General features: G+C 43.7%; 1 protein-coding gene across 9 annotated transcripts; it reads left to right on the top strand.

The window, feature by feature from the left end:
* Positions 1 to 6,867: 6,867 nt before the first annotated feature.
* LOC121534937 (probable flap endonuclease 1 homolog) lies at positions 6,868 to 38,245 on the top strand. 9 transcript variants are annotated; one of them, XR_005994696.2, is made up of 12 exons: positions 6,868 to 7,044; positions 7,419 to 7,494; positions 7,824 to 7,926; positions 12,925 to 12,979; positions 13,069 to 13,130; positions 13,266 to 13,402; positions 16,002 to 16,062; positions 16,300 to 16,431; positions 16,712 to 16,857; positions 17,134 to 17,278; positions 18,826 to 18,904; positions 22,198 to 22,216. XR_005994696.2 is itself a non-coding variant. In XM_041841568.2 (12 exons), exons 1-11 carry the CDS (start codon positions 6,963 to 6,965, stop codon positions 22,264 to 22,266), a joined length of 1,068 nt encoding a protein of 355 aa, XP_041697502.2. In that variant the 5' UTR covers positions 6,868 to 6,962; the 3' UTR covers positions 22,267 to 22,291; positions 22,660 to 22,735. The 9 variants fall into 9 exon arrangements, 8 of the variants coding, with proteins under 8 accessions (XP_041697502.2, XP_041697503.2, XP_041697500.2 ...); XM_041841568.2 differs by lacking the exon at positions 18,826 to 18,904 and adding an exon at positions 22,660 to 22,735 and having other exon boundaries at positions 22,198 to 22,291; XM_041841566.2 differs by lacking the exons at positions 6,868 to 7,044; positions 7,419 to 7,494; positions 7,824 to 7,926; ... (5 more) ...; positions 16,712 to 16,857; positions 18,826 to 18,904 and adding exons at positions 22,660 to 22,775; positions 23,088 to 23,229; positions 25,282 to 25,438; ... (5 more) ...; positions 36,590 to 36,687; positions 37,003 to 38,245 and having other exon boundaries at positions 16,877 to 17,278; positions 22,198 to 22,291.
* Positions 38,246 to 66,063: the final 27,818 nt, after the last annotated feature.

Raw genomic sequence — 66,063 nt, 5'->3', positions numbered from 1 at the left:
TAACGAAAGTATAACACAATACTGTTCTCTGGTGGCTCTTAAGGGTTAACAGTTCAGGGATGTCTCTTCCACATCCAAAATCATAACTCTCCCTCGCTCAAATAACTTTTCCCCAGTCTTACTGTCTTCCACGTTGCAGCTAGTGGCCAACCCAGCAAAACGTCCTTCCAAATGTCCCACACGTATTTCCACAGGTGCATATATCCAAAGGTGAGTATTTCCCAAAGGTAAGTATCTCCAAATCCTTATATTCCTCATGGAAGTGGACGTGCAGCACTCTTGTCCTCCCGAGCGCCCAGCCTGGAGACCGTGTCTCTTCCCTTCAACAAACCTTCAGCTCATCAGCTCCTGATTGGTTTCAGCTGCGTGGGAAGATTGGCCATAGAGGGTTGGAGTTCCCGCCCATACCAGCAGATGGAGCCATAGCTGTCTGGGTTTGCAGCCACCTCAGGGGGATGTAACGTCCCTCCAGGACACAGCCTCTCGTGACATCACACATCCCCCTCCTCGGGACCGACGTCCTCGTCGGGGTAAAGGCAGCGAAGAAGGCATCACGCCGGGAGAGGGCGTCCGCATTGCCGTGGTGCTTGCCAGACTGCTCTCTCTTCAACTCCTCCAACTCTAGGACCAGGGACTCAGCCTCCTGTTGTCTCTCCTTGAGTTTCTTACTGAACGCATCAGCCTTGGTTTTAGCAGAGTTTAGCTTCGGTTGAGCAGCTTTCAGTTCCTTCTCTCTCTCTGCCTCCGCATTCTTCATCTTGTTCTCCAACACCTTGTACTTCTCCTCTGCCTTCTTCTGGACCTCCTTACTACTGCGCAGGGTCTCCTCACACTCCTCGATGGTCCTGCGCAGCCTCTCCAGCTCCTCCTGTTGCTTAGGGAAGGAGCTCTGTTGGAGTTTAGCCTGGAGGATATCTAACTCTTCTGTCTTCATGTCTAACTGTTGCTTTAACAAACGATACCTCTCAGCGGTCCCCTTCAGACCAGACAGTTCTTTGTCCAGATTCTGTAGCTCCGTCTCTGTGTCGGTCTGGGCACCTGCCATCCCTATCAGAGCCCGGGCGGGAGTGAGTAACTCGGAGGATTGCACCGGAGCCTTCCCAGGATGAGTCTTGCCTCTCCGTTTCCGAGGTACTCGGGTTATCCTCTCCTGAGACTCTCTCCAGAGTGGGTAAAAGGCTGGGCAGTCTCGTCCAATTAGGACAGGGACGGGGAGGGAATCAACCACCCCCCGCCGTCGTGTGTATGGTTCCCCGTGTGCTGGTCATTGTAAGTTCAGTAATGGGGTATTCCCTGGTGTCCCCATGGACACAGGAAACTGGGAGGACTTTCCCCGGGGTCAGACACGTTGGGCCCACCAAATCCTTACGCACCAGGGTGGCCCGGCTACCAGAATCCAGTAAGGCCTCCACATCATGGTGATTCACAGTTACCGGGCAGGTGGGGGGGGTCGATCTGGGCCGCCATCTACGACTCCCAAGAGCGAGGCAAAACGGTGTGTGGGTGCTGAGCTGGAGGACTCCGCAGTGGGCATAGGTTCATCGGCTGGTTTCCCACACTGCCAGGAGATATGTCCCATCTCCCCCACACCGGTAACACTGTCGAGTTTCCCCCTCCTGGTGTACTCTTCTTGGACCCGCCTGGTTTCTGGCTCCCCCTGGAGCCGGGATAAGTCCTGACGTGGCTGGGTTCGAGACCTTGGGGTCCTTTGGACGGGTTCTTCCCATTTGTGGTGGGGCCGCACTCCTGGGGTCTTTTCGGGAAGCATTCAGCATCTCCGCTGTGGCCTGGTACTTTTCCACAGCTTCCACGGTCAGATCAGCCGTGGTCAAGGCCTGTTGACTGATGAACCGTTTTGCCTCATAAGGCAGGGGCGCGTGAGGTAACGATCCACCACAACGGCCTCCACCACCGCCGCTGCTGTATTCCTCTGCGGATCCAGCCATTTCCTTGCGATTCGGACAAGTTCATGCATCTGCGCCCGAGGAGGTTGGTCTGGTTGGAAGGTCCAGCTGTGAAAGCGCTGGGCCATACCAAACTTTGTGAGTCCATATCTGCTGAGGATCTCAGACTTCAGGGCATCATAGTCAGTAACCTGGTCAGGGCCCAGGTCCCGGACAGCATTCAGCGATTCCCCGGTTAGAAAGGGGGGCTAACAGACCAACCCACTGTTGCTTGGGCCAGGCTTCCCTAGTGGCCGTGGCCTCAAATGCATGCAGGTATGCCTCAATGTCATCGGTAGCTCCCATCTTAGATATAAAGTCACTTGCCTTTATTGGGCGGGTATTTTGGACCACCCTCTGTCTCTGCAACTGCAATTCCTCTGCCTTCAGAAGGTTGGCTTTCTTTTGCTCCTCCAAGAGAGCCACGTTTACTTGCATCTGGGCTTGCTGGCCAGCAACAAGGGCTTTCAATATGTCCTCCATTTCAGTCGGCGGGGAGCCTACGGCCAACTTGGAAAACTGGGTGATCAAACCTTCGGTATCCTCCTCTGACATGCACTATTAACGCTTGAGCGTGCCTGTATTCTCCACCATCTGTGATGTCACGAGAGGCTACACAGCTTTCAGCGGGATTGCTCAAGTAGTGCAAGGAGGCCAGGTTCAACCAAAACAAGGATTTTATTAAAGGTCTTGGGAAACTAACGAAAGTATAACACAATACTGTTCTCTGGTGGCTCTTAAGGGTTAACAGTTCAGGGATGTCTCTTCCACATCCAAAATCATAACTCTCCCTCGCTCAAATAACTTTTCCCCAGTCTTACTGTCTTCCACGTTGCAGCTAGTGGCCAACCCAGCAAAACGTCCTTCCAAATGTCCCACACGTATTTCCACAGGTGCATATATCCAAAGGTGAGTATTTCCCAAAGGTAAGTATCTCCAAATCCTTATATTCCTCATGGAAGTGGACGTGCAGCACTCTTGTCCTCCCGAGCGCCCAGCCTGGAGACCGTGTCTCTTCCCTTCAACAAACCTTCAGCTCATCAGCTCCTGATTGGTTTCAGCTGCGTGGGAAGATTGGCCATAGAGGGTTGGAGTTCCCGCCCATACCAGCAGATGGAGCCATAGCTGTCTGGGTTTGCAGCCACCTCAGGGGGATGTAACGTCCCTCCAGGACACAGCCTCTCGTGACATCACACTGGGATAATACTAAAGAGTTAATCAGGGTGATTTTTCCACAAATAGCCAGGTATTGACCTTTCCATGGTAGCAAGATCTTATCTATTTTTGCTAACTTTCTATAAAAATATATTGGAGTGAGATCATTTATTTCATTTGGGATATGTATTCCGAGTATATCCACATCACCATCAGACCATTTTATTGGTAAACTACATTTAAATTTAGCAGACGCTCTTATCCAGAGCGACTTACAGGAGCAATTAGGGTTAAGTGCCTTGCTCAAGGGCACATTGACAGATTTTTCACCTAGTCGGCTCGGGGATTAGAACCAGCGACCTTTCGGTTACTGGCACAACGCTCTTAACCACTAAGCTACCTGCCGCCCCACTACACGGTAATCTAAGAGTTGTATTTTTTTGTGATCCAATACGTAATATAGTACACATCATAATTTGTTTGTAATCCAGAGAGTTTAGAACATTTATCTAGATCCTCTATGAGGCTGTGGAGGGATTCAAGTTTTGGATTTAAAAGAAACATGATAAAATGACACCTTTGTTTTAAGCCCTGGATATCTAATCCCTTGATATTATTGTTGGATCTGATTTTAATAGCTAACATTTCGATGGTCATAATAAATAGATATGCCGATAGAGTACAACCTTGTTTTACTCCTCTTGACAGTATAAAACCTTTGGAGAAATAGCAATTATTTACTATTTTACACCTAGGGTTACTATACATGATTTTAACCCATTTCATAAGAGATTCTCCAAAATTGAAATGCTCCAGGCATTTATACGTAAACTCCAGTCGTACTTTATCAAAAGCCTTTTCAAAGTCAGCTATGAATAGCAGGCCTGGTTTCCCAGATTTTTCATAGTATTCTATTGTTTCCAGGCTTGCCTTATATTATATCCAATGTATCGTCAATGTAAAATACCTGTCTGATTAGAATGAATAATGTCCGACAATACCTTTTTAATTCTATGCTCTATACATTTTGCTAGAATTTTTGCATCATAACACTGAAGTGTAAGGGGCCTCCAATTTTTTTTATGGACTGGATCTTTATATTTCCCACTTGTATCCTGTTTCAGTAATAATTACATTTACATTTAAATCATTTAACAGATGCTCTTATCCAAAGCGACTTACAAATTGGTGCATTCAACTTAGGATAGCCAGTGGGACAACCACATCTTGATCACAGTAAGTACACTTATGGTAGAGAAATTAATGTTTAATTCTCTGGCAACAGCTCTGGTGGACATTTCTGCAGTCAGCATGCCAATTGCACGCCCTCTCAAAACTTGAGACAATAATGAAATCAGACCTTCTTCTTTAGTGTCTGATAATCTACTATTTACATAGGAGTGGTTAAAACATGCTAATAACGGACCTTTGAGTATATCAAAAAAGGTTAGGTATACCTCAACTGGTATGCCATCCAACCCTGGAGTTTTCCCGGACTTAAAGTCTTTAAATGCATCCAGAAGTTCCTCCTCTGTGATTTCCCCTTCACATGAGTCTTTCTGCATGGCTGTTAATTTTACATTGTCAATAGAAAAAAAAGGCGACTGAAACGAAAACATGTGCTTAAAGTTCTTTGCTTCCTTCTTCAAAATATAATTTGGTGAATCATGGGTGACTCCGTCATTTGTAACCAGTTTCAGTAAATTCTTTTTGGTAGCATTTCTATGTTGAAGATTAAAAAATAATTTGGTGCATTTTTCCCCATATTCCATCCAGTTTGCTTTATTTTTTATAATATATTACACTTGACCTTTCTTGAATAAGTTCCTCCATTTCTTTTAGTTTTCCCTCTTAACTTACTCTGAACCTCTATGTTACAGTTTCTATTGCTATATATCTGTTCTGTTAGACCTTCTATTTTCTTTGTTAGTATGAACTATTTTGACCTAAATTGCTTTTGTTTTCGAGATGAGTACTGAATTGCATGGCCTCTAAAGGCACATTTAAAAGTGGCCCATACAATAAGGGGATTTGCTGTACCTATGTTATGTCGGAAACATTCAGTTATAAAGTCCTCTGTCCTAGTTAAAAACAAGTTATCATCCAATAGGCTTTGATTAAATTTCCAAATATCCTCGCCGCAAGTGGAAATTCAGTAAGAGTAATGTATATGCCAATTATCTGATGGTCTGACCGCATTCTGTCCCCTATCAACACTTTTTAAACTTTTGGTGCCAACGAGAATGACATAAGAAAGAAGTCAAGATGATTAACTTGATTGAGTCTCCGCCATGTATATCTCACAAGGTCAGGATATTTAAGCCTCCATATATCCACTAGTTCTCTCAATCTTAGTTAGCTGGCTAAAGTTAGAACTATATACTGTAAATGTGCAATCATTTGCATAAAACCCCCCACCAACAATAAGTCTTGAACCATTCAAGCTAGAGACACCAAACCAACGTTCACATGTTCAGGCTATAATATCCTATCAAATAATCGATCCTTCACAAGCTAGCATGCACACCAAGTTTTCTTCAGGAAATGTACTTTTCTAATATTGTACAGGCTACATTTTCATTAGTTGAAGATTTATCAATTTATTGATTTTCTATGTATTTTCTTAGTTGAAAATGTATTTGTGCATTTATTTCTTTAGCAATCAAACAGGGACAGAGCACAGTAAATCAGATCAGTAACAGATTATCTTACTTTTCAGCCACCCATAATTTATTACAGTAAAATATTTACAAACAATCCATTGATATATTACAAGAAAATATATAGATTGCTAAATAAATAAATGCACAAATACATACTGAACAAAAATATAAACGCAACATGCAACAATTTCAAAGATTTTACTGAGTTACAGTTCATATGAGGAAATCAGTCAATTGAAATAAATTAATTAGGCCCTAATCTATGAATTTCACATGACCATGAACACAGATATGCATCTGTTGGTCACAGATATCATTTTTTTTAAATTGCCTCACAATGGGCCTCAGGAACTCGTCACTGTATTTCTGTGCATTCAAATTGCCATCGATAAAATGCAATTGTGTTCGTTGTCCGTAGCTTAGGCCTGCCCATACCATAACCCCACTGCCACCATGGGGCACTCTGTTCACAACGTTGACATCAGCAAACCGCTCACCCACACTACGCCTTTTACGTGGTCCGCGGTTGTGAGGACGGTTGGACGTACTGTCAAATTCTCTAAAACGACATTGGAGACGGCTTATGGTAGAGAAATTAATGTTTAATTCTCTGGCAACAGCTCTGGTGGACATTTCTGCAGTCAGCATGCCAATTGCACGCCCTCTCAAAACTTGAGACATTTGTGGCATTGTGTTGTGTGACACAACTTCACATTTTAGAGTGGCCTTTAATTGTCCCCCAGCACAAGGTGCACCTGTGTAATGATCATGCTGTTTAATCAGCTTCTTGATATGCCACACCTGTCAGGTGGATGGATTATCTTGGCAAAGGAGAAATGCTCACTAACAGGGATGTAAACAAATTTGGGCACAACATTTGAGAGAAATAAGCTTTTTGTGCATATTGAACATTTCTGGGATCTTTTATTTCAGCTCATGAAACATGGGACCAACACTTTACATGTTGCGTTTATATTTTTCTTCAGTGTATATCAATGGATTGTTTGTAAATAGTTTACTGTAATAAATTATGGGTGGCTGAAAGTATAATCTCTTACTGTGCTCTCTACCTTTGTTTGATCCCTGCTGCCCCTATTGGTAGATTCGTGTACAAACAACAACACAGGTTTCCGGGTACACATCATCACCAAAACGGTGTATCCAAGTTGTTGGCTTTATAACGAACAGTCAGACAAGCACAATGGGTATTACAAAACTTGCAGATTTCATTCGCAGCGACGCACCTGGTGCTATTTCTTACAAAGAGATCGGCGACTACACAGGTAAGTTTGCATGCTTAGCTACTTTTACTAACGTTAGCTGTGTTAGCCAAAAGGCTAACGTTAGCTAGCTAGCATGCAGTTCGGGACAACTAGTATCCTCCTTCATATGCTCGTTATCTCATCCTAGCATGTATAATGTTATGGAGCATCAGTGTGCCCCACCCAATAATTGACTAGACTTATCCCCAACATTGAAGCTACCAGACAGGCCAGGCATTATTCACGTTAGCAAACTAGCTTGGCCAAGTTTTATCCAGTACTAGATATGGGCCCAGTTGGATGTTGTATGATCTGGAGGTTTCCTGCTCATTGAGTTCACTCAAAGGTTTCACTAATACAATACACCGTACATTTGTTTTGTCTCAACATTTTAGGAAAGGTCATTGCGTTGGACACCTCCATTGTTCTGAACCAGTTCCGCACTGCAGTACCCAATCTTCAGTTACTGGGGTGAGCTGTCATTTCTAACTTCTAAAGCTTACCCAACCGTTGGCATTGTTGACAGCACCTCAAATGTGGCTTCTTCCTCTCCTTCATCTGCACTGATCTGAAATCACAGGACAGGGGAAAGCATATGGCGAATGTCTACCAGTTATTTACTTTCATCTGTCCAGTTCTTTCCAGCCAGTGCAGATGAAGTATGTAACGTTAGCCTAGATGAAGAGAGGGAGTCACTTTAGACTATTGGGATGTGTTTCTGTGGTAGACCTGTGTAAACTAACGCTGAATTCAGGGCCCTGTTTCTGTTTCTAACCCATGTTCCCATCCTTTCATTCTAGTCCCTTGACAGGTTTGTTCTTTCGCACACTAACCTTCCTGGAGCATGACATCAAGCCAGTGTTTGTGTTCGATGGGAAGCCTCCTGGGGAGAAAAGGGCTGTGGTGAGTGGCACAGCCAAGACCATAGCTAACTACAGTGCCTTCAGAAAGTATTCACACCCCATTACTTTTTCCACATTTTGTTGTTAGAGCCTGAATTCAAAATTGATCAAATTTTGTTTTTTTGGTCACTGGCCTACACACAATACCCCATAATGTCAAAGTGGAATTAAATATTTTTTAATTGTTTCAAATTAATAAAAAATGAAAAGCTGAAATGTCTTGAGTCAAGTATTCAACCCCTTTGTTATGACAAGCCTAAATAAGTTCAGGAGTAAAAATGTGGCAAAGCAATTCACTTTTTGTCCCGAATACAAAGTGTTATGTTTGGGGCAAATCCAATACAGCACATTACTGAGTAGCACTCTCCAAATGTTCAAGCATAGTGGTGGCTGCATCATGTTATGGGTATGCTTGTAATCGTTAAGGAATGGGGAGTTTTTCAGGATAAAAAAGAAACGGAATGGAGCTAAGCACAGGCAACATCCTAGAGGAAAACCTGGTTCAGTCGGCTTTCCACCAGACACTGGGAGATTAATTCACCTTTCAGCAGGCCAATAACCTACAACACCAGGCCAAATCTACACTGGAGCTGCTTACCAAGAAGACCGTTAATGTTCCTGAGTGGCCGAGTTACAGTTTTGACTTAAATATACTTGAAAATCTATGGCAAGACCTGAAAATGGTTGTCTAGCAATAATTAACAACCAATTTGACAGAGCTTGAAGAATTTTGAAAATAATAATAGTAAATGTTGCACAATTCAAGTGTGGAAGGCTCTGAGACTTACCCAGAAAGACTTACAGTTGTAATCTCGTCTACAGAGTGTTGACTCAGGGGTGTGAATACTTAAACTACCAGTCAAAAGTTTGGACACACCTACTCATTCAAGGGTTTTTCTTTATTTAAAAAAATGTTTACATTGCAGAATAATAGTGAAGACATCAAAACTATTAAATAACATATGGAATCATGTAATAACCAAAAAACTTTAAACAAATCAAAATATATTTTATATTTGAGATTCTTCAAATAGCCACCCTTTGCCTTGACAGCTTTGCACACTCTTGGCATTCTCTCAATCAGCTTCATGAGGTAGTCACCTGGAATGCATTTCAATTAACAGGTGTGCCGTCTTAAAAGTTAATTTGTGGAATTTATTTCCTTCTTAATGCATTTGAGCCAATCAGTTGTGTTGTGACAAGATAGGGGTGAGGCGGGGTATACAGAGGATAGCCCTATTTGGTGAAAGACCAAGTCCATATTATGGCAAGAACAGCTCAAATAAGCAAAGAGAAACGACAGTCCATCATTACTTTAAGACATGAAGCTCAGTCAATACGGAACAGATCAAGTGCAGTCGCAAAAACCATCAAGCGCTATGATGAAACTGGCTCTCATGAGGACCGCCACAGGAATGGACGACCCAGAGTTACCTCTGCTGCAGAGGATAAGTTCATTCAAGTTACCAGCCTCAGAAATTGCAGCTCAAATAAATGCTTCACAGAGTTCAAGGAGAAGACACATCTCAACATCAACTGTTCAGAGGGGACTGTGTGAATCAGGCCTTCATGGTCGAATTGCTGCAAAGAAACTACTACTAAAGGACACCAGTAAGAAGAAGAGACCTGCTTGGGCCAAGAAACACGAGCAATGGACATTAGACCGGTGGAAATGTGTCCTTTGGTCTGATGAGTCCAAATTGGAGATTTTTGGTTCCAACCGCCGTGTCTTTGTGAGACTCGGTGTGGGTGAATGGATGATCTCCGCATGTGTATTTCCCACCGTAAAGCATGGAGGAGGAGGTGTTATGGTGTGGGGGTGCTTTGCTGGTGACACGGTCTGTGATTTATTTAGAATTCAAGGCACACTTAACCAGCATGGCTACCACAGCATTCTGCAGCGATACGCCATCCCATCTGGTTTGCGCTTAGTGGGACTATCATTTGTTTTTCAACAGGACAATGACCCAACACACCTCCAGGCTGTGTAAGGTCTATTTTACCAAGAATGAGAGTGATGGAGTGCTGCATCAGATGACCTGGCCTCCACAATCCCCTGACCTCAACCCAGTTGAGATGGTTTGGGATGAGTCGGACAGCAGAGTTAAGGAAAAGCAGCCAAAAAGTGCTCAGCATATGTGGGAACTCCTTCAAGACGGTTGGTATAGCATTCCAGGTGAAGCTGGTTGAGAGAAGGCCAAGAGTGTGCAAAGCTGTCATCAAGGCAAAGAGTGGCTATTTAAAATATATTTTGATTTGTTGAACACTTTTTTGGTTAATACATGATTTCATATATTTCAAAGTTTTGATGTCTTCACTATTATTCTACAATGTAAAAATTAAGAAAAACCCTTTAATGAGTAGGTGTGTCAACTTTTGACTGGTACTGTATGTAAATGAGATTTATGTTATTTCATTTTCCAAAAATTTGCTGACATTTCAAAAAACATGTTTTAACTTTGTCATTATGGGGAATTGTGTCTAGATGGGTGAGGAGAAAAATCTAGGTAATCAATTTTGAATTCAGACTGTGACTAGGGCTGTTGCGGTGACCGTATTACCGCCACAACGGCGGTCACGAGTCATGAAGGCAGTCAAATTCCACATGACCGTTTAGTCACGGTAGTTAGGCTTCTCCAAGCTCTGATGCTGCTGCTGGTCATTAGTAGCCTACCAAACTTGCTAAATGCCTGGTAGTCAGCACTCTATTGTCCCTCTAATCACTCTGACATCAATGCAAATGTTTTCAAAAATCTAATCAAACACTTAATGAGAGCCCATGAGCTCATGTTGCGCAACATTTCTATAGGCTATGCAATTGCGGGAGAAAACAGAGTGATGGCGGCTAATAAAAAGAGGAGGATCCCATCAGCTTTCTATAGGCTAGGCCTACTATATTTATTTCTCAACTTTCCTAATATTAAGCACATTGCTTATATTTACAACAGGAGTATAGCCTACCTGGCTGGCATTAAAATAAACCACGGGGAAAAGCATCCTCCATTCGCTATTTAAGTGCATAGATTACATGTATTTTTTCCCGCTGCCCCTGTTTCGATACAGGTGCATGATAATGGTCCATTCTAAATCAAAACAAATTTCACACATATATTATTTAATATATGTAAAGACAAGATTACATATAGAATAGTCTGATGGGTGACAATATTAGCCTATCACTTGTGAATGATATATTATCATTTGTGAATGATGCCCAGCATAAGGAACAATACCTTTTTTTTGGCTACTTTTTCGAATCATGGTCGCACACCTCATGTAGCCTAGCCCATAGGCCTATATGTTTTTATAAGGTTCGTATCACAACTAAAGTGGCCAAATAACTTCTTAAAATTAAGCACATTAATCCGCTTTACAACGGGTGTAGAGCCTAACTGGCATACATAAGTAGTGTGCGAGTTTCAAGTTTGGGGAAGATGTTTTTTTCACCATAGAAATGCACCTTTTATAATAAAAGCATTACATGCATAATTGCATTTGTGCTCACTTTTGATAATGGTGTTTTCCTCTAATGGAACATTCGCGCTTATAGCCTACTACCATGTGCGTATTGCTGCGCTTATAATGTGAAGAAATAGCCTAATAGTTTATCAACATTTTAAGCTAAACGTTCTGATCTGTTGCGTCAGCCACATTGCATCAAAAAATTTTTTGATGCTAGTGGTTGTATTAATTTGGGATCTATCGCATCCCACAACTGTCCCAGACTATGTTTGGAATATTTATTTCTCGAACAAAATAGAATAGGTTGACTTTTGTACTATGCAGGATAGTAGATTGACATAGGCTAGTGCTATTGCTGTTCATTAGGCCTACTCATCTTGTTTGCTGATGAAAAGTTCTTCCAATATCTTCAATATGCACCTAGGAATTGGATAAGGACGCACACAGTTGCGTCCCCGATGTGTCTGTCTTCACTTGTAGCCTGTGAGAAAGACCCGATCACGTGATGGAGCGCGCAGCACTCAGGGAGAAGGGCAGAATGGCCACTGGCCGCAAAAGGCATGGATTCTTTTAGGGTGCATTACGGTCACACAAAGGGGATGCCGCCTTGAAATTCTAGGTATTATCAAGTGCTTGTCAAATTGTGAATGTGTGACTGATGTAGTGTGTACAGCCTGCGCAAAAAAACTAAGCAGAGCTCATGCCTTTCAAACTACTTTTTTTCAAATCATCATTAGAGTCGCATCATGCAGCCTTACAATGTATTCAAAATCTAAACAAATAGCCCAACGTTTGTTGAACAACTAAAGTTACATTAATAACTCTAAATTAAGCATGTAGGAGTACCTATGTCTTTGTTAACCGCTCAACACATGTGCGAACTCCCTCAAATCGTTTGGAGAAAATATCCTTTCTATTTTATTCAGCTTTGTTCAATTGTGTTCTTCATACTATAAAATAATGCCACGGAATTCAAAGCAAATCTTGTCTGCTAAATGAACTAGTGTAGCCCACAGCCATTTGGCATAGCCAGATCAGGGCCTAACATAAGGACAACTCAGAGTATGCTATTCTGTTCTTCTGAAGTAGACTACATTTTCTTCATATCATGCTTCTTTAGACATGTCTAAAATAAATAATGAATTTATTGTGAAGGTGTAGGCTATATTATATGGATTTATTAGACTTTTTTTAAATGTAGATGTTCCAAAGGTCTGCATCAGTGGCTTGTAGGCTATGTGTGGAAGCCAGGAGATGCTAAATGTGTTTATGTTAATTAACGGTCAATTACCGTGAGACCGATAGTGATTTGCTTGACAGTCACCGGCTGACGAAATTTCGTGACCGCCACAGCCCTAGCTGTGACACAACAAAATGTGGAATAAGTCAAGGGCTATGAATACTTTCTGAAGGCACTGTACCTCACAAAATGACACCCTCACAAGTAGTGCACTACACTAAATAGGGATAGGGTATAATTTCCGACACAGCCCATGTCATTACGGTTTAATTTAATTGTATTCCCTGTTTCTTCCAGTTGGAGAAGAGGGCACAGGCTGCAGGCTGGAGCTCCCCCAGTCATTCAGGAGCAAGTAAGAGAAACATTGGAATTCAATCACAGCGCATATCAGTTTTCCATCTTCCTGTATTTGACCTTTGACCTCTCTATGTGCACCTGTAGTGTCCCCTCAGACACGGGACTGTCTCCACCTTCTGAAGCTTATGGGTGTGCCCATCATCCAGGTCAGTGTGCCAATCCACTATGTAGCATGCTAACCCTGAACATTTACCCTAATTATACAAAGTTGTCTTGAACACACACCAACCACCAGAAACCATAACATATGAACCCTCTCCTTCCGCTCTCTCTCTCTCCAGGCTCCAGGAGATGGCGAGGCACTATGTGCCCACCTGGTGCAACAGGGCACAGTAGACGCGGTAGCATCAGAAGACATGGACACTCTGCCCTTTGGTGGCAACATCCTGATCCGCCAGCTCAACGCCAAGAAAGACAGGTGAGGGTGCACCTTTGAGTCCATAACCATGTCTATACAGCCTGGCCATATAGACCAGACGTAATATAGTAAATGTAAATCCGGGACACTCAAATGAATATGATATGTTACATTTGGTATGGTTACATAAGACAAGGGTTTGGTCGGGGTGGATGGGTGGGTGTATAACGCGAACGCCTAGCAACCCAAATAAAGCAAACGTCCAGCAACTCAAAGGTTGCATGTTCTAATCTCATCATATTTTAGCTAATTAGCAACATTGCAACTACTTACTACTTTTTAGCTACTTTGCAACTATTTAACATGTTTGCTAACCCTTCCCCTAACCCTAACGTTAACCCTTTAACCTCACTCCTAACCTTAACCCTAAGCTTAACTAAAAGCTCAGACACCAGCAGGATAGTCAAATGTTTGCCTGCCGACAGTACTTAGCACCTCTGAACAGAGTGTCTGCAGTCAATGTCTTTTTTGTTCACACAGCAAAGACCTTGGAAGTCATCAGCCACAAAAGCCTTGTTAAAATACTCCAAACCAGAAGGTGGCAGTAGCGTTGTTTGGCTATGCATATCTGTGCGTATTGCTTATGGTCTAGATTCCAAGCTATCAAATATAATCGCATACACATATTTAGCAGATGTTATTGCGGGTGTAGTGAAATGTTTGTGTTCCTAACTCCAACAGTGCAGTAGTATCTAACAATTCACAACAATACACACAAATCTAAAAGTAAAAGAATGGTTGCATCACCGCCTGGTATGGCAACTGCTCGGCCTCCGACAGCAAGGCACTACATAGGGTAGTGCGTACGGCCTAGTACATCACTTGGGCCAAGCTTCCTGCCATCCAGGACCTCTATACCAGGCGATGTCAGAGGAAGGCCCTAAAAATGTCCAAAGACTCCAGCCACCCTAGACTGTTCTCTCTGCTACCGCACAGCAAGCGGTACCGGAGCGCCAAGTTCTTTACAGCTTCTACCCCCAAGCCATAAGACTCCTGAACAGCTAATCAAATGGCTACCCGGACTATTTGCATTGTCCCCCCCCTCCCCCCCAATTTAACGCTGCTGCTACTCTCTGTTTATTATCCATGCATAGTCACTTTACCTCTACCTACATGTACATATTACCTCAATTATCTCGACCAACCTTTGCCCCCGCACATTGACTCTGTACCGGTACCCCCTGTATATAGCCTCGCTACTGTTATTTTATTGTTACTCTTTAATTATTACTTTGTATTTTCTACTCATCTATTTTTTACTTCAGTTTATTTTAGTAAATTATTTCTTAACACTTATTTTTCTTAAAATGCATTGTTGGTTAAGGGCTTGTAAGTAAGCATTTCACTGTAAGGTCTACACCTGTTGTATTCAGCGCATGTGACAAATAAAATGTGATTTTGATCTGATTTGACATGGACACTCTGGCAAATGTTGCGCTAATGTTGCTATTTTGTAGAAAGCCCTTGTTGATACTAGCCAGATGGCCACCGCTAGATAACTACATAGCAAGATGACGAAGAAACAATTTAATTCACTCTCTATAATCCCATACTGCCAGTGCCAGCCCATAGCCAAATGTTTAGCTAGCTAACTAGCATTAGTATATTTGCTAGCTAGCACAACATAGCTAGCTAAGGACACTGCACTAACTCGGCAGCTAACACAGGCAGCTGTTTCATGGAAACTAGCGACTCCATTGTGATTTAATTATAATGCCAATACTAGCTACAGTGGTTAGCTAGCTTGGAGGAAGTATTTAGTGTTGTGTGCATTGCATCTGTGCACTTAGCTAGCTACTATCCAATAGCCGACATTGCATATGAAGTGTGACTGGCTCATCTGTGGATGGAGAAAATGCCCACTTTTCCCCCTTTTTTTGTTGACTCCCCCACGTGGGGGTTCGTGCTCTCTGATTTTGTTGGCCACTGACGAGCATTGCGATTCTACAAGTAGAATCGGTAGGTTCGTCGCTACCGGTCTGCACGCAGCTGGTACCGCTTTTGTTCTAGCAAGAGAAGGAACACCCTCCCACTGTGATAAGTACATATTAGCAGTCTATCGGCAGAGAGATTGTCGTGTGTTTCATGCTTAACCTTAACCCTAACCTTAATCCCTAACTCCTAGGTTAGCTAACGTTAGCCACCCAGCTAATGTTAGCCACAATAAATTAGAATTCGTAACATATATCATATGTTTTTGAAAATTCGTAACATGTTGTACGAATTGTGATTCGTATCATATTATACAAATTGCAATTCGTAACATATCATACGGATTGTAATTCGTTACATATCATACGAAATGGATAATGGACATCCACAAATGAATAAATACCATATGAAACGTAACATATCATACTAATTGGAGTGTCCCGGATTTACGTTTAGTACATGTGTGTTACGTCTAGTCCGGGTTTGTCTATACTGCTGTGGTTTCCCCAATAGAAAAAGATTTAAGCCAGGGTTACTTCTAAGCACTGTCTGGCAAAGTATTAGTAAAAATAAATCTAAAACATTCATTGATTTATTGATTGAGTTATTTAAATGGCTGATGGCCAGTTCTCTGGGTCTCTAAATCTAATTATTCCTCTCCTCACAGCGAAGTCATTGAATATTCTCTACCCAAGCTGCTAGAGATTTTGAAGATGACACATGAAGAGGTAAGACACCTCCTCCACGCAAAGCATTTGTAATGAAAGCGGCATAGGCCTTCATTACATGTTCATAGGCGTCATGTGTACAAGCATACCACATTCTAAGGCATAAACATCATGTACTTTTCTCTCAAGTATAATCTCTCAACTGTTGCACCTCTCAAAATGCTCCCATACTCTATATTCAGTGATATTTAATCTCTTAGGCTAACACTCCTTCTCTTTCCTCCTAATTTATGTCAGTTTGTGGACCTGTGTATCTTGTTGGGCTGTGACTACTGTGACAAAATCACAGGCCTTGGACCTAAGAGAGCTCTGACTCTGATCCAGCAGCACCGGACCATAGAGAATGTGGTGCTGAACATCAACAGAAAGGTACATGATCCCTCCCTGAAAACTGTTCAGATTACTATAATGCAATTGCCTTGGAGATTTTGGTGCCAATGAGTTTGCTGAAGTCTTATCTATGAGTCTGGGTTAAACATACTAGTAAACCAAGAAAATATGAAATGTCATTTGTTACCACTCCACATAAGATTAACATATATGAACTAATGATTATTTCATTGTTCCTCTCAGACCTCACCTTCTATGCTATGTTCCTGTCCATGTAATTAGACTAACACCCCAACCCCTTTTCTCCCTCCTCCTTCAGACCCACCCTGTCCCACTGTGCTGGCAGTACCAGGATGCCCGCAAGCTGTTTCTGGATGCCCCCCTGACCAAGCCCTCCGACCTGGTCTGGACTGAGCCGGATGAGGAGGCCCTGGTCCACTTTCTGTGCCACGAGAAACACGTCAAGTACTGTTCTGGTCCCGTATGACCGACCCCCTTTGGAATTAGACCAGGGGCCATATGTATCAAGCATCTCAGAGTAAGAGTGCTGATCTAGGATCAGGTTCCCCCTGTCCATGTAATCGTATTAATTGTGTTCTAAAAGGTACAACTGAGACGCTTGATACATACGACCCCTGGTGTACACAAATCGAATCCTCTGGATCTGCAGTGCATGCTTGTTTTATGTCCTTGCCCAGTAATCTAAAACTGAATTATTCCATATGTGTGTGTGATATGGAGGGAGCAAAGAGTACGAGGTCGAATGAGGAAGTTCAGTGAGAAGCGTGAGCGCCTGAGGAAGGAGAGGGAGGAGGACAAGGCAGCAGGACGGAGCCGACAAACTCGCATGGAGGACTTCTTCCGGGTTACACGGAAAAGGCAACAGGTGATATAACCCCACTATGACACTTTTATGACACCTCATCTTTTTATGGTGGGAGTACCTGCTGAACTCTATATCTCATGTTAAGGCCTGGTATAGAGATGGTTATATATCAGACTTTATTAACTAGTTCATTACATTTACATTTACATTTTAGTCATTTAGCAGATGCTCTTATCCAGAGCGACTTACAGTTAGTGCATACATTTTATTGTATTTTTTTCATACTGGCCCCCCGTGGGAATCGAACCCACAACCCTGGCGTTGCAAACGCCATGTTCTACCAATTGATGCCAAATGCTTCATATCTACAGTATTTATGGCTTTGGAGATCCCCATACTGTTTCAACCCTTTACATTGGTCCACTATATCCAATACAGATAACGTTAACTTTAGTTTTACAATTCAGTTGAAATTGTACAGCAATTTTCACATTTCTTTATAACCTCATCCTCCATGTAGGTATGCCTTTATTGATTGATCACCTTTCATTTATCAGGTTATATTGACTGTCAATCGAGATGTCTAAGGATCAACATTCTTGATACAGTTGAAAAGTGTTAAAAAACATTTTGAAACAGTGAATGTACTAACTGAACTTAATTGTCCAATAAGAGCACAGATTTTCCTTCTGTTGTTAAATGTCCTACTGAACACGACCCTGTACTGCTGAACTGGGAGTAGTAGCCTGAGGGGTATACTAAGACACTAGCTAGATCTTTTCAGGATTTTCTAAAGCTAGCCAGCTTCAGTTGGCTTCAAATTCAAGCTCAGGCTTCATACATGTTACGAAGGTGGATATTGATCATGCAGCCGCCGTTAACTCGAGCCAGCTTGTAACTGCGTGTTCGCGTCGAACGTGACAAGTCAAAAGCCGAACTCTTCATTGAGACAATGCTGAAACAGCAATCCATGGGCGAGTCAGTGCCACATTAAAAATGTTGTGGAAATGAAAGAAAGGTTATCTTGAAATAGGCTATTAGAAGTGCCATTTCCCTTTTATTAATCATATCATTAATATCGTCTTTGGTGTGCTTATCAATGCACAAGCCCCTTTTCCCCAACAACTTTCAAATGCATCATGTCTTTACTAAATGTGTAGTGTGATATATATTTGAATATTACTACACAAAATACATTTTTCTTAAAAATATATTTAATCAGTCTTCCTCAAATATGGTCCGGAAAAGGGATGATGATGCACTCTTTGTGAGAGTGAGGGAATCTAATTTGATTGGTCCTCAACTTTCGGCTCAAACACTTAGTTCAGGATAAAGTGGAGTTACCCTGCCCCGGAGCAGGTTAGAGATGAAGCGTTCAGTGCCATAGAAATGTACTTAGCTAAAAGGTGAGCCACCTTCAAGAGAATTGACTAAAGTTAGCGCTAACTATTATTATTATTATTATTATTATTATTATTATTATTATATTATTAACTCCTCTGTCCAGCTTCGTAGTACACCCCTCTGGTTCGCTAACTGTTCCTGCATTCAACAATGTCACATTGTTGCCTTGCCTCGTTTGGCAATATAACATTTCATGATTACAGGTTGGCTAAAGCAGAAACGGGCTGGAATCCAGACTGAACTGAAAGTGATGTGGCACCTAAATTAGCCTGTGTATTTCTGGTATGTATTCAGTTATTGTGTTGTGTCTGAAATACCAGCCTTATCTCCACTTGTAGCCATCTGAATCTGGGGATTCCATCGGCACCAAAGGAAAGAGAGCGATGCCCAAGTGATACTGCCCTCCGACAGAGTCTGGCGGTACTGCAAATGCATCCTTACCAACCAGCTGTCTGACAGTTAACAGGATGTGCTCGTTCATGAGGGTCTACCTGAGAAAGGAGCTGTGCAGATCATCTGATCTATACATTTCTTTAACTACATAACGATTGAGCATAAACCAATTCTTATTATATAAAGATTTGTGACAGCGACTACCTCAGGGTCATGTTCATTAGGCACCAAATAGAAGAAACACCCTGAAACAGGGACAGACTACCTGGGCATGTCCAATAAGTGATGCTCATATTCGTTTCCCGTTTTAAAACGTTGTGCCCTAATGAACATGACCCAGGCCAACTCCTAGTGAGCAAGTAAACTGGATGAGCAGAGGCAGTGCAACCACTGTCTATATGGCCTTGGCTTGCTTGTTCCCTCAGCCAAAACAGGAGCCGATTTGATTTCTATGGAGGGAGGTCAGATGGGCTCGTGGCTTATTTGGTGGACACCTGCTACCCTCAACAGTGCCAAATTTGAGGCAAATGACTTTCTTATCATGATGAACATGATCATGTCAAAGTAGAGACCAAAACTCCAAAATATGATATTCTCTTGAATCAGTGTTGTTTTTACACAATATGTCAGTATGATGGTAAAGATTGTATTTACTATTAAACATCAACGTAAAATGTTGTCGAATGGTCATTGCTGCCCACCAGATCTTACCACCAGTAGGTGTCAGTCACGCTACGGTTAGCTGTTCAGTACACCTCCTGTATGCCAACGAAGAAGAGACGTGTCCGTCCCACTAGACCTCTCAGCAAGGTGTCTGAACAATCGCCGGCGAGGCAAGTCTCCCCGAATATATCCCCTCCCTAGGCCTCGATAAACTTCTCCCACCGTTAGTAGCCCCTTTTCTCAACCATGGCGACGAGTGCGAAGCGAAAACAAGAGGAGACGCATCTCAAGATGCTTCGGGAAATGACTAGACAGCCCCCGAATAGGAAGTGCTTTGATTGCAACCAGCGCGGGCCGACTTATGCCAACATGACAGTGGGTTCCTTCGTCTGTACCACCTGTTCTGGCATCTTGTAAGTACTGGGTTGATTCTATAGTGTTTTTATGTGGCATTGTTTTTAAAGCAACATGTCGTTTTTTATGGTGTATTGGTTAACTAACGTTAGCAAGGTCCCCAACACAGCAGGTAATGCTATCCAACGTTAGCTCGAGGCCATTGGTTGGGCTGGGTCGCAAGCCCATGCTTTGTTGTAAGGGGTCTCAATTCCCAATCTTTAAAAGGTCACTATGCAGTTCAATACCTAGTTTGGCAACTAACTAAAATATTGTTTGTGCCGAAAGTACTTGTCTGATAAAAGGCAAATATTTGCCCAGTGTGTCAAAACAGCGCGTCACCCGCACCGGCGAACCTCTTTTCTAATCAAGTTGTCTATACGGTAGACGTAGTTTGGGACAGCCGTTGCTCACGGCTATAGGTGTATAGATAGAGCAGGGATGGGCAGTCCTCGGGGGCTTGATTGGTGACACACTCTTGCCCTAGCTCCTGATAAAACACCTGACTCCAATAATCAACTAATCAAGGTCTTCAGTTTAGAATGCAATTAGTTTAATCTGGTGTGTTAGTTATAGGGCTGGGGAAAAGTGACACAAATCAGGACCTCAAGGGCTGGAGTTTGTCATCCCTGAGATAGAAGAAGTGTATCAGGAAGTTGCTATACACGGTCTTGTAGAATACATGAAATGGGGCAGTAGGTCAAGTAATGCAAATTATATGGTTCAGAGACCACAATAGGAAGGGACTACTGACAAAACCAAAACGGATACTACAAGTGATCACTTCACGTCATATGTGAAGGCTAGGCACATGAATGCATAGCCTTATATGAGTCATATAATGACTTTCACTGATGGTTTTCACTTTTGGGAAGTTCCATCTGATTTCAGTCACTTTTTGACCTGTTTTGGACATGAATGCCAAAACATGTAGGAGATAGAGGTGCCCAAATGTGACCAATTTTGCATACCCCACCCTACCATTAGATATCTATGTCTTCATCACTGGAAAATATAAATGGTTGAGTTTGATATCATTTAAAAGCTCACAAACAGGGTTGTCAAACTATTTTATAATTTCTTTTAAAAAATGATTTTCAATAAACAGATTTTTTAAACCTTAAGGTCAATTATCTAAATGCGTAAACTCAGGTATTATTTTTTCCCCCACATGTTGTAGCTTAGACCTTATTTTACGTCATCTGAAGTGTTTGTTGTGCCTGATATCGGTTGAAACGCAGCATGCTCTTAGGTGGCATGGTTTGCCTGATAAATGTACTAAAATGGGAATAAAATAGAAACTTCATCTTTGAAATGGTAGCACAAAGATGGAGGTCCACACCTCAGAGAATGTTGACTTGAATGGGAATATCAATTTTAAATTATACTGTCAATCTTCCATAGGAAACCTATTGAAATATAGATAATAGAATAGACGTTCCTATTTAAGTTGACATTCGACGGTGGGTGTACCGGCGGCCATCTTTGTGGTAGTAATTGGAAGTAAACATTTCAATTTCAATGATGTACCAGCTAATTTGCAGTGGTCTGAAGGGATAAATCCATTGTATTCATTTATATTTCTAAGATTGAAATGACACCCACCCTGTATTCAACAGTATGCTGTGTCTCAACCGATAGCGGGTACAACAAACACCTCAGATTATGTAAAATATGGTTTAAGCTACAACATATGCAAAAATGAGTTGACATGTTTTTTGATAATTGCCGCTAAAGGATACATAGTTTGACATCCCTGTTTGTAAGCTTTTAAATTATATGAAACTCAACCGTTTATCTTTTCCAGTGATAAAGACATGGATGCAAAATGGGTCAACTTTGAGCACCTCTATTTCCTAACTGTTTTGGCATTCAGGTTCAAATAGTCACTTTCTGACCACTTCATCCATGGGCAAATACGAATGGAAAGTTTTGTTCAAATCAAAAGGGGTGCAGTGAAAAAGTGATTGAAATCAAATGGAACGACCCTTTTGACAGTGAATATCAGTGAATGCAAAGTTTAGCTGTGAGTGTTCAGTCATGTTGTGCCTGGTCATTGTAAACTGAATGACACCGAATACATACTCACCAATTCCCCCCATCGTTACCCCTCCACTCCCAACTAGACGAGGGCTGAATCCCCCCCACAGAGTGAAGTCCATCTCTATGACCACCTTCACGCAACAGGAAATTGAATTCCTACAGAAACACACCAACGAGGTAATGCCATTAAGTAATGTAATGTACTAAGAAATGTGTACTTCAATCCTAGTCCTGGGGATCTGCAGGGAGTGCAGGCTTTTATTCCAGCCTAGCACTAACAAATCCGATTCATTTGAAGGTATAGATGATTAGTTGATTCAGATGTGTTAGTATTGGGCTGGAACAAAAGCCTGCTTACCCTGTGGGTCCCCAGGACCAGCATTGGAAAAACACTGGATTAGTATCTTTGTGCATGTCTGCCTCCTCATGTCTGCTTTCTTTATTTGAAGTTTATTTTGTTTCTCTCAAGGGAGATTATTGGCATTCCTTTTTCTCTCTCGCGCTCTTTCTCCACGCCCTCTCCCCAAACACTTTCTCTCCTCTAGGTTTGTAAACACATCTGGTTGGGGCTGTACGACGACAGAACATTGGTTGTTCCAGACTTCCACGAACCACAGAAAGTAAAAGAATTCCTCCAGGAAAAGTACGAGAAAAGGAGATGGTGAGATGCTTCATTTCAGTTCATTCATCTGTTCATGGTTCACTGAGCTTCACTCATTTGCTTTCTATTGCGTTGTGTGAACTGAACATCTTCAAAAGCAGAAGAATTTGATTTGATTTGAAGATCCGACAGTTTCTATTGTGATGTATTAATGGGAAATCCCTCTCAGAACTCTCAATGTATAATCTTATGAATTCACCTTAAAAAAAACAAGTAACAGCCCATTTTTACATGTCAAAATTATTTCACCTTGGGAACTCCCCATCGATTCCACCCATGGATGTATTTTTATTTATGGTTGTGTTCACACAGGTACGTCCCTCCAGACCAGGCTAGGACGGTAGCCACAGCCCAGGCCTCCAAGTCGGGCTCCTCAGCCAGCAGCACAGGCAGCACCCCGGAGATCCAGCCCCTGAAAACCCTGCAGCTCAACAAGACCCCCCCAACGCGTCAGGTATTTCCCCCATCTTCTTTCCTAACATATGGCGTAATACATTTCAGGCTGATGCGCTTTTGAGTCATTTCCTAACATATGGCGAAATCCATTTTAGGCTGATGCAACATTTTTTTCATGATTTTGTCTAGGGTAAATTCAATCACTTTTTAAACGTAATCACTTTTTGACAGCACCCCTTTTGATTTGAATGAAACCTTCCATAGATATTTGTACAAGTGCTCAAAGTGACTTTTTGGACCTGAATGCCAAAACATTCAAGAGATAATGGTGCTCAAAGTTGACCCATTTTTGCATACACCACCAAACCATGAGACATCCATGTCTTCATCACTGGAAAATATAATTTGTTGAGATTGATAACATTTGAACGTTTATAAACAGCGTTGTCAAACAATTTTTTTATTACATACATTTTCTAAAAACGTGTAACTGCGTAAAAAAAAAAAAAGATTTTCACATATGTTGTAGTTTAGACTCTATTTTACGTCATCTGAGGTTTTTGTGTTGTGCCTGCCATCTGTTGAGACACAACATGCTCTTGAATACAGGGTGGGTGTTATGTTTTGGCTGATAAATGTACGAAAATATTAATACAATGGAAATGTCAACTTTCAAATGGTACCACAAAGATGGTAGGAGGTCCACACTTCAAGAGAATGTTGACTTGAATGTTTTATTTATTTTATTGTATTTATTTAACCTTTATTTAACTAGGCAAGTCAGTTAAGAACAAAAATGTATTTACAATGACTGCCTACCCTGGCCAAACCCTCCCCTAACCCGGACAACGCTGGGACAATTTGTGCACCGCCCTATTGGACTCCCGATCACGGCCGGTTGTGATACAGCCCGGGATCGAACCCGGGTCTGTAGTGATGATTATCTCAATGAACATAATAGCATTTTCATTAGTCTGTTTCTCTAGGCTGTAAGTAAAAATGAAAAACCTTTAGTTTAAGAGCTAAATCCATCACAAAGAAATCCATTATAATTTTGTTTTGGCAGGTCAAAAGAAACATTGGAAATAAGAAAATGTATAAAAAAACAAACAAAAAAAACAGAATAGCATATTTTAAGTTTAATATGTTACTAGTCTTTGCTTAGTAGCCTGAGCAATACTGACAAGCGAGTGCTCATGAATGCATGGACAGCGCAGTTATTCTTGGGAAAAGTGATATTTGGAAATGGAGAACTGCAGAATATGCTCTTTCTAATACTAAATAGCAATCAGAACGTTTTACCTTCTTTTTTAATTTATTTAACCTTTTATTTAACTAGGCAAGTCGGTTAAGATCAAATTCGTGTATACAATGACTCTCAAGGCGCGCTGTCAAATTATTTGCTGTAAACATATTTGCTGATAAATAGACATAAGACAAATGTAAAGAATTAATTGCATAAAGAAATATTCGTGAAAATATATATTCAATATATACGTCCTACAGCACATTTGTATTGGCCAAGTAAGGTAGGAATAGGTGTGGAGAGAAGAAAAAATGGGTAAAAAGCTCTAAATACTGTACTGATTTAAAAAAATTCGGACAACTTAGAATTTAACTTGTACCAGCTTAATTGTGGTGGTCTGAAGGGATTGGTCCATTCTATGAGTTCTATTTCTATGATTGAAATGACAGCCACCCTGTATTCAAGAGCATGTTTCAACCGATGGCGGGCACAACACATCATCAGATGTGAAATAGGGTCCAAGCTACAGTACAACATTATGCGTTTTTAGATAATTTATGTTTAAGGTTTAAAAATGACAATTTCTATTAACTTTTTTTTCAAGAAATTATGAAATAGTTTGTCAACACTGTTTGTAAGCTTTTAAATGATATACATCTCAACCGTTTATCTTTTACATGGGCAAACATGTATAGAAAGTTTTGTTTAAATCAAAAGGGATGCAGTCAAAAAGTGATTGAATTCAAACCCTCTAATCATTTATATAAGTCAATGGGTGCAACCCCAAATGTCCCCAGTTCTTTTTCTTTAAAGCATACCATCATTCCTCATGCCCTTCCATCTCTTTCCCTCTCCCTCTGCCAGTCGCCAGTGGTGGTTCGCTCCCAGGCCTATCCTATAGTTCAGGAGAAGAAGTTTGACCTCCTCTCTGACCTGGGTGGAGACATCTTTGCTGCTCCGCCCTCTCAGGCTACCAGCAACTCCAACTTTGCCAACTTTGCAAATTTCCCCAGCCAGTCAGGTAATGAGTGGAAATGGCCTTCACTCAAACTAACTTCCGTTTAAGTCAAATTTTCATTTAGTCGTGCAATAATGTAAAAGAGAGACTAAGTGAAAATTTGACTTCAATGGCAGTTCAGGAGTTTCCCAATATTGAGTAGATTCTAATTGTTTGTCTTCAATGAGACAATCAAATCTTGAGGGCTTGGAAATTAGCAGTTATAGAGTGTAGTGTAATAAGACTGCACACGTCATTATAATATGTTTGTGTTAAATCATTGTCATTTGCCACTCCTCCCATGTACCATAACACCATTATGATTTCCTCATTCCTCACATTGTCAGTGTTTTGTGTTTCCTCCTCTGTGGTTTGCAGCGACTCAGGTTAACTCAAATGCCGACTTTGCCAACTTTGAGGCGTTTGGCAACTCTGGAGTACCTTCACATTTCAGCACCTCACCCCCCTCACAGTCCTTTGCATCAGGTACCCCTGGGTCCCATTCTCATACAAACCCTCTCATTTACATTATATCTGTTCCAAGCCCAACAGGGTGGACAACATGTTATGTTATTTTTGGGTGTTAGTGTCCATGTCCATTGCCATGTGCATGAATGAGTATATATCTGACCCCTGTGTATGTGTCTCTCTCGCGCTCTGTAGGGCGAGGTGTCCCAGTGCCGTCGGTGGCCGGTGCTGTACCGGCTCCGTCCCAGCTGGGCAACTCGGCAGAGGACCGCTACGCTGCTCTTGCTGAGCTGGACAACGAGCTGAGCTCCTCGGCCCCCACAGGGAGCAGTGTCCAGGGGTGAGAGACAGACACCACTTCAAAACTTGACACTAAAAATACATTTTAGATTTGCACACTAACACTGCCTCTGGATCTCGCTAAAACTTGTTTTTTATGATTCAATGAGATAACAAATTGATTCATGTTATGTATTTATGTGAATCTAGGAATATGTTTGGAGCTGTGTTGGGAACCTCGCCTGCCCAGACTCAGCCAGTATTACCCAGCATGCATGTGCAGCAAGGCTTTGGAGGTGAGTGGATTGTGTTACACGTACCTGTACTTTGTTTTCTGAAATGGGTGACCCTCAAAAGTAATGAAAACATAATGTAATGTCCTGTTTCAGCCGTCCAGTCCAATAACCCATTTGTTGCCCCCGCCCCGGATATGGCCACCAACCCCTTCCAGACCAATGGTATAGCACCGGCCGCAGGTGTGTGTGTGTGTGTGTGAGCACGGGAAAGTGCATGCATACATACATACCGTGTGTGTATGGTTGAAGTCAGAAGTATAAACACAAGCATGCTTAAAGGGCATGTTTGGGCCTCTGCTGGTTAATGAGTGTCTATTTGTCTGAAATGGCATTGTAGTAGATACTGTACATTGAAAGGTACGTTTGTGTGCCACTGTGTTTGTGGTCCTCACTCTGCCCTCCCCTCTCTGTGTGTCCTAGCCTCGTTTGGCACAGGTTCTGTGAGTATGCCTGCTGGCTTTGGGAACCCCTCCACTTACTGCCTCCCAACCAGTTTCAGTGGGACCTTCCAGCAGCCCTTCCCAGGCCAGGCCCCCTGCCCTTACCCCCAGTCGGGGGCCTACCACCCCCAGCAACCCAATGGTAAGTAGTGTGCCCTCTCCTCCTTAGTAGTCTCACCCATATCACAATATCGTTTGGACTTTACTTCAAAGCAAAATATTGTGTTGTGACTCACCAAATGTTTAGAATTTTCTTGTGAGCCTGCGCTATAAACAAAGGTCGTATTTCTGGCTAGTATCCCTGTAACGGTAAATGTAAAAACGTTTCTATTTGTAATAACTTTTAGATTTTTTTATTTAATAAACCCAGTAAATGTAATAACTTGCTGGTAATCGTAATAAAATGTTGAACGTTACACGTAATAACTTTTTCTGCTAAATGTAATAGTTATTACATTAACTGGTGAGTAACAACTTATTTAAAGAATAATGTAATAACTTCAACCAATGTATGCACAGTCACACACACACACACACACACACTGATAAAAAAAAAAGTCCTGAATGAATCTGTAGGCCCTAGTATTAAACATGTAATCTACAATAGTTCCCTGCAAACAAGAGTCGTTAAGACGTCCCCGGGATGTCACAAAATGGTCGCCAGGACATTGTGTCATAGTCCCCTGGCGGTTTTGTCTAGTTCCCGGTTGGTCTCGGGGACGTCCCTGAGGATGTTTTTAGGACGTTCTTTGGACATTGTGTCATGGTCCCCTGGAGGTTTTTGTCTAGTTCCCGGTTTGTCCGGGGGACGTCACCTGATTGTCTCAAACGTCCCTCCCCCCAGTTTCATTACACATCACCCCTTGTTACTGTTGCCAAGCCCATCAAGGCCCTGATTGGTGAACCACTGATCCATTCACAGCTTTGTCTTTTGGTAATGCTAGGGACACACGCACACAAACAGTGCTTTTAACATAGTGTTTTCAAATGATGTATTTGACACAATTTGACATATATTACATTGTGTATGTTTATTCATACAGTAATGTATGTCCTCCCCTGGGATTTGAACTCTTAGCATTCCAATCTTCCTTCTATGCCACCATGTCTGTATCATCGACTGATTTCACCTATAGGCCTATTCCTACACTTTGCACTTCAAAGTAAATCTCAGCTCAGTTAAAAATACACTCAAGAACAACTATTATATTTATCATAGTGATTCAGGAGTAACATTAAAACAGAATATGCCCCACCAACATTAGACAACTATACTGAAAACCCAAACTGAAATTGCTGAAATAAGTGAAATCAATGAGAGAATAGTTGGATCAACTGATAATTAAAATAGCAGTGCAGATGGCACTCTTTTGTTAAGTGCAGAGGTGTATTACAGGAAATTAATGTGTAGTGTACCCCAAATATAGAGGTCGTGAGTTCAAATCCCAGGTGGGGTCATATTGAAAAGTCAGTACTAAGTGATCATGTCAAATGTTATCATATTGTCATTGATTTAAAGATTTTTACACTATTGTAGCTGAACAGCGTACCACTAACCTTAAAACCGCCATACCATTTCATTACTTATAATGGTTTGGGACACCTGGGACGATCACGTGACAAATACCTCCAAGAATGTCCAGGGGAGCTTCAGGGGATCATGACACGTCGCAAGAACGTCCTAAAAACGTCCTCGGGGACGCCGGGAAATGGGAACTAGAAAAAGGTCCCTCAGAGAACGTTCCATTGGGACCATCATGGGACGTCCTAAGAAATAGTAAAATGAACGTCCCAAGAAGGTCCTGACATGATCCTCAGTGACGTCCTGGGAACATATAGGAAACTAGGTGAAGGTCCCCCAGAAAATGTTCCCATGAGACCATCAGAATGTCAGAGGGATAACAGTGAGCCAAAACATGTAAGGGACCTAATGGGAACATCGCTGAATGTCCTCAGGGCGTCCCTTGTTTGCTGGGTTACTGCTGTTCAATCTTCATCTCAATGAATGAATGTGCATGTATTCCGTTTTTTGCTGTTTATAGTGTGCGGGTTCCTAAATTCTTTGTCAATTTATTATTTCTGTTTTATTATGTTTGTCTATATTCACCATTTCACCAAATCAAATTCCGGGTATATGTACAGTGCGTTCGGAAAGTATTCAGACCCCTTAACTTTTTCCACATTTTGTTACAGCCTTATTCTAAAATTGATTGTTTTTTCCCCTCATCAATCTACACACACTACCCCATAATGACAAAGCAAAAACAGGTTTTTAGAAATGTTTAAAAATAGAAATCTCACATTTACATAAGTATTCAGACCCTTTACTCAGTACTTTGTTTAAGCACCTTTGGCAGTGATTACAGCCTCGAGTCTTCTTGGGTATGACGCTACAAGCTTGGCACACCTGTATTTGGGGAGTTTCTCCCATTCCTCTCTGCAGATCCTCTCAAGCTCTGTCAGGTTGGAAGGCGAGCATCGCTGCACAGCTATTTTCAGGTCTCTCGAGATGTTCGATTGGGTTCAAGTCCGGGCTCTGGTTGGGCCACTCAAGGACATTCAGAGACTTATCCCGAAGCCACTCCTGCGTTGTCTTGGCTGTGTGCTAAGGGTCGTTCTCCTGTTGGAAGGTGAACCTTCGCCCCAGTCTGAGGTCCTGAGCGCTCTGGAGCAGGTTTTCATCAATAATCTCTGTACTTTGCTCTGTTCATCTTTCCCTCAATCCTGACTAGTCTCCCAGTCCCTGCCTCTGAAAAACATCCCACAGCATGATGCTGCCACCACCATGCTTCACCGTAGGAATGGTGGCAGGTTTCCTCCAGACGTGACGCTTGGCATTCAGGCCAAAGAGTTCAATATTGGTTTCATCAGACCAGAGAATCTTGTTGCTCATGGTCTGAGTCCTTTAGGTGCCTTTTGGCAAACTCCAAGCGGGCTGTCATGTGCCTTTTACTGAGGAGTGGCTTCTGCCTGGCCACTCTACCATAAAGGCCTGATTGGTGGAGTGCAGCAGAGATGGTTGTCCTTCTGGAAGGTTCTCCCATCTCCACAGAGGAACTCTGGAGCTCTATCAGAGTGACCATCGGGTTCTTGGTCACCTCCCTGACCAAGGCCGTTCCCCCCCAGCTCTAGGAAGATGTCTTGGTGGTTCCAAACTTTTTCCATTTAAGAATGATGGAGGCCACTATGTTCTTGGGGACATTCAATGCTGCAGAAATAGTTTGGTACCCTTCCCCAGGTCAATGCCTCGACACAATCCTGTCTCGGAGCTCTTCGGACAATTCCTTCGACCTCATGGCTTGGTTTTTGCTCTGACATGCACTGTCAACTGTGGGACCTTATATCGACAGGTGTGTGCCTTTCCAAATCATGTCCAATCCATTGAATTTACCACAGGTGGACTCCTGTCAAGTTGTAGAAACATCTCAAGGATGATCAATAGATGATGAATGGAAACAGGATGCACCTGAGCTCAATTTCGAGTCTCAAAGCAAAGGGTCTGAATACTTATGTAAATAAGGTATTTCTGTTTTTTGTTTTTAATACATTTGGAAAAATGTCTAAACCTGTTTTCGCTTTGTCATTATGGGGTATTGTGTGTAGATTGATGAAGGGAAAAAAAAGAATTTAATCCATTTTAGAATAAGGCTGTAACATAACAAAATGTGGAAAAAGTCAAGGGGTCTGAATACTTTCTGAATGCACTGTAAATGTCATTTTTGAATGATTCTGAATGTTGTTGAACAATATAACTTATTTATTTATGCTTCATATGCTTACCCCATCATAACATAAGATTGTTTTACGCCATACTCCAAACAATGTATAGCCTCAAGCATGGTTTACAGAACTACCTTTGTTACAGTCCACCAACCATTTCACCTAATCACAGATATCTATCCATGTCACAGCACCAATGGGACAGAATGGTGTCTAACCTAGGTCTCCTGCAGGCCACAAGACTGTGTTACCCTGCTAAGCTTAAACGTAGGCAAGTTTAATTACACCTACATCACTTTTCAGGTGCTATCCCCTACTGCCTTGGTGGCCATGAGTAAGGCCCTTTGCCCCCTGCTACAAGGGCAAGGCTGACCCTGTTCTGTGTTTGGTGTGTTGAAATCATTCATAACCCCATCATAACCTTCATACCACTTAAAGCATCAATCATATGTAATCTTCAAAATATAAATATCTACACTGAACAAAAATATAAACGCAACATGCAACAATTTCATAGATTTGACTGAGTTACAGTTCATATAAGGAAATCAATCAATTGAAATACATTAGGCCCTAATCATTGGTATTTCTTAAGTGTTATTGAAGCACTTGGTAGTATGGACAGGAACAGATGGTTTATTGTAAGGTAAGAGACTACAGTACCATTGTAAATTAGCTTCAACAAGTGTAACACGCTTATAAGACTGTAATCAGATCATTCTACCACAATTTACAATGTAAATGGTGTCGAATCATCCCTGAAAATATAATTTTGATTCTAACCCTTTCAACTCCAACCTTGATCACATCTTGTACTAATTTGTGTTTATATAAAGTTTTTTGTTCTGATATGTAAAACAGCAGATTGACACATCTTCACTAGCAGCATTGTACAATATTGGTGTGCATTCACTGTGTGTAACCGTGGCTTCCTTAAAAGCAACTTGAAGCAAGTAAACCACCCGCAGTGTGGATATGTCTTGTTTATTACGTTCATATTTTGGTTTATACAGTGAGGGGAAAAAAGTATTTGACATTTGCCCACTGACAGGGACATGATCAGTCTATAATTTTAATGGTGGGTTTGTTTGAACAGTGAGAGACAGAGTGGCAGCGACGGGGTCCAGAGGGACGCATGTTAAAGGTGTTGTAAATTGATTTGCATTTTGATGAGGGAATTACGTATTTGACCCCTCTGCAAAACATGACTTAGTACTTGGTGGCAAAACCCTTGTTGGCAATCACAGAGGTCAGACGTTTCTTGTAGTTAGCCACCAGGTTTGCACACATCTCAGGAGGGATTTTGTCCCACTCCTCTTTGCAGATCTTCTCCAAGTCATTAAGGTTTCGAGGCTGACGTTTGGCAACTCGAACCTTCAGCTCCCTCCACAGATTTTCTATGGGATTAAGGTCTGGAGACTGGCTAGGCCACTCCAGGATCTTAATGTGCTTCTTCTTGAGCCACTCCTTTGTTGCCTTGGCCGTGTGTTTTGGGTCATTGTCATGCTGGAGGTTCTCACCCAAGATTTGACGGTACATGGCCCCGTCCATCGTCCCTTTGATGCGGTGAAGTTGTCCTGTCCCCTTAGCAGAAAAACACCCCCAAAGCATCATGTTTCCACCTCCATGTTTGACGGTGGGGATGGTGTGCTTGGGGTCATAGGCAGCATTCCTCCTCCTCCAAACACGGCGAGTTGATGCCAAAGAGCTCGATTTTGGTCTCATCTGACCACAATACTTTCACCCAGGTCTCCTCTGAAACAGTCAGATGTTCATTGGCAAACTTCAGACGGGCCTGTATATGTGCTTTCTTGAGCAGGGGGACCTTGCGGGCGCTGCAGGATTTCAGTCCTTCACGGCTTGGTGTGTTACAAATTGTTTTCTTGGTGACTATGGTCCCAGCTGCCTTGAGATCATTGACAAGATCCTACCGTGTAGTTCTGGGCTGATTCCTCACCGTTCTCATGATCAGTGGTCCTCTGTAGCTCAGCTGGTAGAGCACGGCGCTTGTAACGCCAAGGTAGTGGGTTCGATCCCCGGGACCACCCATACACAAAAAAAATTTATGCACGCATGATTGTAAGTCGCTTTGGATAAAAGCGTCTGCTAAATGGCTTATTATTATTATTATTATTATTATTATTATTATAATCTATGGATTTCACATGACTGGGAATACAGATATGCATCTGTTGGTCACAGAGACCTTAAAAAAAAGGTAGAGGCGTGGATCAGAAAACCAGTCAGTATCTGGTGTGACCACCATTTGTCTCTTGCAGCGTGACACATCTCCTTCGCATAGAGTTTATCAGGCTGTTGATTGTTGCTTGTGGAATGTTGTCCTACTCTTTAATGGCTGTGCGACATTGTGTTATATTGGCGGGAACTGGAACACGCTGTCGATCCAGAGCATCCCAAACATGCTCAATGGGTGACATGTCTGGTGAGAATGCAGGCCATGGAAGAACTGGGACATTTTCAGCTTCCAGGAATTGTGTACAGACCCTTGCGACATGGGGCCGTGCATTATCATGCTGAAACATGAGGTTATGGCGGCGGATGAATGGCACGACAATGGGCCTCAGGATCTTCTAACGGTATCTCTCTGCATTCAAATTGCCATCGATAAAATGCAATTGTGTTCGTTGTCCGTAGCTTATGCTTGCCCATACCATAACCCCACCGCCACCATGGGGCACGCTGTTCACAACGTTGACATCAGCAAACCGCTCACCCACACGACGCCATACACACTGTCTGCCATCTGCCCAGTACAGTTGAAACTGGGATTCATCTGTGAAGAGCACACTTCTCCAGCGTGCCAGTGGCCATCAAAGGTGAGCATTTGCCCACTGAAGTTGGTTACGACTCTGAACTGCAGTCATGTCAAGACCCTGGTGAGGACGACTAGCACGCAGATGATCTTCCCTGAGACGTTTTGTGCAGAAATTCTTCGGTTGTGCAAACCCACAGTTTCATCAGCTGTCCAGCTAGCTGTTCTTAGACAATCCCGCAGGTGAAGAAGCCGGATGTGGAGGTCCTGGGCTGGCATGGTCTGTGGGTGTGAGGCAGGTTGGACGTACTGCCAAATTCTCTAAAACGACGTTGAAGGCGCCTTATGGTAGAGAAAATAACATTAAATTCTCTGGCATCAGCTCTGGTGGACATTCCTGCAGTCAGCATGTCAAGTTGAGGGAGCGTGCAATCGGCATCTGTGGCGTTGTGTGACACACAACTGCACATTTTAGAGTGGCCTTTTATTGTCCCCAGCACAAGGTGCACCTGTGTAATGATCATGCTGTTTAATCAGCTTCTTGATATGCCACACCTGTCAGGTGGATGGACTATCTTGGCAAAGGAGAAATGCTCACTAACAGGGATGTAAACAAATTTGGGCATACTTATTTTGAGAAATAAGCTTTTTGTGCGTATGGAACATTTCTGGGATCTTTTATTTCAGCGCTCAAAACATGGGACCAACATGTTGCACTTTTATATTTTTGTTCAGTATAGTTGAATTGAGCTGGATGGTTGCTGGTGTTACTGACTGGGTTAGTTCTGCGCAGCACACAACTTTGATAGCCTCTGCTGAACTGAAACCAAGGTGTTAATTTGACACCAATTGCCCTGGTGCCATCCAGATCTGCCAAACAGCTTTGAAATCGTTCAAATACTTTTGAGTGTTTGCTTGAGCCTGCCTCGAGTGCCGGATTGATGGGTTTTGCACTTTTGGGACTATTCCATGTCCATCACAATAATAGAAATAACACAAACATTGTTATTACATGATCAGTTGAAGTTCTTGTTATTCATTAAAAAAAGTTGCTACTGACCTGATAACATAATAACCACCGGATAACATAATTAGCTTGATTTAATAATGATCAAATGAAGTGTTACCCGTTTGTGTGTGTGTGTGTGGTGAGACTATGCATGTGTGTACATTTCAATGTGTGCTTGTGAGTGTCTATGTATTCCTGTATGATGTGCATGAGTTTGTTTGTATTGTGATTGGGAGTAGGTGGTATGTGCATCAAATTGAGAGTAGTAGTACATAAAAACATTGATTTAGGTATGTTATCACATGATTGGTTGAAGTTATTAGATTATTCATAAAGTTGTTACTCACCAGTTAATATCATAACCACCGGTTAATGTAATAACTTATTACAATTTAGCTGAAAAAGTAAAGTTTACCATTCAACATTTTAATTAAGTTTACTGGCAAGTTATTACATTTACCAGGTTTATTAAAAAATATATACAGTGGGGAAAACATGTATTTAGTCAGCCACCAATTGTGCAAGTTCTCCCACTTAATTTTCATCATAGGTACACGTCAACTATGACAGACATTGAGAATTTTTTTCCAGAAAATCACATTGTAGGATTTTTAATGAATTTATTTGCAAATTATGATGGAAAATAAGTATTTGGTCACCTACAAACAAGCAAGATTTCTGGCTCTCACAGACCTGTAACTTCTTCTTTAAGAGGCTCCTCTGTCCTCCACTCGTTACCTGTATTAATGGCACCTGTTTGAACTTGTTATCAGTATAAAAGACACCTGTCCACAACCTCAAACAGTCACACTCCAAACTCCACTATGGCCAAGACCAAAGAGCTGTCAAAGGACACCAGAAACACAATTGTAGACCTGCACCAGGCTGGGAAGACTGAATCTGCAATAGGTAAGCAGCTTGGTTTGAAGAAATCAACTGTGGGAGCAATTATTAGGAAATGGAAAACATACAAGACCACTGATAATCTCCCTCGATCTGGGGCTCCACGCAAGAGCTCACCCCGTGAGGGGTCAAAATGATCACAAGAACGGTGAGCAAAAATCCCAGAACCACACGGGGGGACCTAGTGAATGACCTGCAGAGAGCTGGCACCAAAGTAACAAAGCCTACCATCAGTAACACACTACGCCGCCAGGGACTCAAATCCTGCAGTGCCAGACGTGTCCCCCCTGCTTAAGCCAGTACATGTCCAGGCCCGTCTGAAGTTTGCTAGAGTGCATTTGGATGATCCAGAAGAGGATTGGGAGAATGTCATATGGTCAGATGAAACCAAAATAGAACTTTTTGGTAAAAACTCAACTCGTCGTGTTTGGAGGACAAAGAATGCTGAGTTGCATCCAAAGACCACCATACCTACTGTGAAGCATGGTGGTGGAAACATCATGCTTTGGGGCTGTTTTTTCTGCAAAGGGACCAGGACGACTGATCCGTGTAAAGGAAAGAATGAATGGGGCCATGTATCGTGAGATTTTGAGTGAAAACCTCCTTCCATCAGCAAGGGCATTGAAGATGAAACGTGGCTGGGTCTTTCAGCATGACAATGATCCCAAACACACCGCCTGGGCAACGGAGTGGCTTCGTAAGAAGCATTTCAAGGTCCTGGAGTGGCCTAGCCAGTCTCCAGATCTCAACCCCATAGAAAATCTTTGGAGGGAGTTGAAAGTCCGTGTTGCCCAGCGACAGCCCCAAAACAGCACTGCTCTAGAGGAGATCTGCATGGAGGAATGGGCCAAAATACCAGCAACAGTGTGTGAAAACCTTGTGAAGACTTACAGAAAACGTTTTACCTGTGTCATTGCCAACAAAGGGTATATAACAAAGTATTGAGAAACTTTTGTTATTGACCAAATACTTATTTTCCACCATAATTTGCAAAGAAATTCATAACAAATCCTACAATGTGATTTTCTGGATTTTTTTTCCTCATTTTGTCTGTCATAGTTGACGTGTACCTATGATGAAAATGACAGGCCTCTCTCATCTTTTTAAGTGGGAGAACTTGCACAATTGGTGGCTGACTAAATACTTTTTTCCCCCACTGTATATATGTGTGTTTTATTACAAATAGAAAAGTTATTACATTTACCGTTGTTACAATCCACTCCACAACTAAAGTTAAATGGTTAAATAGACCATTCAGCCTAATCTGTTTTTTCTCTGCATGGACAGGCCCTGGTGGATACCCAGTCTACGGGCAGACCAAGCCCTCCATGACCCCCTTTGGGCAGCCCATGGCTGGGCCGGGGATGGCCAATAACCCATTCATGGTGAGCGTCTAGTAGCTTATGTGTGTGTTTCCAGATCTTGTTGCGGGACCGAAGGATGCATTGTGCTCTTTTAATAGTAATACTTGTAATACAAGTGTGAAACACTTTGTGCCTGACTTTGTGACCAACAAATACAAGTCTGAACACATGCAATTGACTTACACATGCATCTTCTGCATGGGTCCAATGTAAAAACAGCTATGTGGTTGGTCACCCATGCAGCCTCGCTCTCTGCTAACTTCATGGATGAGTTTGGAAGTCATGCTGATAGTCATGTTATTTTACGATATTGAATAACCATTTGTTTTCAACCAGGCGGGAGCCCTGGCTGGACCCTACCCCACTGGAGGCTCATCCACCAACCCCTTCCTGTAGTGCGCCTCCCACCCCGTCAACTCCACCAGAGGGAAGCATGCAGCACCGATTCCGTCACACCCTGTGATGTGACAGTACATTTCTGAAACTCTGAATTTATTAAAAGCTTAGTTTACGACACTATAAAGGACTATGGGATTTGGGACTGCCATGGAATGATGCCCTTGGACTAAATACGTTCTCTATACATTTATTTTTTTGTTATGTTTGACAGCTCTTTATTGTGCATATCGGCATTTGTAATCACGTTAAAATACAAGGTATAGTAAGGACTCGACGTGGTTGGGCAACATTGTGGATGTGCCACTATGTTTCTACCAGTGGGTTTATAGGATAACTAACAGGGTCGTATACAAGTCTAGGAGGGAACTGAGGTAACGTAAAGATTTTTTGCCTCGAACGATGAGGATTAGATGTTGGTGAATAATCAGGCTGGCAGAGGAGTCATGCACCTAATTCTATTTGAGGGGGCACTATTGGCCAAATTCAGTATAATTTAATTCTGTGTAAAAGAAACAATCTATTGTGTAATGGTTTCAATTGGCATGACGCCTCTGCCTGTAGGTATGGCATCCGGAAAGGGACTTTTATTTGGTGCATAATTAAAGCCACTATTACTGAACATAACCATGTTCTTATTGAGCTCAAAACACCATAGTGCTATCCCAAGGCGTCGCGACAGCATTTTGCCTAACGGTTGACAAAACCGTTGGATAACCTTGAATACAACCCAGGTCTTTTACCCTTTAATCTTTTTTTTACTTGTTACTAGGATAAGTCAAAGTGTAACAACAGCCCAACACACTAACGTTAGATAGGTAAGAGTCCATTTGAAAAGGAACAAATTACCTGCTATAAAACATGAGGCATGAGACCCCAGACTCCAGCACTAGTAGTTATGACAACAGGCAGGTGTCTACTACAGCACAAAAACAGAGGGAAGGAGAGTAGGGAATAGATATTAAGGTTCTAATGCTCAAAGCGAGCCCTCTCCATGTAATGTGACCCGCATGTGTGTAAAAACAGCTGAGAAGTTATTTTTTATTTGGAGAAATGGTTACTTGTGGCACCCAATCACTTTTAATGAATTTAATCATGTTACTCACCATTACAGGAATATGTAAGTCAATGTGTACATAAATAAATATATGTATAAATATTAAAGATTTTTAACTACAATTTGCTCTTGATTTAAAAAAATTCATTTAGAATTCCCTATCCCTGTTCCCTAAATGTGCATGGGTAAAATCACAGGGGAAGCCAAAAAAAAGCAGTATTACAACCTATGTGTTGTGATAATTGCGTTGTTTGCTCTATAACCTGTTAGTTCATATGCCTTGCGACCGTGATAGGCCTATATACAGGGCATTCGGAAAGTATTCAGACCACTTCACTTTTTCCACATTTTATTACGTTACAGCCTTATTCTAAAAATTGATCCAATTGTTTGTGTTTTTTTCAATCTACACACAATACCCCATAATTACAAAGCAAAAACAGGTTTATAGAAATGTATAAAAATAATAATAATAATTAAAATACATTTACATAAGTATTTAGACCCTTTACTCAGTACGTTCTTGATTCACCTTTGGCAGCGATTACAGACTCGAATCTTCTTGGGTATGACGCTACAAGCTTGGCACACCTGTATTTGGGGTGTTTCTCACATTCTTCTCTGCAGATCCTCTCAAGCTCTGTCAAGTTAGATGGGGAGCGTCGCTGCACAGCTATTTTCAAGTCTCTCCAGAGATGTTCGATTGGTCCGGGCTCTGGCTGGGCCACTCAAGGACATTCAGAGACTTGTCCCGAAGCCACTCCTGCGTTGTCTTGGCTGTGTGCTTAGGGTCGTTGTCCTGTTGCAAGGTGAACCTTCGCCCCAGTCTGAGGTCCTGAGCGCTCTGGAGCAGGTTTTCATCAAGGATCTCTGTACTTTGCTCCGTTCATCTTTCCCTCGATCCTGACTAGTCTCAAAGTCTCTGCCGCTGAGAAACTTCCCCACAGCATGATAATGCAACCACCATGCTTCACCATAGGGATGGTGCCGTCCTCCAGACGTGACGCTTGGCATTCAGGCCAAAGAGTTCAATCTTTGTTTCATCACACCAGATTATCTTGTTTCTCATGGGCTGAGAGTCCTTTTGGTGCCTTTTGGCAAACTCCAAGCGGGCTGTCATGTGCCTTTTACTGAGGAGTGGCTTCCATCTAGCTGCTCTACAATAAAGGCCTGATTGGTGGAGTGCTACAGAGATGGTTGTCCTTCTGGAAGGTTCTCCCATCTCCACAGAGGAACTCTGGAGTTCTGTCAGAGTGACCATCCGGTTCTTGGTCACCTCCCTGACCAAGGCCCATCTCCCTCGATTGTTCACTTTGGCCGGGCGGCCAGCTCTAGGAAGATGTCTGGGTGGTTCCAAACGTCTTCCATTTAAGAATGATGCCACTGTGTTCTTGGGGACCTTCGATGCTGCAGAAATGTTTTGGTACCCTTCCCCAGGTCTGTGCCTCGACAGATCTATGTCTCGGAAGCTCTACGGACAATTCCTTCGACCTCATGGCTTGGTTTTTTCTCTGACATGCACTGTGGGACCTGACAGGTGTGTGCCTTTCCAAATCATGTCCAATCAATTGAATTTACCACAGGCGCTCCAATCAAGTTGTAGAAACATCTCAAGGATGATCAATGGAAACAGGATGCACCTGAACTCAATTTCGAGTCTCATAGCAAAGGGTCTAAATACTTATGTAAATAAAGTATTTCTGTTTTTTATTGTTTATAAAATTGCAAACAATTCTAAAAACCTGTTTTCACTTTGTCATTATGGGGTATTGTGTGTGAATTGATGAGGATTTTTATTTATTTAGTCAATTTGTAACGAAATGGGGAAAAAGTCTGAATACTTTCCGAACGTGTATGTAAAAATCCCAGTCCTCTGAACAGTTGATGTTGAGGTGTGTCTGTTACTTGAACTCTGTGAAGCATTTATTTGGCCTGCAATTTCTAAGGCTGGTAACTCTAATGAACTTATCCTATGCAGCAGAGGTAACGCTGGGTCTTCCATTCCTGTGGCGGTCCTCATGAGAGCCGGTTTCATCATAGCGCTTGATGGTTTTTGCAACTGCACTTGAAGAAACTTTCAAAGTTCTTGACATTTTCCGTATTAACTGACCTTGTCTTAAAGTAATGATGGACTGTCATTTCTCTTTGCTTATTTGAGCTGTTCTTGCCATAATATGGACTTGGTCTTTTACCAAATAGTGCTATCTTCTGTATACCCCCCCTACCTTGTCACAACACAACTGATTGGCTCAAACGCATTAAGAAGGAAAGAAATTCCACAAATTAACTTTTAAGAAGGCACACCTGTTAATTAAAATGCATTCCAGGTGACTACCTCTTGAAGCTGGTTGAGAGAATGCCAAGAGTGTGCAAAGCTGTCATTAAGGCAAAGGGTGGCTATTAGAAGAATATAAAATACAATTTGATTTGTTTAACATCTTTGGTTACTACATGATCCCATATTTGTTATTTCATAGTTTTGATGTCTTCACTATTATTCTATAATGTAAAAATAAAGAAAAACCCTTGAATGAGTAGGTGTGTCCAAACTTTTGACTGGTAATGTTTATATATATATATATATATATATATATATATATATACCTGAAGGCTGAGACGATATGAAAACGCAGTAGCAGAATAATTTCAACTATTGATTTAGAACCATGGAGAGTTACTGCAAGTCGCAAAGAAAACAGGAGCTGCCTCCACTATTCCAGCACAATTTCAACTTCCAACATGTTAACATCGTCATATCACCTATGCTTAGTCTTATACAGTGCCAACTAAAAGATACCAAAAACATTTTAGCTAGCCAGCCATCAGAGGACAGCACAACAAGATGCAACAGTGATGCCAAATCCAAACTGGCTTCTCTTGACACTTTTTTTGGTGTGCCAGAACCATTCACTTTTGAGCTCGCTCAGTTTAGCTCAACGCTGATTGGCTATTTTTTAAATAAATGTTTGTATCAAGGGACGCAAGATGCTTGCTGGCTTCCCTTGCATTCAATGCTACGGGCGGCAACAATGTCATACTCTTTCTGACCAGACAGCATCAGATAGATGGGCTATACATACTGAGACAGAGGGGCGCTGTTTCGCTCGCTCGGATGCTTTCTCCTGTGAGATGCACTATATAGACAAAAGTATGTGGACATACCTGTTGCTGACAGGTGTTTAAAATCGACCACACCGCCATGCAATCTCCATAGCTAAACATTGTCAGTAGAATGGCCTTACTGAAGAGCTCAGTGACATTCAACATGGCACTGTCATTGGGGAAGTTCCTTTACTGTTTCAGCATGACAATGTCCCCTTGGACAAAACGAGATCCATACAGAAATGGTTTGTCGAGATCTGTGTTTTGGTCATGTAGTGTATTTAGAGGAAACGCAGGGCCGAACGGAGGAGGGCCGAACATTCCCCCATTCACATCAACAGGGCTGTAGTGGAGCGGGTCGAAAGCTTCAAGTTCCTCGGTGTCACATCGCTAAGGACCTATCATGGTCCAAACACACCAACACAGTCGTGAAGAGGGCACGACAACGCCTCTATCCCCTTAGAAGGCTGAAAAGATTTGGCATGGGCCCTCAGATCCACAAAAGGTTCAACAGCAGCACCATTGAGAGCATCTTGACTGGCTGTATCAACGCTTGCTATTGCAACTGCTTGGCATCCGACCGCAAGGTGCTACAGTGGGTAGTGCGTACAGCCCAGTACATCACTGGGGCCGAGCTTCCTGCCATCCAGGACCTCTATACCAGGCGGTGTCAGAGGAAGGCCCTAAAAATGGTCAGAGACACCAGCCACCCAAGTCATAGACTGTTCTCTCTGCTACCGTACGGCAAATGCTGCCTGACCGCTAAGTCTGGAACCAACAGGCTCCTGAACAGCTTCTACCCCCAAGCCATAAGACTGCTAAATAGTTAACCAAATAGCTACCTGGACTATCTGCATTGACCCTTTTACTCTTTTTGACTCCATACACACACACTGGACTCTAACCATACACTCACACATACTTACACTGACACTCCAACACATACACACATATTCACTCACACATAACACGTTCACACACTTACACACTCATCACATACGCTGCTGCTACTGTCTTATCTATCCTGTTGCCTAGTTACTTTACACCTACCTATATGTACATGCTGTATCTACCTCTATGTCTTCGTACCCCTGAACATCGACTCCGTAGTGGTACCCTGTGTATATAGCCAAGCTGTCATTGCTCATAGTGTATATTTCTTGTGTTTTCTATCATCATTTTTTTAATGTATTCTGCATTGTTAGGAAGGGCCCGTAAGCATTTCTGTTATTTTACACCGGTTGTTTACGATGCATGTGACAATTACAATCCGATTTTGATTTGATTATATTTCCTACCTATCCAAATTGTATTTCCTGCCTATCCATATTGTATTTCCTGCCTATCCAAATTGTATTTCCTGCCTATCCAAATTGTATTTCCTGCCTATCCATATGTAACATAATATTTGGTGAAAGATGTCTAGACTAGATATTGGTGGGACTAGATGTTTGTGCTGGTTAAACACTCACTTGAACTATAGACTTAAAGGAACATGAGAAAGATTTCCAGTTTAGTAGTGTTTATCAGTCATACGTTGCATTACGTCAGTTGGCATTGCTAACGAGGATACAGCAGTTGGCAATTATCATAAACATGCATAATGGAGAATAACAAGATCATAGTTAGACTCATGGCAAAAATAGGAGTTAACCGTTGCAATGTTATCATGCACTAAAATGTTTTAGTACTCTTTGTTATAGGGCTGGAATACAACCCTTGCATTTGAAAAGATAAATGTCTCCTCTTCCATAGACCACAGAGAGAAATGGACAATTCGTTTTACAGCATCAGAACCTCAAAGTAACAGATTCATATAGTAGTTTAACATCTTCCAAGAACAGCTATTCATATACAGTATGTAGCAGAAACAACATGTCATTCATATGAGAACATTCATAAACTGTTAAAGTCCCACAAATCCTCCATTATGAAATGGGCCCCTGCCCACAGTCGAGTAGCAACATACCAGGACATGACAGACGGAGAGGGAACAGGGGAGACTTCACCTCATACAGGCGTGGATGAAACCATGACCTACCCATTACTTACAGTATCTGTATATGGCTGGGCTGAGGGTTTGCATTTGGACCATCATTTGGGCACTGGGTTTCCGTTGCATGACTTAACAGATTTCATGTGTCACATCCGAATCATTAGTACAGCAAACATCATTAACAGTCCTCACATCAACGAAACAAACCAAATCCCATTACAGATACCCTGGTCTATAGATACCTGGTCCAGTGCAACTTGTAGCATGTGGGATTCAGCATTTTGTACTTATCCAAATTAATCTTGACTTCTGAGCTTCAATTGGGCAGGCAGGTGGAGGTCTTCAGGGTTGTGGTATTATTTTGGCAGGAACAGGTCTCTTAGTGTTGTCTCCATGAGTACCTTGAAACGAAATAATGGTCAGGGCACTGGACAGACAAGGGGACCTATAGATCCTGTAGTTGTGTACATCAATAATTACACACCATTTGAAAGAGTGTGACCTGGCTCTACGTATTTTGCTGGTCTGTGACCCGCTAGCCCCGCCCCTGGTCAGAGGAGATGAGGAATGATTCAACCTCAGAGTTACACACACAGATACGTTATTGACATACACAGGCAGATATGGAAAGTAGAATGGTAGTGGTTCTGTAACAGGATAAAATAGAGGCAATGAATATTTACATACCAAATGAATACACCAGGGCAAGAATGCACAGATACAGAACCTTACAGGATAGAGCAGAAACAAATGGCAAAGAACTGTACAGAACTAAAAGCTAATATTGTACTGAACAACCAGCAGTAATATACACATATACAATTTCCCTCCCTCAACTTTATACACGCACACCATCCCGCATGTCAAGAAATGTGAGTCCAGTTATGTTGGGCAAGGAAGAGGTGTAGGAGCTTGATGCTCTCTCTGTAACTGCTTGAAGAAGACTGAGAGGGGGCAGCAGGAAGTGGGGATCGGGGCGCAGATTCACTAAAACCTTATGAAGAAATGTATTCTTAACTGCCATTTCTTCCTTAACTATAGACTTAAGAAGAAAATTTGTACAGACAGTTGGGTTTAACAACATTTCCAAAACTTCATACATGGTTATGCCTGATCACAGGCTTTTTGTTTTGTATTGAAATGGAAACATTAGGGAGGAGAAACGTTACATGGAGAAAATAGGACCTCTCTGAAATGAAAATGGATGTCCATGTCACGTTCGTTGTGTAAAGGATCGGACCAAGGTGCAGCGTGGTATGCGTACATAGTCGTTTATTTTAATAAACACCGACAACATAACAAAATCCAACAGAACGTGAAGTGCAAGAGGCTAAACATCGAACAGAAACAAGATCCCACAACTAAGGTAGGCAACATGGCTGCCTAAGTATGATCCCCAATCAGAGACAACGACCGACAGCTGCCTCTGATTGGGAACCACACCCCCCCCACCAAAGGTGCGCACTCATTATGGGAGGGTCCGGGTGGGCATCTAGCCTCAGTGGCGGCTCCGGCTCCGGCTTCGGACGTGACGTAGGCAGTAAACTCTTCTCCCATCCTGCCTCCCATTTGCACGCCCGGTCTGGTCTGGACCCCGGCGCGATGCTCCCCCTCTCAGTCCTCCCACAATGCACCAAGCCCTCGACCCTGGAGAGGGGCTGACGTCTGGTCCCGGCCCAGAATGCACCAAGTCCTGTCTGGACCCTGGTGTGGGAGATCCTGGAGAGGGGTTGACGTCTGGCTCCGGCTAGGACCCCGGTGGAGCGGATGGCTCCGGCATGGGGGAAGAGTAGACGACCGGACCTGGACTGGGCACCGGTGAAGCGGACTGCCTCGGCTCTGGTAGGGAGCAGATAACCGGAGCTGGACTTAGCACCAGTGGAGCGGACTGCTCTGGCACTGGAGTGAAGCAGCTGACCGGAGCTGGACTTGGCACCGGTGGAGCGGACTACTCTGGCACTGGAGTGGAGCAGCTGACCAGGCAACAGGAGGAGCTGAGAGAGGAGTTAACCCTCCAGTAGCAGAGAGCTCGGTCCTTAGAGCAGAGGCTGGCGGAGCCAGGTTTAGCAGAGCCAACTCCCCGCACTCGCTTTGAGGAGCGAGTGACCGTGCAGGCACCAGGCTATGCGCTGGCTTTACGCACTGTGCCGCCAGGGCGCCTTCACAGACCGGTACGGCCCGTGCCTGCTCCTCGCACCAAACCAGTGGTGTGTGTCTCCAGCCCGGTACGGCCCGTGCCTGCTCCTCGCACCAAACCAGTGGTGCGTGTCTCCAGCCCGGTGCGCCCCGTGCCTGCTCCTCGCACCAAACTAGTGGTGCGTGTCTCCAGTCCGGTAGGGCCCGTACCTGCTCCTCGCACCAAACCAGTGGTGCGTGTCTCCAGCCCGGTAGGGCCTGTGCCTGCTCCTCGCACAGACACGAAGAATCCAGTGATGATCCATGGCCCAAAGCCTCCGGTGATGGTCCATGGCGCGAAGCCTTCGGTGGTGGTCCATGGCACGAAGCCTCCAGTGATGATCCATGGCACGAAGCCTCCAGTGATTATCCAGGGCACGAAGCCACCAGTGGTGATCCATGGCCTGAGGCCTCCAGTGCTGATCCATGGCCCGAGGCCTCCAGTGATGGTCCATGGCCCAGGGCCTCCAGTGATGGTCCGTGGCACAAAGCCTCCAGTGATGATCAATGGCACGAAGCCTCCTGTGATGATCCATGGCCCGAAGACTCCAGTGATGGTCCATGGCCCGGAGCCTCCTGCGACGGTCTGCAGTCCAGAGCCTCCAGCCCCGGTCAGCTGCTTTAATCCAGTGCCAGAGCAGTCCGCTCCACCCGTGCATAGTCCAGCGCCGGTCAGCTGCTCCACTCCTGTTCCAGAGCAGTCCGCTCCACCGGAGCCTAGGCCAGCTCCGGTCAGCTGCTCCACTCCAGTGCCAGAGCAGTCCGCTCCACCGGTGCCTAGTCCAGCGCTGGTCAGCTGCTCCACTCCAGTGCCAGAGCAGTCCGCTCCACCGGTGCCTAGTCCAGCTCCGGTCAGCTGCTCCACTCCAGTGCCAGAGCAGTCCGCTCCACCGGTGCCCAGTCCAGCTCCGGTCAGCTGCTTCACTCCAGTGCCAGAGCAGTCCGCTCTACCGGTGCATAGTCCAGCTCAGGTTATCTGCTCCCTACCAGAGCCGGGGCAGTCCGCTTCACCGGTGCCCAGTCCGGGTCCGGTCGTCTACTCTTCCCCCATGCCAGAGCCATCCGCTCCACCGGGGTCCGAGCCGGAGCCAGACGTCAACCCCTCTCCAGGGTCGGGGTCTCCCACACCAGGGTCCAGACAGGACTTTGTGCATCTTGGGAGGACTGAGAGGGGGAGCATCGCGCCGGGGTCCAGACCGGACCGGGCGTACAAAGGGGAGGCAGGATGGGGGAAGAGTTTACTGCCTATGTCACGTCCGAAGCCGGAGCCGCCACTGAGGCTAGATACCCACCCGGACCCTCCCCTAATGAGTCAGGTTTTTGCGGCCGGAGTCCGCACCTTTGGGGGGGGTACTGTCACACCCTGACATTGTGATCTCTAGTTGGGTTGGTCAGGGTGTGAAATCTAATTTATATATTTCTATGTTGGCCGGGTGTGGTTCCCAATCAGAGGCAGCTGTCGGTCGTTGTCTCTGATTGGGGACCATACTTAGACAGCCATGTTGCCTACCTTACACCCCAGACAGAGTAGGCCTACCGAAAAATGTACGCTTTAACTGCTGGCTACTCTTCTTCCGTGGCTTAACCCAACGAGAGAAGGTCACGTGTTTCCCTAAAAGCTGTCTGGGTTTAAACATCTACTGTACAGAAAGTGAATAGCTTAATAAATTGATAGTGACAAAATTAGATTACTTCCCAATCAATTTCTATTTTTTGTCTCCTTGGCTATAGAAGGTTGTAGCTCAGCCTCAATGTCAAATAAACTAAATAATGATATCCCCATATGCATCGGAGTCACGTCTTTCCCGCGTATTTTACAGCTTCTTTCTAGCATAAAGCATTGCGGACCAAAGCGCTGTTATAGATCAGTTTATATAATCGGATTAAGCTAACAACATTTAAAAAAATAAAAGGTAGGCTTATGGCATACCCTCTAACACCCCCTCAAGTCGAGTCTTGATTTTAACTTAACAGCCCTTCACTGACACGGAGGTAACCTATTCAAAGAGTGCATGGTTGGTGGAGGAATTGACCGACAAATCTATGGATATGGCAGTCTATAGCCTAATTTCATCTGCAAACAGGTAGGCCTACCTCGTATTTCTTAAATTGGAAGAAATCGGCTCCAACACAAAGACCTCTTGTTAACAAAGTGTAATTAAAATGAAGATGGTTGAAATGTATAATGCCTACTAAAATTAGTAGGTGCATTTTTCTTTGACTCTCCTCCTGAACTGCCACCGTAGTCCTACACAGCACAGCCATTGGTATAGCAGCACGCAAAACAGCTTTTGATCAGCAGGCTGGGGCTCAAGGTTAGAATATCCATTGCAGTGTGTAATGCAACCTAGTTTTATTTACACCATCCCAGCAGTTATCTTAGAAATATAACTTTGCTCAGTGCTTCATAGCCTATAGGTTATGGATCATTAGATTGAGACCATACTAATTACCCTATAGACACACTTGATATTGATACAGCGGAGAATCAGAGATGAGGGGTGACATCAGGCACTGTTACGTTCTCCCCTCGGGTGTAGTTTGTCTGAGGAGGAGACGTAAATGCCCGTGCCTGCGCACACAATGGAAACTAGATGGATGGGGAAGAAATGTGGGGTGTAATGAACTGAAATAACCAGACAACAACCAGAACTCAAGGTTAGCCCTCGGGGGACGTTTAGTAAGGTACTTAAACAAAATATACAACACCCATAAAGAAACAGTAAGGAAACAACAAATCAATCAAACAAACCAGGGAAGGTAAGAGAAGGGAATATTTGGGAACGGGGTCCAATTAATGAAAATAAACAAAAGGTCCCACCTCTTCTACACACCTAAACCTTCCTATCACACTCTAACCCTAACCCACTTTCCTGCCTGTTTACCAAAAAATACAGGGGTGACACCCGCCTGGCTAACCTAGTGTATAAAACAATGGGTTATCTACGTGGGATTGTACACCCATGGGCAGATCTACCTTTCCCTTCTCCAGGACCTAGGTAGGGTGGAGTACATCAGGAGAACAGGCTGGAACACAAACAAAGATAAATTAACACAGCCAAACAACAAGTGTCCTCTCCCCCCTCTTCGAGCTCACACGGCAAACAGGTATACTCTCATCAATCAGCCACAGCTGCCAGGACTGTGGACCGAAGCCACGCCCACCATCGTCAGCCGCAACTCAGCACACCTGTAATGCCCAGAACACACAACCACCCTACACAGGAAAATGGGGAGAAAGAAAAACACGTCACACGTAACAGGCACACATCAATACATATCCTAATAAGCAACTAATACTAAAACACAGAGAAATATTGAAATTTTATCAATTACATATTACATGACCCTCCCCTGGACTAGATCTTTAAAAATACTAAACCCTCCCCTTGACTGAAATTGAAAAAGCATGACCCTCCCCCATTTTCCTCCAGGTAACCATTCTGTACATTTCGATCCATCCCTTGGGTAATGACCTAATGAGACTCTTTAGGAAATGTTGTCTAAAGGTGTGGCAATGTTTTGTTTTTAGGTGGGTCACTACCCACCTGCTCACTACTAGCTAGCTAGATAGTAGCCTAGATGCCAAAAATTAAGCCTATGCCCTCGACTTAAGCAAATTACCATGCTAAAAATGACTGCATTGATTGTAACCCAATCAACCCCTAATTAAATGACTCTATTACGGTCGGCTTAGTCAGGCAGTGCCCTCATGGTCGGCTAAGTCAGGCAGTGCCCTCATGGTTTAGATTCACAGGTGTGTCAGAAGGGCAGTTTCCAGGAGGGCAGGGGTCGTAGAGATGCAATGGTCTACAGATTGTGTACATTCACGTGTGTTGCGATTATTGAGGCGTCTTTTACCAGAAAGACTTTTGAAATAGCCTAGTTGCTAAGTTAGAGATATGGTTTACAAAGCCCTTGTAACAGGCTTTGGCTTGGTTGGTCACAGCACAAACAAAAGTGAAGCAACGGTGGGCAAGGGGCTAAGTGACCCTGTTGACAGGTGCTACCTGTGTGATGGTTTCCCTGGTCAGGTGAGTGTGGCCTTTTGCCCACGGATCCTTCAGTACAGCCAGGCACTCTGTCAGGGCCAGTATGACTACCTGGAGCATCTGCCAGACCCCCTGCTGCTCCACATCCTGACCCATCTGGAGATGGAGGACGTGGCACGACTCGGACGCATCTCACACAGGTTCAGGAAGGTGAATGGGCCCACTGTGTGAGACTCGGTGCATGCATGTCTGTGGTATGCATTGGCAATTATGTACACTGTGTACTGTATGCGAATCCATCCTTTTGTAACTGTACATGGGTGTATCTGAGTGATATCTAACAATGTGTTTATTTCCATATTCTCTTGATTTATTTTCTGTGTGAATCTGTCCGTTTTTGCTCTTGTGTGGTTTAAACCCCTGATGGTTATTTAACTGAATGATTGACCGCAAACCCTGGTCTCTGTCCCTAACCACTGTTCTTTGTGCGTCTGTCAGCTGTGTGGTTCGTTGGTGTTCTGGGAGCTGGTGGTGCGGGGTCACTTTGGCTCAGTGTTGGCCGAGGTGGCGGCCCTGGCCTTGGAGCTGGGCTCCTGGAGCGTCTTCTTCACCAGCAAGCTGCAGAAACAGATCAGCCGCAGGAGGAAGAGGAGCCAGCAGCAGCAACTCTGTACAGACCCAGAGAGCTACGATGTATACACCAGGGTAGAGCACAGCGAGGACCCAGAGAGCCACGCTGCTGATATAGAGTCAGGTTCCGAGTCCGACGCTGGGCCGGAGCAGCTCTGTAAAGACATGCGGCGCTGTTGGGTGACTGTGGGCCAGGGTCAGGGTGTGGTACAGGGGGACTCAGGTTATGGAAGAGGAGACAGGAGCTCTAATTCAGGCACCTTCATTGAAATTCGTTTTTTTTGTTTGATATTTTCACTCTATATAGGTTGATTGAGGTTTCTATGCAAAAAGGACTAGAGGTTGGGATTGCTCTCGGATGGAGACTGTACAAGTCGTTTTTGACAAATATGATGATGACTGTTGAATGTTTGATGAATGAATGAATGTTTTATGTTTGATAACTGAATGTTTGATGAATGAATGCTAACAAACCAGGTTGCTGCTTTTGGATGGAAATTTGATGCTGCTACCCAGCAAAACCATGTATGTTTGTGTTTCGTCTTTCAATCAGTACAGTGGTTGTGTTGGAAGAGGGTCAGTTGCCTTGCAGCAAAGGATGTTGTGGCAATGATTGGAGATGTTAATATACATTTTTAGCTGCTGTTGCTGTGTTGTGCGACAGTCTTATGCCCTATACATTATTGCACAAGCAGGACTACCATTTGGTGGAATGATTCAGGGAGTGCATGTTTGCTGAAAATTAAAGGATAAAACAGCGTACCTCTCAGCTGTGTCCTCATAACAGAACTTTATTCCTAATTTATTTTATTCAGACCCCTTGACTTTTTCCACATTTTGTTACATTACAGCCTTATTCTAAAATGGAGTAATTAAATAAAAATACTCAGCAATCTACACACACTACCCCATAATAACAAAGTGAAAACCGTTTTTTAGAAATTTTAGCAAATGTTTAAAAAATAAGAAACAGAAATACCTTATTTACATAAGTATTAAGACCTTTTGCTATGAGACTCGAAATTGAGCTCAAGTGCATCCTGTTTTCACTGATCATCCTTGAGATGTTTCTACAACTTGATTGGAGCCCCTGTGGTAAATTCAATTAAAAAACCAAGCCATAAGGTCGAAGGAATTGTCCGTAGAGCTCTGAGACAGGATTGTGTCGAGGCTGGGGAAGGGTACCAAAACATTTCTGCAGCATTGAAGGTCCCAAAGAACACAGTGGCCTCCATTATTCTTAAATGGAAGTTTGGAACCACCAAGACTCTTCCTAGAGCTGGCCGCCTGGCCAAACTGAGCAATCGGGGGAGAAGGGCCTTGGTCAGGGAGGTGACCAAGAACCCCACAGGGGGTCAGTATAAAAAATTAATAAAAATAAATGTATGCACTCAATGTAAGTCGCTCTGGATAAGAGCGTCTGCTAAATGACTAAAAATGTAAAAATGTAAAAATGTCACTCTGACAGAGCTCTAGAGTTCCTCTGTTGAGATGGGAAAAACTTCCAGAAGGACAACCATCTCTGCAGCACTCCACCAATCAGGCCTTTATGGTAGAGTGGACAGACGGAAGACACTCCTCAGTAAAAGGCACATGACAGGCCACTTGGAGTTTGCCAAAAGGCACCATAAGACTCAGACCAGTCTGATCAAACCAAGATTGAACTATTTGGCCTGAATGCCAAGCGTCACGTCTGGAGGAAACCTGGTACCATCCCTACGGTGAAGCATGGTGGTGGCGTCATCATGCTGTGGGGATGTTTTTCAGTGGCAGGGAGACGAGTCAGGATCGAGGGAAAGATTAACAGAGCAAAGTACAGAGAGATCCTTGATGAAAACCTGCTCCAGAGCGCTCAGGACCTCAGACTGGGATGAAGGTTCACCTTCCAACAGGACAACGACCCTAAGCACACAGCCAAGACAACACAGGAGTGGCTTCGGGAAAAGTCTCTGAATGTCCTTGAGTGGCCCAGCAAGAGCCCAGACTTGAACACGATTTAACATCTCTGGAGAGACCTGAAAATAGCTGTGCAGCAACCCTCCCCATCCAACCTGACAGCGCTTGAGAGGATCTGCAAAGAAGAATGGGAGAAACTCCCCAAATACAGGTGTGCCAAGCTTGTAACGTCATACCCAAGAAGACTCAAGGCTGTAATCGCTGCCAAAGGTGCTTCAACAAAGTACTGAGTAAAGGGTCTGAATACTTATGTAAATGTGATATTTCCATTTTTTATTTGTAATACATTTGCAAAAATGTATAAAAACCAGTTTTTGCTTCGTCATTATAGAGTATTGTGTGGAGATTGATGAGGAAAAGAAACAATTTAATCAATTTTAGTATAAGTCTGTAAAAATGTTGAAAAAGTCAAGTGGTCTGAATACTTTCCGAAGGCACTGTATGATATGTACATGTATGTTTACAATATTTTAAACGTGCTCATGACCTAAGCCTAAATTCCATTGAAGATCCTTATTTAGGCTCAACAACTTGAGGACCAAGAGGTCCAATAATTTTAACAGCCTTAATATTTCTTTATTAATGAACATGTACAAACATGGTAGTAGCCAATAATAGGGAACCTGATTCAGCCTGACCTCCACTCCACTTATGGATATTCACTGTCTCTAGCGACAAACCCACCTAATGCAGGTCGGATCTCCTCTCTCACACACACTTAGCACAGCACACACACCTAGGATCACAAGATTTAGGCCTACTTGCTCGACCTAGTGTTAAATATGGTATTTTGCTATGCTGAGAGGCAGGTGATGACTCGGAACAATTTATTCCACTAAGCCGATCGATTTTGAGGCAGTTGATAAAGAATCTATAAATGCATGAAGCGGGTGACACATGACAGAAAATACAAGGAAGAAGTGGAAGAAGGATGTAGAAGGTAACAGTTACCTGAAGCAAAGGGCTAGCAGTCACAGCTCCAGTAGATAGACACCCATAGTTGTTGGCAGTGGCACCATTACCTGGGTTTGGTGAATTCCCAATTTGGTTTTCACCGCTGTGACCTGACAATCACAAGCTATGTTCAATGACTCCAACTATGATGTGGATCTGACAGCCGCCTGAACTGCTGGGTTCTATTTGACTTCCAGGTGGCTCTGGGCCATGGCGTGGGCATCACCCTCACACGCATGACCCTCAACACCTGCCTGTCCATCCTGCGGCTGCTCCACTACCCAGCGCTTGTACGTCACTTTCAGGCTTCCGTCATGGCACTGGCCTGGTTCGTGGCCCTGCTCAACCCGGTTCTGTTCACTGTCCTGGCCTGCGCCCAGTCCTTCTGTGGTGGAGCTGGACCCTGTGTGCTCCACCACACTGGAGAGTCCCGCGTCTGGGATTCAGCAGCCTAGCGCTGTTGGCGTTCTTGGTGCTGCTCATCATGACCAGCTACGTGCTCATCTATATGGCAGGCTGCCGGGCAGGGCATATCTCACCTCCAACAGCACCATCCTGATCCACAAGCTACAGATGATCCTGTACCTGCTGCCTCTGGTGCCCATCATCACCAGGTTGAAGCACAATATGGCCGCCACTGTGGCCCACTTCATGGTGTTCTTAGTGAGTCAGGCGCTCAGCCCCGTGATGTATGGCCTGCGCTGCCGGGAACTCCAGGAGCAGCTCCCCCACTTCCTCCCGCGCTGGACAAAAGTCTGCCAGGCCTGCGGTGGTCAAAGCAGCACCACAGACTGCTCTAGTACAGGGACCTCCAACAGCTCTAGGACCACACTTAGCACTGGAAACAAAATGAGCTCCAGAACCACAACTAGACCGTAATCAGCGCAGAGACAGCACTTAGCATGGGAACCTGTGCTACAACAGAGACTAAAACTAGTATGGAGTCTACATCAAGTGAAGGAACAGGAATAAACAAGGAGTGTCACGTCTACTCCTGCTCCCCCTCTCCGGTGCTCGAGGTCACCAGTTCACTCATCATTACGCACACCTGCCACCATTGTTACGCGCACCTGCGTTTAATTATGGGACTCACCTGGACTCCATCACGTCATTGATTACCTCCCCTACAGTGAGGGAAAAAAGTATTTGATCCCCTGCTGATTTTGTACGTTTGCCCACTGACAAAGAAATGATCAGTCTATAATTTTAATGGTAGGTTTATTTGAACAGTGAGAGACAGAATAACAAAACAAAAATCCAGAAAAACGCATGTCAAAAATGTTATAAATTGATTTGCATTTTAATGAGGGAAATAAGTATTTGACCCCCTCTCAATCAGAAAGATTTCTGGCTCCCAGGTGTCTTTTATACAGGTAACAAGCTGAGATTAGGAGCCCACTCTTAAAGGGAGTGCTCCTAATCTCATTTTATTACCTGTATAAAAGACACCTGTCCACAGAAGCAATCAATCAATCAGATTCCAAACTCTCCACCATGGCCAAGACCAAAGAGCTCTCCAAGGATGTCAGGGACAAGATTGTAGACCTACACAAGGCTGGAATGGGCTACAAGACCATCGCCAAGCAGCTTGGTGAGAAGGTGACAACAGTTGTTGCGATTATTCGCAAATGGAAGAAACACAAAATAACTGTCAATCTCCCTCGGCCTGGGGCTCCATGCAAGATCTCACCTCGTGGAGTTGCAATGATCATGAGAACGGTGAGGAATCAGCCCAGAACTACACGGGAGGATCTTGTCAATGATCTCAAGGCAGCTGGGACAATAGTCACCAAGAAAACAATTGGTAACACACTATGCCGTGAAGGACTGAAATCCTGCAGTGCCCGCAAGGTCCCCCTGCTCAAGAAAGCACATATACAGGCCCGTCTGAAGTTTGCCAATGAACATCTGAATGATTCAGAGGAGAACTGGGTGAAAGTGCTGTGGTCAGATGAGACCAAAATGGAGCTCTTTGGCATCAACTCAACTCGCCGTGTTTGGAGGAGGAGGAATGCTGCCTATGATCCCAACAACACCATCCCCACCGTCAAACATGGAGGTGGAAACATTATGCTTTGGGGCTGTTTTTCTGCTAAGGGGACAGGACAACTTCACCGCATCAAAGGGACGATGGACGGGGCCATGTACCGTCAAATCTTGGGTGAGAACCTCATTCCCTCAGCCAGGGCATTGAAAATGGGTCGTGGATGGGTATTCAGGCATGACAATTACCCAAAACACACGGCCAAGGCAACAAAGGAGTGGCTCAAGAAGAAGCACATTAAGGTCCTGGAGGGCCTAGCCAGTCTCCAGACCTTAATCCCATAGAAAATCTGTGGAGGGAGCTGAAGGTTCGAGTTGCCAAACGTCAGGCTCGAAACCTTAATGACTTGGAGAAGATCTGCAAAGAGGAGTGGGACAAAATCCCTCCTGAGATGTGTGCAAACCTGGTGGCCAACTACAAGAAACGTCTGACCTCTGTGATTGCCAACAAGGGTTTTGACACCAAGTACTAAGTCATGTTTTGCAGAGGGGTCAAATACTTATTTCCCTCATTAAAATGCAAATCAATTCATAACATTTTTGACATGCGTTTTTCTGGATTTTGTTTTTTGTTATTCTGTCTCTCACTGTTCAAATAAACCTACCATTAAAATTATAGACTGATCATGTCTTTGTCAGTGGGCAAATGTACAAAAATCAGCAGGGGATCAAATACTTTTTTCCCTCACTGTATATCTGTCTCTCCCTCAGGTTCGTTTCCCAGTCAGCATTGATATTGTTATGTTTCTCATGTCCAGACGCTGTTCTTGTTTTGGTCTAAGTTTATTTATTATTAAACCCTCACCCTGAACTTGCTTCTCATCTCCCAGCGTCTGCGTTACAGAATGCTGACTCACCAATTTCTGGTGACGTCGGGTCCGAATGCCACAGCCGAAGCAACAGCCTATGCCTTAACTGGCTCGTCAGGCTCCCATGCCTTAGCCGGCTCGTCAGGCTCCCATGCCTCAGCCGGCTCGTCAGGTTCCCGTGCCTCAGCAGAAGCGACTGGTCTCAGGAGAAGCAACTGTTCCGCCCCTGGTCCTCGGGACCGTCACGTGGTCGGCGTCGTCCTGCGGCTCCTCGGCTGGCTCAACAGGTTCCCGCCCCTCGGCTGGAATATCAGGTTCCATTGCCTCAGTAGAGGCGGTCGGCCTCCAGGTCTCAGGAGAAGCGACTGTTTCGCCCCTAGTCCTCGGGACAGTCCCGCTGGTCGGCGTCGTCCTGCGGCTCCTTGGGTGTCTCGACAGGTTCCTGTGCCTCGGCTGGCTCGTCAGGCTCCCATGCCTCAGCTGGCTCGACAGTTTCCCACGCCTCAATAGAGGCGATCGGCCCCCAGGTCTCCGGAGAAGCGACCTATTCACCCCTGGTCTTCAGGACCGTCCCTCTGATCGGCGTCGTCCTGCGGCTGGAGCCGCGCGTCGGGGGGTACTGTGACTTCTACTCCCCCTCTTCAGTGCTCGAGGTCACCAGTTCACTCATCATTACACACACCTGCCACCATCGTTACGCGCACCTGCGCTTAATTATGGGACTCACCTGGACTCCATCAAGTCATTGATTACCTCCCCTACATCTGTCACTCCCTCAGGTTCATGCCCCAGTCAGAATTGATGTTGTTATGTTTCTCATGTCCATACGCTGTTCTTCTTTTGTTCTATGTTTATTCATTATTAAACCCTCACCCTGTACTTGCTTCTCATCTCCCAGCGTCTGCGTTACAAGGAGATCCCAGCAAATACAGAAAGTGTGCAGTGGAGGCTCCTCAGAGGAGAAAGGGGAGAACCATCCTCCTCAGTGAATTTCATAAAAATAAAATAGTGAAACATTAAAAAAGTTATAATTTTTAGATAAAACTATACTAAATAATTGATTAAAACACACTGTTTTGCAATTAAGGTCTACAGTAGCCCCAGCAGCACTGTAGGGTAGCACCATGGTGTAGCCGGCTAGCTTCTGTCCTCCTCTGGGTACATTGACTTTAATACAAAACCTAGGATGCTCATGGTTCTCACCCCCTTCCATAGACTTACACAGTAATTATGACAACATCCGGAGGATGTCCTCCAACCTATCAGAGCTCTTGCAGCATGAACTGACATGTTGTCCACCCAATCAAAGGATCAGAGAATGAATCTAGTAATGAAATAACAAGCTACAGCTAGCTAGCACTGCAGTGCATTAAATGTCGTGAGTCGTTGACTCAAAGAGAGAGAAAGACAACATTTGAACAGTTTTGAACAAATTAATTTCTTCCAAAATTAAGGAAAACAAGAGAGGGAGAGCGAGATAGCTATACTTCGTAGTATAAATATATTGTGATGTCACGAGAGGCTGTGTCCTGGAGGGACGTTACATCCCCCTGAGGTGGCTGCAAACCCAGACAGCTATGGCTCCATCTGCTGGTATGGTCGGGAACTCCACCCCTCTATGGCCAATCTTCCCACGCAGCTGAAACAAATGAGGAGCTGATGAGCTGAAGGTTTGGGAAGGGAAGAGACACAGTCTCCAACCTGGGCTCTCTGGAGGACAAGAGTGCTGCACGTCCACTTCCATGAGGAATACAAGGATTTGGAGATACTTACCTTTGGGAAATACTCACCTTTGGATATATGCACCTGTGGAAATACGTGAGAGACATTTGGAAGGACTTTTTTGCTGGGTTGGCCACTAGCTGCAACGTGGACTACAGTAAGGCTGGGGAAAAGTTATCTGAGCGAGTGAGAATTATGATTTTGGATGTGGAAGAGACATCCCTGAACTGTTAACCCTTAAAGAGCCACAAGAGAACAGAATTTTGTTATATTTTCGTTAATTTCCCAAGACCTATAATAAAATCCTTGTTTTGTTTGAACCTTGTCTCCTTGCACTACTTGAGCAATCCCGCTGAAAGCTGTGTAGCCTCTCGTGACGTCACAGATGGTGGAGAATACGGGAACGCTCAAGCGTTAATAGTGCATGTCAGAGGAGGATACCGAAGGTTTGATCACCCAGTTTTCCAAGTTGGCCGTAGGCTCCCCGCCCGACTGAAATGGAGGACATATTGAAAGCCCTTGTTGCTGGCCAGCAAGCCCAGATGCAAGCAAACGTGGCTCTCTTGGAGGAGCAAAAGAAAGCCAACCTTCTGAAGGCAGAGGAATTGCAGTTGCAGAGACAGAGGGTGGTCCAAAATACCCGCCCAATAAAGGCAAGTGACTTTATATCTAAGATGGGAGCTACCGATGACATTGAGGCATACCTGCATGCATTTGAGGCCACGGCCACTAGGGAAGCCTGGCCCAAGCAACAGTGGGTTGGTCTGTTAGCCCCCTTTCTAACCGGGGAATCGCTGAATGCTGTCCGGGACCTGGGCCCTGACCAGGTTATTGACTATGATGCCCTGAAGTCTGAGATCCTCAGCAGATATGGACTCACAAAGTTTGGTATGGCCCAGCGCTTTCACAGCTGGACCTTCCAACCAGACCAACCTCCTCGGGCGCAGATGCATGAACTTGTCCGAATCGCAAGGAAATGGCTGGATCCGCAGAGGAATACAGCAGCGGCGGTGGTGGAGGCCGTTGTGGTGGATCGTTACCTACGCGCCCTGCCTTATGAGGCAAAACGGTTCATCAGTCAACAGGCCTTGACCACGGCTGATCTGACCGTGGAAGCTGTGGAAAAGTACCAGGCCACAGCGGAGATGCTGAATGCTTCCCGAAAAAGACCCCAGGAGGGCGGCCCCACCACAAATGGGAAGAACCCGTCCAAAGGACCCCAAGGTCTCGAACCCAGCCACGTCAGGACTTATCCCGGCTCCAGGGGGAGCCAGAAACCAGGCGGGTCCAAGAAGAGTACACCAGGAGGGGGAAACTCGACAGTGTTACCGGTGTGGGGAGATGGGACATATCTCCTGGCAGTGTGGGAAACCAGCCGAGGAACCTATGCCCACTGCGGAGTCCTCCAGCTCAGCACCCACACACCGTTTTGCCTCGCTCTTGGGAGTCGTAGATGGCGGCCCAGATCGACCCCCCACCTGCCCGGTAACTGTGAATCACCATGATGTGGAGGCCTTACTGGATTCTGGTAGCCGGGCCACCCTGGTGCGTAAGGATTTGGTGGGCCCAACGTGTCTGACCCCGGGGAAAGTCCTCCCAGTTTCCTGTGTCCATGGGGACACCAGAGAATACCCCATTACTGAACTTACAATGACCAGCACACGGGGAACCATACACACGACGGCGGGGGTGGTTGATTCCCTCCCCGTCCCTGTCCTAATTGGACGAGACTGCCCAGCCTTTTACCCACTCTGGAGAGAGTCTCAGGAGAGGATAACCCGAGTACCTCGGAAACGGAGAGGCAAGACTCATCCTGGGAAGGCTCCGGTGCAATCCTCCGAATTACTCACTCCCGCCCGGGCTCTGATAGGGAGGGCAGGTGCCCAGACCGACACAGAGACGGAGCTACAGAATCTGGATAAAGAACTGTCTGGTCTGAAGGGGACCGCTGAGAGGTATCGTTTGTTAAAGCAACAGTTAGACATGAAGACAGAAGAGTTAGATATCCTCCAGGCTAAACTCCAACAGAGCTCCTTCCATAAGCAACAGGAGGAGCTGGAGAGGCTGCGCAGGACCATCGAGGAGTGTGAGGAGACCCTGCGCAGTAGTAAGGAGGTCCAGAAGAAGGCAGAGGAGAAGTACAAGGTGTTGGAGAACAAGATGAAGAATGCGGAGGCAGAGAGAGAGAAGGAACTGAAAGCTGCTCAACAGAAGCTAAACTCTGCTAAAACCAAGGCTGATGCGTTCAGTAAGAAACTCAAGGAGAGACAACAGGAGGCTGAGTCCCTGGTCCTAGAGGTGGAGGAGTTGAAGAGAGAGCAGGCTGGCAAGCACCACGGCAATGCGGACGCCCTCTCCCGGCGTGATGCCTTCTTCGCTGCCTTTACCCCGACGAGGACGTCGGTCCCGAGGAGGGGGATGTGTGATGTCACGAGAGGCTGTGTCCTGGAGGGACGTTACATCCCCCTGAGGTGGCTGCAAACCCAGACAGCTATGGCTCCATCTGCTGGTATGGTCGGGAACTCCACCCCTCTATGGCCAATCTTCCCACGCAGCTGAAACAAATGAGGAGCTGATGAGCTGAAGGTTTGGGAAGGGAAGAGACACAGTCTCCAACCTGGGCTCTCTGGAGGACAAGAGTGCTGCACGTCCACTTCCATGAGGAATACAAGGATTTGGAGATACTTACCTTTGGGAAATACTCACCTTTGGATATATGCACCTGTGGAAATACGTGAGAGACATTTGGAAGGACTTTTTGCTGGGTTGGCCACTAGCTGCAACGTGGACTACAGTAAGGCTGGGGAAAAGTTATCTGAGCGAGTGAGAATTATGATTTTGGATGTGGAAGAGACATCCCTGAACTGTTAACCCTTAAAGAGCCACAAGAGAACAGAATTTTGTTATATTTTCGTTAATTTCCCAAGACCTATAATAAAATCCTTGTTTTGTTTGAACCTTGTCTCCTTGCACTACTTGAGCAATCCCGCTGAAAGCTGTGTAGCCTCTCGTGACGTCACAATATTTTACTTTCACTTACTTAGCTAGAAAATGCAGCTAGCTAGTTTAGCCTACTCAAACACCCGATTCATACAGAGAGGGATGCTATGTTAGCTAGCTGGCTATGGCTATCCAACACTGGAACTCTTCCAAGTCAAGGTAAGCTTTTGGTTTTATTAATTTATTGCCACCGGGGCCTGCCGGTGAACTTCACTACACTGTACTGCATGATTTTAGCGGATTTACTAACGCATTAGTTCTGGTAGTTATGTTGACTATGACCTTCATATGGTGACAACGATGTAGGCTGTGGTTGGCGGTAATGGCATGAAAGTTTAGCTAGGAACGTTTTTTTCCGCCTGGTCACAGACAGCTGTTGTATTGTGCACTGAAGTCCACAAGTGAAGGGAAAAGGTGAGAGGAGGAGAGAGTGTAGATGCAAGAAATAATTATATATACAATGAGCAAAGTGATCAATCGGTTTATATGTGGCTGCTAATTGCGTGTGATCAGGGGTGTATTCATTCCGCCGATTCTGTTGAAAAACGTTTCTTAAACGGAACCAAACGTATCCAAACAGGGATAAATATACCTGAATTTGTCCAATAGAAACTCTCCTTTCCAACTGTTGGACTAATGATTACAACCTAGATCAGCTAGATGCAGGCAAGAGTGTGCAAGGTGGTATTGAATGTCACTGTCTGCCATCTTGATTACTCAAATTTCTCTCGACCTGTGCACCTATATTGTAAACATTAATTCGTAGGCTAGGTTGTTGCAACCTGATGATGGGTATAGGGAAAATTAGAGTATCATGTAGTAATAATAATAATAATAATAATAACCTATAGTAGCCTTAACCTATCGATGTTACATTGAGCTGGGTGAATGGAATATGAATGACAGTCATCCAACATGCTGTAATAGAAATAAGGCCATGCTCATGAAAATAAAAACAATCATCCTCCCTCATCTTAAACGGCACCGACCGCCACTGGTGTGCACATGGACCAATATAGAGACTGAAACTAGTGAAACAAGTGAAGTGCAATCGTATGAGGACATTGTATGAGGATTACTGAACCTGTTGTTGACAATGGTGGCCATTGAACAAGTAGAATCGTCGGGGAAAGAACAGATAATGATGGTCGATGTTCTGTGATCAGATGCGATAGGATGACCACCCGCTGGGCATGGCCGACATTCGTGTTGGTCTGTCCTTTAGAGGAAGATGTAACATTTTCAGTAGCTACCAAACAGCAAGAATATTAAAGGGACTTTAAGAAGTAGACTGATGTCAAGAGGAAAACATGTCCCACACTTTTTATTTAGGCCTATGCATGGTAGATGTTTTTGTTATTTTCAAAGTTTATAACACTTGTTGGTTATTTGTTCATTTTCACATTGTATTGTGTGTTGTCTGATCAGACCTGGGTTCAAATAAATGCATATTTAAGTATTTGTTGTTTAAACACTAATTTTCTGTGTTCTTGAGTATTTTCAAATAATGTGGCCAAATCATCTACTTCTATTTGAAGTATTTGAACGTATATTCAAATAACTTCCTATAAATAGCCGAAACTATTTTCAAATACTTATTTCCAGATAAATTATTTCAAATACCCCTAGGACCAAACAGACCTGCGTTCAAATGCATGGAGTATTTAAATATTTGTATGCCTCAATGATGCGGGCACATTATTTACGTGATGTAGTTAGCCAACCCGTCTATACCCTAAATAGTATTTGAACACAGGTCTGTGTCTGATACAGTATGAAAACAAGTTAAAAGGGATGAACAAACCTAATACAGTAAACATAGGGAAGTGTCCATATATCATTAACGATGTCACTTCCTATTTCACTTTACTAGGGTTGTCCTCATTCTACTGGTTGCATTGACTGAAAAGATGTAGTCGAAACCCACTGCATGCATCATACATGCATTTTTAGCCATTTATTTGTTTTCTGTGGTCTTTATATTTTTGGAGAGTATTCACAGTGAAAATCATATAACGTATAAGGTGAATGCACCTATTTGTAAGTCGCTCTGGATAAGAGCGTCTGCTAAATGACGTAAATGTAATGTAAATGTATTACCAATTCAATACACTTTTATGTGTAAAGATTTCCTAACTCGAATTTTTTATGCATTTAAAGGTACAGCTTGGAGTGTGACTGTTTGAGGTTGTGGACAGGTGTCTTTTATACTGATAACAAGTTCAAACAGGTGCCATTAATACAGGTAACGAGTGGAGGACAGAGGAGCCTCTTAAAGAAGAAGTTACAGGTCTGTGAGAGCCAGAAATCTTGCTTGTTTGTAGGTGACCAAATACTTATTTTCCACTATAATAATCCAAATAAATTCATTAAAAATCCTACTGTGTGATTTTCTGGATTTTATTTTCTCATTTTGTCTGTCATAGTTGACGTGTACCTATGATGAAAATTACAGGCCTCTCTCATCTTTTTAAGTGGGAGAACTTGCACAATTGGTGGCTGACTAAATACTTTTTTTCCCCACTGTAAATCTGAAACGTCATAGACTACAAATTGTAAGACAGATCACTCTGGGATCAGGTGTTAAAATAATGTGTAATTTAGCCTATTAAACACAAAAACTATGTTTCAAGTGAGAATTAGGCAGGTATGGTGCTGAAAAAGAAAGGAAATGATTGCCTATTTCCCCCATATTTTCTTCTCTTTTTGTAGTTCCAGTAGTTAGCTACACCGCTACATGGCAAAAAAGTGATTAACTACTGAAAACACTACCTCGATTTCAATTTAGTTCAACTACCACCAAGCTACTGTCAAATGTAGTTTATTACTGGTTAAACTACATGTAGTTCACTACTCCAAACACTGATAATTTGCAGATTTGCATATTCATTGTGAGTTGAGTCGTCAACAGCTGCAGGTAACACTCGATACACTTGTCTTTCAATTTGACAGCCTGTCTAACTATAAATCTCTGGCCTTGAGTTTTAAAGATGACTCAATATGACCTTTTTGAGGTTTGTGAATATCCCAAAAGCTCTGGATCCAGTTTCAACTCATTGATCTAGCTTGTCACAGATTCTTGGGCCGGACATTCCAAAGCCCCCCAGCCCAAAGCAGGTTAGCGTTTTTTGTCATGAATCTTGTTCTGGAGGCAGCTCTGCAGAATGGTCACTAGCTGGCACAGCCACAAAGTCGTAAAATCTGATTTTAAACCTAACCCTTACCTTAAACCTAACCTTAACCACACTGCTAACCCTAATGCCTAACCCTAACCTTAAATTAAGACCAAAAAGCACATTTCTGTTGTCATGAATTTTTACAATATAGCCAATTTTGACTTTGCAGCTGGCCTATCTAAGGGGAAATCGCTCAGTTCTGCCTCCGGGACAAGACTCATGACAATAAACGTCAACCTGCCAGCCCAAACCTCCTTATCCACTCCAATGGCCCTCTCCTCCCTGGACATCACTATGCCACTGTTTGTGTGGTCCAGGTGTCCTGTCTGGACTGACCAGGTGGCCCACTCTGCCATTTTCTTCCAATCTCCATAAGGGAATATTATGTATAAATAGAAACTATATTACATCTCACCCACAATATCTACAAAAGGTTGTGAGTGGGTGTGTGTCACATATTCATTGAACTACATTACATTTCAACTTGGAAAAGTATAAAGGAGGCCATAGGAGGCTGTAGAGGAAATAGATGAATAACGTGCACAGCAAATTCACCAGTGAACGTTTAAGTCAGAAAGTGTTAATAGTAACACTTGCACAGAGCACATATGAGTCCCACTAAACCAGTTAACACTTCTGAGTGTTGAAAGAAATAGCTTTGCCTTCAGTGTTCATGTGAATGGGCCTCGTTTCTGAGTGAATGGGCCTCATTTCTGAGTGAATGGGCCTCATTTCTGAGTGAATGGGCCTCATTTCTGAGTGAATGGGCCTCATTTCTGAGTGAATGGGCCTCATTTCTGGCTTGTACTATTCTCTTGAAGTGATCGAATAGTACCATGAACCTCTGCCAACTAGGCCAGCCATAAAACAGGTGTCCATCAGATTATCTCTTCGCTTTTTGATTGTCCTGGATCTGTTTATAAGACCAGTCTTTAATACAAGTATTCCTAGAATTTCCTTTTAGCATTAGATAATCTGTCTCACTTGTGACATAGGATTGTGATTTGTACTTCAACTAATGAGCATCCCTGGACTGCAAATAGGCCACTAGAGGGCATACACTTTCAGCCAAAGACTGGGATCTATTGGATCCATTGCCATGGTGTTTGTCCAACAGAGTCAGAATGTATTAGAGCCATGGTGGGAGGCACAATACAATATAATGTAGTAGCACGCTCTGACAGGCACTGTCGTACACGAGTTAGGTTAGTTGTTAGAGCATTATGAGAGCTGTCTGATGTCACCACGCATGTGTCAGATAAAATAGTGTTGTGTTGATGATGAGGTACCATTCATGGCTTATAAAGTGACTGTGCAGGTGTGTGTATGTGCATGTGTTTGTGTGTATGCACGTGTGTGTTAATTTGCCCCAGTGTGTGACCAAATACTTGTGGATTTACAAGTGTTTGAAATAGTGAGAGTGGATTTGTGTGTGTGTGTGTTATGTGTGCAGAGTGAGAGAGACCAGTATTGTGCTCTTTCAAAACTTTACAGTTATAGAACTCTGTTGGACTGGAGTCCTCAAACTCACTCTGTTGTTTTGGGAGGGGTTGGTGGAGGGCATTCCAGACCATGAAGCACTGTATTCCAGATTGGGGAATGGTGGTCTGATTCTTAACTCTCCTACCCCCAACTAATTCCCCCCAGTCAGCAAACACGGTTAGTCAGCTGAGAAGACAGGTCAGCACTAAGCATTTAGTTAAGAATAGTGAGAGGGAGAGCATGAAATGACCAAAGTATTTACCTTATCATGTGTGCATGCTTACAATGTGTTAGTGGGTGTATGCGGAAGCACTGAAATATATGCTATTTATAGTTATTAATTTGTCATGGTGATTTAAATTATACAGTGCCTTCACAAAGTATTCATACCCCTTGACTTATTTCACATTTTGTTGTGTTACAGCCTGAATTCAAAATGGATTAAATATGTTTTTTTTTCTACACACAATACCCCATAATGACAAAGTGAAAACATGTTTTTAGAAATGTAAAATTTATTGAAAATGAAATACAGAAATATTAAATTTACATAAGGACTCACACCCCTGAGTCAATAATGTTTGAATCACCTTTGGCAGCGATTACAGCTGTGAGTCTTTCTGGGTAATTCTCTAAGAGCTTTGCACACCTTGACTGTACAGTATTTGCACCTTATGCTTAAAAAAATTCTTCAAGCTCTGTCAAGTTGGTTGTTGATCATTGCTAGACAGCCACTTTTAAGTCATGCCATCAATTTTCAAGCCGATTTAAATCAAAACCGTAACTAGGCCACTCAGGAATATTAAATGTTGTCTGCAACTACAGTGTATTGTGTTTAGGTTATCATCCTGCTGAAAGGTGAATTCATCTCCCAGTGTTTGGCTTAAAGCAGACTGAACCAGGTTTT

The sequence above is a fragment of the Coregonus clupeaformis genome, chromosome 21, assembly GCF_020615455.1.
Source record: "Coregonus clupeaformis isolate EN_2021a chromosome 21, ASM2061545v1, whole genome shotgun sequence".
NCBI lineage: Eukaryota > Metazoa > Chordata > Actinopteri > Salmoniformes > Salmonidae > Coregonus > Coregonus clupeaformis.
Note: the sequence above shows the minus strand (reverse complement) of the source record. Positions and strands in the feature narration are given on the sequence as shown.

Bases quoted from the DNA above. Each gene is read 5' to 3' on its own strand.
- LOC121534937 (XM_041841561.2), top strand. From the start codon at position 19,925: ATGGCGACGAGTGCGAAGCGAAAACAAGAGGAGACGCATCTCAAGATG. The intron at 22,776-23,087 runs GTGAGATGCTTC...GTGTTCACACAG, and splicing joins AAGTACGAGAAAAGGAGATG to GTACGTCCCTCCAGACCAGG. The intron at 26,458-26,550 runs GTGAGTGGATTG...GTCCTGTTTCAG, and splicing joins TGTGCAGCAAGGCTTTGGAG to CCGTCCAGTCCAATAACCCA.